We start from the raw sequence: 72089 nt of genomic DNA on the forward strand, positions 1-72089 counted from the left end.
TTAACCCACATAAAATGTAAGTTGAGCAGCCAGAAGCAAGAGAACATGGGTCTTCCTAGAGCAAAGACATAAGGCTCAGAAGGACAATGATTTGTTCTAGGAGCATCATGTGTGAGTCAGTGTTGGCCTGGGATGTGTGGATCATAAGAAAGGAGGTAGTATAGGACCAGGTGTCCATCTTGGGTCTTGTATCTGTGGGTACTCTCCAAGTCTATATGAACAGCCCAATAGATTTTATTTAACTCTTTTAAACCTTAGCTCAAATCCAAACTTGTCTCTGTGGATCATCCCATGTGCTCAGACTAAGCCTGGTGGCAGGAATAAATAGGATATTTGGTTTACATCTCATAGCATTTCAGATAAACTTCAAATTGTCTTTGTTCTCTACATCAAAAGTTGTTGAGAAATGGGAAAGAAGTGAATTGTCAAAATAGAATTAGGCTCCAGGGGTACAGGCAGTCAATTTTATTTACTCAGCAGTGTGATAGGTCTTCCTGGAGATAGCCTCTTTCAAGGTGCTGAAGGTGACATTGTTTCCCTGAGATAGGCTTCTTAAAAAATAGAGCAACAGAAATAGGATGTTAGAGAGCATTTGAAAAGCTGTGTAGACATTAGTTACTAGTTCTGTCTTTCCCAATTACTCCCTTGAGATTTAGTAACAGTGTGGACACAGCGCTGTGTCTGACACATTATCTGGATATGCTCAGCATTATTAAGTACATAAAAGTAACTTTGAAGAGGAGATTAGAAAATATGTCATCATATTGAGTAATTATCCCCTCCCAAATAGCGTCTCCTTTGCTACATGCCTAATGTCACATAAGTGAGGAATAATACAAGACTGAGCTCAGCCAGGAAGAAGGCAAATTCTGCACAGTGGGGATTGATTCTACATTCTTTGTGTGAGTTTTCATTTTTCCTATGAAAACATTGGGTTAGGATTGAAAGTTCTTTAGCAGCACGAAATTACATAAGTTTGATTTTGTGACTTATGAGTGACAGCTCTTGCTACTTTTCCTGAGTAAAATTTCTCCAAACTATTTATTGATCTCTCAATTGCTCCAAATGTCAGTTAACATTTGTAAGATATTACCATGAGAGTATAATAATACCTCTCCAGAACACTACTGCATTATGTCCACACATGGGAGTGAGAGCTGTGCAAGTTTTTAGGATAAACCATAAACTAGACATATAATAATCCCAACCCTGTAATTTCCTTCCTAATAGTCAGATGCATTCATGCATTCAATAGTTTGATGACATTTCAGACTGACAAAGACTCAAATGCTAAGTCAGACAATATTTGAAACAGATTCATATTTTCAATGCTTCTTCTCCATATGCTTGCTGCCTGGTGTTCCTATTATTTACCCAACCCTTGGGAAACATAAGCCAAAAAGAAACCCTTTTTTCTATAAGTTGTCTTGTTCATGGTATTTTATCACAGCAATAGATAAGCAATTAATATAGAAGTTGGTACCATGAAGTGGAGTATTGCTGTGAAGAACCCAAGAATGTGGATTTTTGTTTTGTTTTGTTTTCTCTGTGTGTGTATGTTTTATTTTGCTCTAAAGAAATATGGAAGACTTTTGTACTTTTGACTAGAAAAGCAACAAGCACTGTTAGCAGAGATTAAAGGGAAACATGAACAAGGGAAGACCAGCTCAAGAGGTTTAAGAGAAGAAAATATTAGCAGCTGGGCTGGAGACTATTCTTGTAGTATTTTAATAAATAGTTGCTTTCTGTCCACATCCTAAGAACTTGTCTGGGGAAAAATTTTAAAGTAATAGGCTAAATTTTCTAGTAGAGGAGATTTCAAAATACCTAAGAATGACTCTTGCATGGTTATTAGCAATCACTCTGTTGCAAATCTACAGTGAAAAGCAAAGTGGAGCAGAAATGAGTACAAAATCCCATTTTGGAGAGCAAAAGGCAACCTTAGACAGCCAAGGATTATGCTGAGATAGTTAATGTCACTAAGGAGGAGCCATTGGAATAGATGCTCTCAGGCAAAGACCAAAGGCAGCCAAGCTTCCAGCTTGTGAGGACAAAATGTCTAAGGAATCTTCTGCTCCTAGAAATGAACAACAAACAAAAACAAATGTCACTCAGGGGTCAATGGTTTATCTCAAGCTGGCAGCAGAATGTGATGGTGTCATCCACAAAGTTAGAATCATGACAGACACATGAATAAAAGGGTCATGAAACATTCCTCCACATGTATGAGAAGACACTTTTTCTTTCATCTCTAGGACCACATCTGGTTCAGACCCATATGAAACATCATGAACTGTAGTTTAGGGCAGTAGCTGGTAAAATGGCCCAGGATGGCAAGAAACCATGCAAGAAGGCTATTGTAAGAAGCCGTGAAAGTGAACCGTGAGTTGAATTGGAGACACTAAGATGCTAGAGGTTGCAGAAGCATGAGATCTGCCAAGATTTGCAAAAAGGGACCAGAACCAAACTAAGAGACAGCAGGCAGCAAAGCTGAAAGGGAGAGCCATCTAAGGCTTTTGACATCAGACATGGAGTTAGAGGATTGGGAATTTCCCTTGTTGCTTTGGTCCAGTGATTCCTCATTGTGCATCTATCCTCCCATTTGGAATGGAAATGTATATTCTGTGCCATTGTATGTTTGAAGAATGTAATTTACTTTTTCTATTTTACAAGTTAACAGATTATCTTGAGTCTCAGTAGAGACATTGTCAAGACTGTGAAAGACTTTAGAGACCGTTCAAATTTTTATTTTATTATTTCTTAATACTAAAAGAGCATTTATTGAATTATTTAAAGTTATAACCTTGTAAATCATATCCTTGAAACTGTCAAATCATAAATACCAAGAGTTTATAAGTAAGAAAAATCCCTTTGGGAATAGTGATTTCTTATCACCACTCTCCTCTTACACCCAGAGCTACTGTGTCAAGGTTTCATTAGACAGTTGAGCTATGAACCTATTCATTTCCATTTGTACAGTGATTTATACAGTTCATAATTCTTTTCTTTTATTGAAAATAGATTTTTCCCCATATAATATACCCTAATTAAGGTTCTACCTCATTCAATTCCTTCCTACCTCCCCACCCACCTAGGTCCACTCCCTTTCCATCTCTCATTAGAAAACAGATGATGATGATGATGATGATGATACATCATACAAACATAAATAGAACAAAACAAACAAAAAGAGCCCAAGAAAAGGCACAAGAAAAAGTTATATGCAGAGAACCACTCATACACTCAGGAATCCCACAAAAGCACAAAAACTGGAATCTATAACAGATAAGAGAAAGAAAAATAAATAAAATAAAAGATTAAAAAAAAAACAGACCAAACAAACAAAAGCTCTGATTTGACACTATGAGGCAAAGAACCTCCAAAGATGCCATTAAGTTTGTGTTCTGTTGATCTTCTACTGCTGGGCATGTGACCTGCCTTAAGAGTAGCATGTCCACTGAGCCTCTGCTTGGAGAAAACTAAATTTTCATTTGCAAGTGTTTATCAATTAGACATAGCTTCTAGGTAAAGGATGGGACCATGTGTCCACTTCTCCATTCAGCTCTAGGACCCCTTCTGGTTCAGACTCATGCGGGCCCTGTGCGTGCTGCCTCAGTCTCTGTGAGCTCACATGTGTGCCAGTGTGTAGATTTGGAGAACTTGTTTCCTTGGTGTCCTCTGTCCTCTCTGGCTCCTATACTCTTTGCGTCCTTAGTCCACAGCATTCCTGAGCCTTGAATGGAGGGATCTGATGAAAACATCCTGTTTAGAGATAAGAATTTCAAGTCTCATAGTGTCTGTGAGTTTCTGTGTTTGTTCTGTCTGCTGCTGGAGAAAGCTTTTCTGATGATGGCTGATCAAGATTCTGATCCCTGAGCGTACCATAATGTCATTTGGAGTGATTTTATTGTTATGTTCATTGAACAGAAGAGTAGCAGTATTTTTTTTACCAAGTAGTATTAGTTTTACCATAGAACTCTGGGCTCTCTTGTTTTAGGTTCTTTTGTGTGTGTGTGTGCATAAATGTGACTGGTTTATTAAAATACTTTTAACTATACTTCTTAAAATACAGAATATGTGACAAAATTGAAATATAGCAATTTCAATTTCAATATAGCTTTTCCACAGGACAAGATTAATTTTGTTTTTTAAAATTAATTAATAAATTTATTAGTTTATTCACCTTGTATCCCAGCTATGTCCCCCTCCATTTTCCCCTCCCAATTCTACCCTCCATCCATCTTCTTCTCCAATGCCCATACCCCAGTCTAGTTATAGGGGAGGTCCTCATCCCCTTCCCTCTGACCCTAGTCTATCAGATCTCATCAGGACTGGCGGCATTGTCTTCCTCTGTGGTCTGGTAAGGCTGTTTCTCCCAGGGGGAGGTGATCAAAGAGCCAGCTCCTGAGTTCATGTCAGAGACAGTCCCTTTTCCCCTTACTAGGACACTGAGCTGCCATTGGCTACATCTGTGCAGGAGTTCTAGGTTATCTCCATGTATTGTCCTTGTTTGGAGTATAAACATTGGATATGGGCTCCATCTTGTGAGGTGGGCCTTAAGTAAAATCAGATATTGGTTGCTTACTCCCACAAGGTTTGTAACACAAGTACTCTAGCATACTTTGTGGACAGGACACCACTGCAAATTGAAGGTTTTATACCTGGGCTTGCTGTTTATGTTTTTCCTTGGACAACATGCAGAAGACCTTTTTATAGCAAAGAGAATAACCCATGGAATAAAGGCTCTAGGTAGTTATCAGCTCAACTTCTCAATGTTCAATGAGTTGTATAGATTTTGCTTTCAGCAATCGGGCCTTGTCATCACTTTGTGGAGAGTTTGTGGAGAGCAATCTATAGTTCTGGCAGCAGCCTGAGTTGTTTAGGAGTTCCCATGGGACTCCTTTGTCCAATAAACAAATTCAGTGTAACCCAGTCCTTGTTTGGGAAGCTTCATTTGTTGACAAGAGATGTCCATTTGGGGCTCTGTCTCCCCCATTATTTGGCAGCTTCATTTGGATCCCCTTCATGCATGTATACATTTTAGGAAGCTTTATTAGATTTCTATTTCAGGGACAGACTTCAAAGACTTTTAAAGTTGGACTAAATAAGTTTTGCATTATGATATGGACACAAGACTATATGGTCAAAGAGTACAGTGTGGTGGTCTGAATGTGACATGTCCTATATTCTCAGGCATCTTAGTCCTTGTTTCCCAGCTGGTAACACTTTGGGCAGGTTTAAGAGATGTGGAAGAAGTATGTCCCTGCGGGCAGACTTTGAGGTTTCAGAAGCCCAGCACTGTTTTGGGTGTGCTATCAAGCTGGGTGCTTGCCTTGTGGTTCTTGTGGTTTCTCAGCTTCTAGTTGCCATGTCTGTTACCTGCTGCAAGCACTCTCTGAAATCCCAATAACATTCTCCTCTAGAAGATGCCTTGGTAGTGTTGATTTATCACAGCAATAAGAAAGAAACTAACCCACTTGACCTTCGTTTTTTATTGTCTTGGTTATTTGAACTGCTTTGGCATATATCTAAGTAAACTTACTGAGAAGGGCACTATGCCATACATGTCTCATTGGTGCAAAATAAGAAACATTGAAATAAATTTTAACTACAATGATTTTCTAGACAAAGCAGAGAACTTAACATTCTTAAACCACTAAGAAAGTGGGCTGGCATTGTTTAGAATAAATGAAAGTGCTGAGGTAGGCCAGTTAAAGGATTAGCACAGATGAGTTCACCAACTTTCTTTGTCATTGTTTCCTGTGGTGGTTTGAATGAAAATGGTCCCCATTGGCTCATATATTTGATCACTTAGCTCCTAGGTGGTGGAACTATTTGGGAAGGATTAGGAGGTATGCCCTTGTCGGGGGAGGTGTGTCATTAGAGGATGGACCTTGGGGTTTCAAGGCTCTAACTCTCTGGAGCTGTAGGCTACAAATTAAATGCTTTCTTTTTGTAAGTTGCCTTGATAATGGTGTTTTGTCACCACAGTTGAAAAGAAACAAAGGCAGTTTCTATTCTGAGTATGCCATATGTTAACCTTCTTCTTAAGATGGAATCACGTGACTGCAGTACTTCTAAGCGACATACCAGTAAAATCTGGCAGCACAGAAACAATAGTAACCACAACAAAAAGTTCGTTTGTTTTGTTTTTCCCCAAAACTCTCTCTTGAGATGGAAAAAAAACACACCTGAACGATCGCATCATTAGGCCATGCCATACCAGGAAACTAAGTTTAACCACCCCAATCAACAGACTGCCATGTGATGTAGGGGCAACGACACAGTGGTCAGAGAAGACACCATTATTTCCAACCATACCATCATGTGCCAGGACTACACAGAAAATGCTTAAACAAAACTAATATTTTTAGCTAAACTGAAGCTTCTTTACTTTGAAATTATTCAAAATAACAGAAAAAGCAAAGAAGAATCTTACAGTAAGTTATTTGCCAAACATGACAAAGTTGGGATCAATGTAGAAGACATCAAGAGATTAACATATGTTTTCCTAAACTGGTTCAACAGAGACAGGTTCCAGTAAACATCACTCTCCCAAAAGCCTTAGTTGAGGATTCTGTGATAAGAAAAGTAAGACATGACTGCCTAGCCACATTATTGGTGGAGCCACACGAAAATCTGGTATGTGCTCTGAAACAGCTTTGGAGCCAGACCAAGAGTATAACTTCTGAATGGAAGTTCTAAAGAATAAAATAACATACAAACCCAAGAAAAAACTTAAGGCATAACAACAACAAAATCCTCTGGAATAAGTGACAAAATTAAATCTGCCTATTGAAGAAAATCTTGGGAACAAGGGTTTCAGAAACTTACTGGCAGAGCACATCCCAGAACCAGCGAAGTCCTGGGTTTGATATTCAGCACCTGCCAAAGCAATTTCAAAACAAACAAAACACAGAGAGAAAAGCTTAACCTGGAAAAATATGGTACAAAATAATCAATACCAATAGCTATACATCAGTAAAGCTAGATATCTTCAAGAACAAACAAAGAAAAAATGAATATTACGTTCACTCACAGAAAAATTCTTAGGAAGCAAAAGCAATTGTGCTGGACTTCTGTCTCTTTATGTAAGAACTGACTCCATATCAAAGTCCCTATTCATGACTTTGGGGACTTTGAAGGAAGCAAGCTTATGTGGGTCAAATGCAAGAGCTAAGCATGGTTAAATCTGTGCCTAGAGAAGACCCAGTATCAGTCATATTAGGAAGAACAGGGGGTGACTGGGTCATTTCTATGGTTTAAAAACACCCATGCTTTGGCTGAAATGGGTTCTTATGAGCTTATATTTAGCACAAGATCAGTTTAGTTTAAGGGTCAGCTGAGCTACTGATTATAAAAGACTATCAATCTCTCTCTCCATTATCCAAGAGAAAGTAAAAGCCTATTTACTATTTGGAAATCTGGTACTCCTTTTGAACTTGAACTTTAGAAAAAAAAAAGATTAATGTGTAAAAGTTGCCAGAATGATAAACTAGGGTTTGAAGATTTTATTATGGTTTTTGTTATGCGGTAGCTATAAAAATTATTTTTAGTTCTATTAAATACAATGAATTAGGTTTAATTAGGTAATGAAAGGAATGTCCTGAGAGTGTGGCTAGCCTTCCAAAGTTCACACACAAGCTATGTGCCATAGACACATTGCATTCCTCATCCCTATAACCTGAAATATCTGCTGAGAAAGGCTGATACCATCTCAGACACCTGCTATTTTCTACTGTAAACATAAAATAGGAATTGTAGAAATCACTTGCAGTAGCAGCAGCAGCAGCAAAAATTTAGAAAGTAGATTTTTATAAGAGAGCATTTATCAAGCACAGATGTGGCTGAGAAACTACTGACAGTTTAAGTCTGCTTGGTGTTGGTGGGTCATTTTTCTTCTGGGGTGTGGCTGCTGGTAGGCTGCCCGTGTTCTGGTGGATGGCCCCACAACCGGGGGGAGGGGGAAGCTCTGATTTGACTAAGTAAGGTTTAACTAAAAAATAAGGTTATGACATCATTCTATTCTATGGAATAGAAAAGTTTCAGAAATCTCAGGGTAGAGGGAGAAGTGGTGAATATGATCAATGTACATTGTACAGATGCACAAAATTGTTAAAGCACCAAAGAAATCTAAAAATTAAAACTATGATACATAAAAAAGAGAGCATTTAAGATATTTTGAGGCTTTCCTTTTCTCAAATTTAAGGATTTCTGCATATTTACAAAATGTTTTCCTTTATTTTTTTTTGTTGTTGTTCTTTGAGAGTATCCAAGCTAATTGGTTTAGAATGAGCTTGTTTTTCCATAGATTTATATTCCCACTGATGAGTAAAACTTATGCAACAAGTTCTCCAAAACACAGCGAAGGACCCACCTGCAATGCTGTAAACCAACAGAGAATAAAGTCACTCAGCAAGACAGCACACAGAAGTTCTTTCTCCTCTCCGATCTCTGTAGGATGTATAAATGATAACTGGGGATCTCAAGGGAAAACAGTGGCTGCTTTGGATGACAATCCTTTCAGGCTTCCTTGTCTTGTATTGCCCCTTAGCTGGAACATTACATAGAAGATGCCACCTGGACAGTAACAGATCCCAAGGGTCAGCTCTATCTTTTATAGATTTTTACCTCAAGTTCTCCAAAAGTATCATGGCTACTGAAAGAAAGGTTGAGCCCTTAAGGTGATAATCTTTTCCTACATTAATTGCCCTGCCTTCTAGGGTAATTTTGCCTTGCCTTCTAGGATGTGGAAGCAACACAAGAAAGAGAAAAGTGTTAAAGCAGATTGAAAGATTAGAGGGGAATAAACATCCTGGCTGTGGAGATATTAGCCATTCAATCACCGACTAGCTGAGCCATCTTCCCAGCCCTAGAAAAGCAGCTTTTTAATGCTAGAATGTGTTCAAAGTCATTGGCCCATGCCTGACAGATGTCTGACTGTCTCTCTGTATGTCATGGCATTGTACAAAAGTACCAGTGCAGGTGTGGCCATGTTCCCATGACCCCAGAGAAAACCCTTGTTCCTCAAAGGCCCCCACTCGCTGACACCCCCACCCCACCCCTACCCCCTGCAGCAACTTCTGCGAGATCAGATCTCATTGTGGAACAATTTATAACTGGGTTATAGGCTATATTGACCCTGTCTTACCACCGAAAGTACTTTGTTTTGATTCATAACGCCAATGTTCCTTAAAAGTAGACCTCTCATACAACTTAAGGTATCTACCAAAGTCTTTCAAAGACTACTGGGACAGAGAGGCGAACATAGTTAACATCACATAGATGTAATTATCTCCATTATCCAGGTAAAACAAAAATAGTTGATCTCGTCAATTAATGTTTTAAATGGTGGTTCCCAATATCTTCCTTTTTGGAAAAAAAAATCTCTGTGGGAGGTCCCTTAGACCAGAATAAAGTCATTTGTGACATTATTATAGTTACATCAATATTACTAATCAGCTTAATAACATGAAGACAATTTTTCTTAGGGAAAACACTTTAGCATGTTTGAAACCTCCTTAATTACCCAATGGGAGACTCTTGATGTTCTGAGCAACACCCACAGACAATCCAGTTGTTTTCTCAGTGAAATTAGCACCACTTGAAGCTGTGGCTCCTTGCTTAAAATTGCTAGCTAAAAACACTCCTTTTGTTACCCACTCTCGTTTGATTTTTCCATTTTGTTAGAAGGTTTTTACAGTATAAGCAATCAGAGATCTGTTCCTGTGTTTCTTTTATTTTTATTTTGTGGTCAGCTTATATGGCTGGGTTTTGTCAGTTTCATCTGATGTGTCTTTATCTACTAGTGGTGTGTATTGTCTGTACCAAGCTATTTCCTCCTGCTGCTAGGTTCCATTTCCCTACTTGAGAAGACTGTTTCTTTGCTTTTATATGGCTCCTTTTACACAACTGCTCTCCTTTCTATATGGGGTTTTCATTTTAGTCTAGACTGTAAGACAAGGTTCACATACTTCTGACTATTTACACACAACCCTCTGTTTCTGATAACTTTGTGCTCTCCTCTTTTTTTTTTTTTTTTCAGGGAGCCAACGTAAAGCCCTGACAATTACAGCGATATAGTTTCTAGAGCAATGACCTTCAGGCTTCTGAGGTAACATGAACCTTCTATTCAATTTCATTAAAATGCCTTAACACAGTTTCTATAAGATCTTATCCAATAGCTGACCTACAGAGCTGGATGCATAATAATGCGTTGCATGTATTTGTCTATTAAAAATTTAAAAACCAGCCCTACTTATGTCCATAATTACTGCTTATTTTCTTGTTATATAAGCACCTAAGCATTATACTCATAAAATGATATAGGTAATGGGAAGGAAACTAAATATGAAGTCAGAAAGCCAGAGCCAAATTCTATCACATCATGTAGGTGACTTTTTCAGCCTTGTCCAAGTTCATGTCTTCATGTTGAAAGAGAGACTACCATAATATTAAATGGCATTATGAGAGAAGTGAATAAGCTTTGAAGGTCTTTTGTTTACAGTTATATCCAAGGGAATCTCACCCAGCATTATAAAGTCCGTTGAAACACTTTAGGAAAAGGTTTAATGTGTTTAAGAGCACTTGCACACCACCTCTTTAGCCCTGCTGGCGTTTGTAATGCTCTTTGCAGTAAGTCTTAGCGCATGTAGGAACTAGGTGCCACAACTGCCAACAACTCACGTGCGCAGCAGCCATGCAGCAGAGAGCATGTCACCGCAGTGCTTCTCTTATCCTCCACTCGTTGCGCTCTTTATTTACTCTCTGCTGAACCTTGGGTGGGTAGGGTTGATATAGGTGTTCCAGTTATGGCTGAACAATCACACTTGCCCTTTTCAGTGCTTTGAACAGCTAGGAGTCTCTGCAATGAAAAGCTTCTCTGACGAAGGTTGATAAAAGCATGGGGAAGTATCATTTTATTTCTCCTTCCAACTTTCATTCTTTACCTGCTGTTTAATTTCTAGCATCTTTTGTGGTTTTTTAAATTGTGAAGCTGCTTTTACCACTTTCAGAATGATTATTAAAAAGTGGTTAAATCACTCAAGTAAAATCCTTCTATTCCTTTTTTATATAGAAGTTTAGAAGTAAGTAGTTGGCCTGAGATGGGTATTTACTCGTTTCCATATGGCTACCTGGGAGCCCCTCACCTCAACACTGTCCTTTTTCTTAGAGTGACAGCTACTGTGCAGGTAGCAGATGGAAGTCCAAATTCCATCTAACCTTCAGGAGAAAGAAAAAGCTGAGATGAGGTTGCTAGCTTTGTTGTTGAAAGGGATGCTACCACAGAGAAGTGGGGGTCAGAACTGGTTCTGCTGGCCGTTGCTTTCTGCAATGAGGATTCCTTCTTGAAGAATGCAGGGTTTTTTTTTTAAGTGTATGCTGGGCTAACCATATGCTCACTGAATTTCTTAGTCACTCACATACATGTTTTCTCCATGAAAACTGTATGTTGAGAACAAGAGAGACAGTACAGTTTACTTCTGTATAATAATCTCCCTTTACTCTTTAAGAAAAATAAATATGGCTTTCTTCCTAGAATTACTGAGACAAAACTCAAAAATCTTTCAGAAAAATGGGTTAGGTTTAAGCTCTCTCATCACAGAGGTATTGCAATATTGTGTCAGTATACAGTACCCCAAGGTAACACCAATACATGTTTTACAAGGAAGAGAAATCACCTGACAGTAATGAAACCATGTTCTTCCAGAACAAACAGTATAAAGCCCTAGAGACAGACAGGAAGAACATGGTGCAGGACAGATTCTTTTGTATGCTCTGGGGAAGCACCGTCCAGCATGTACTGCTGGAGTTAGGAAGCCAAGGAGTCCATATGAGGGGTGTTTTTGCACCTGGACTTGGGGTTGTGCTGATGATTATAGGTGGGAAAGTCTGGGCAATAGGCTAACGCAGGACACTGTCCAGGAGTTCTGAGAGCCTGAGGCTGATGGTTAAAGATGCCAGAGGAAGGGCGAGGTGCCATGTGAAAGGGGGCTGTGGGGAGGGCACAGAAAAGTGGTAAGCAAATGCAGAGTCATGGCGAGGCTGTCGGGAAGAGAAGCCGGAGGAGAGTGGGAGAAACAGTCTGAATAGCAGGAAAGGAAAACAGCCTTGGTGGGAACATTTGGCACACTTGGAGGGATGAAACTGGAGCGAGAAGACAGTGAAGAGACTGTGCAAATCGAGGCAGGAAGTGATGAGCTGGATACCCCAACTCTAACTCTTGGATATCTAAAACCCTATTCCAGCTGCAAAAACAACCAGCATATGGACTCCTTGGCTTCCTAACTCCAATAACTCCATGCTGCATGGTGCTTCCCCAGAAGGAAGCTGGATGTTGCAGTTTGAGTGACATCATCTGCATCACTCCATGTCTTGTCCACACTATAGAAAAATCCCAGGCTGTGTCTACCAACCACCTTGTCATAGAATGCTGTATTAAAGGCATCTCCATCAACCATGGCTATTCTGAGGAACTCTAAATATCCCAGTCTTGTTCTTACCTGCAGTGAGAGAATGGATTAGAAATCAGTATTAAAAAACAAACAAACAAACAAACAAACAAACAAAAAACAACTAAGTTCTCATTGATGAGGATTTTGCATTCCCAGTAAGACTTAATACGACCCAGGTTAATGCATAGACTACCCTACTGAGGTGAAGAACAGCAGTTTATTAAAAAAAAAAGAAAAAAAAAAAACAAAAAAACAAAGGAATACATTCCAAAAAGGCATGGCTAATTGTGGTGTAGCAGAATATTCTACATGCATTCTTTGCCACTGAAATACATTTTGTAGTACACACAGCATTTTCATTATGTATTTATAATGAATCTCACATACATGCATGGTATCAGCTGCCTCTGCACACCCTCATCAACCTGTTCTATCTTCTAGCTCCACCAGCCTTATCTCATGATGCATTATGCTTCTTACTGATTCAAAAATATTCCAACCTGCTCTTTCTTCTGCCTAGGTTCTCCTCACTTTTAATCAGAGTAAAATCGACTTAAAGTTTTCTTTAAGAGTATCTTCACCTACTATTGCTTTACAAAAATTTTCAGGCTTCCTTAAATGAATACACTACACGGAGGTCTACAACACTGTATTAGCTACTGGTAGTATATATAGGACTTGGGTAAATGGTAAAGTTCAAGAAAAGAAGGTTCCTATCAATCTGGAGTTTTCAACATAAGTGTATATAGTTCAGTCAATGTTTGCTGACTCAAAAAAGGACTCTGGCAATAAGGTGTTATTTTGAACACCATTCAACGTTCAAAATCCTATGTTACAAGGCAATGACCAATGACTTGGCATTCAAAAGGAAGAACTTCTTGGTGCAATACTAACTTCTTATACACTGTACTAATTATTTTAATCCATGGCAATGCAACATTCTGAAACTCTCTTACATTCTGAGAAACTGGCACTTTTGCTGGACCTCACAGCCAATGTTGATAATACATCTTGAAGTCACTTAAGACGTGGGACTGCAAGCCTTGAATACACATATTGTGTATTCAAACTTTAAGTTGCTTTTACTAGACCAATGGAAAACTCAAACTTAATTGCCTTGGCTTCCCCATGTAATCAACTTTTACAACCTAAGATAATGCAGAGCTGTCCTCTTACGTTACACCCCTTCCATGTCCCTGACCCAGAATAATACATATGTACCATTTGTTTTTTAAAAAAATCAAATACAGAAGTTGAAAGCAACTTCCAAAAATCTACTATAAAGGTTAGAAGCAACCACTCATAGTTATTGGTTGATAAAAAAATGCTGTTTGTTAGCTGGTGAAACCAGTGACTATCCTTATAAAACTGTTAAGGATCTCAGTAAAGTATCCCATTTCTTCCCCATGTGACACTACCTATACTGTTTACACCCCTGCCAGACAGACAGACATCACTCACACTTTTAGACACACAGCTCATACAATGGACACTTATAGGGATAGGCACACTGAGAAATAGGGACAAACATTCACAAGACAGCCTTCAGGCAGGCACAGATTCAGACTGATGCAACAGACAAAGGATGGAAGATACAAGGAGCATGAAGTAGAAATTTAAATCTGGACTCATAATTGGTTTAAACCACTCCAAGGGGAAGTGCTTCAATTTCTTTCCTTAAGAGACCCCAGTGTGTTATTGGTGACTTGCACTTAATCACCAATGCATTGTAATCTATGGGTTCACTTACTATAATTAGGAGATAATATCAACTTCTATTAAAAGTAGTCATGGGACTAGGCTGATTCAAGAAAGCCCATTGTATTCATTCCTTTCATATTATGATAAAACACTCTGATAAAACAGCTCAAGGATGTGTTTATTTGGGCTTCCAGTTCCAGACAATTAGTCCACCATGATGAGGGAGGTGTTGTCAGGTGGTTGGAAAAGGAAGCTGGCTGATCACATCTCAACTCCAAACTACTTCAAGGAGGAAATAGAGCAAGGGTATCTAGCCTTAAAGCCCAACCCCAGTGACATACTCCTCCATCAATGCTGCACCTCCTACAGGTTCCATAACATCCCCAAACAGTGCAACAAACGTGAATCTATTGAGGACATTTTTCATTCAAATCATAACAATGAGCAGATGTAAATAGAGCGCTACCATTGTCAAAACTATTGTTGATTCGCTGTGTGAGACGTTATGAATAACTCCCTCACTGAGCCTCGCATCCTCGCCTGCATGCCTTCCAGGAAGGTTCTGCTCTATAGTGCACAGTACCCTCTACTATGTTCATGGCTCCATCACTGTGCCATGTAATGGAGAAAGAGTTCACCTAGGTCTTCCCTGCAGAGTCACGGGGTATGCATCACATGAATAACTTGCTAAGTCCTAAGTAAAGAAGGCTCCTCAATTTAAAGAGTAATACTAATAGTTTTAGTATTAACTACTGTTATCCAATAACTTGTATATCTTCTTGCCCTAAAATAGTCTGACATAAGGTATGCTTGTTGACTACAGGTCCTGTGTCACACAGTCCTCTCTCTGGAACCCAAGCCAGCAAAGAGTTTGACTGTTTTCCCAGATCAGTCTTCTAGCCTCAGGATGACCCAGAACTGGGAATTCAGGCTGATAACTTATTGATCACAACTAGGCACATTGTCCCATCCAACCAAAAGTGCTAAGGAAGCACCATCCTACCCCACATTCCTGGAAGGTAGGCAGTCACAAACAGTCCATGAATAGCACTTAGCACAACTTGTCTTGTTCAGTACCAACCTCTGATGTCCATGCCATCTGGCTTTAAGAACAAGGGTTGATATAATTATTCCTCAAGAATGGTAGCCTCTTTATGAAAGGGGCATGCTCAAACAAACTCAGAAACGAGAACTGGAAGGCTGATCGTTGTTTAGCGTTTGTCTGAGGTAGGTCTTAGAAAATTTCCTTTTAGAAGATTTTATGAAAACAATCTCTTTTCAGTTAACGTCTCCAATAGAATTCCCACAACACATAAAAATCATTTTCTAACCAGTTGATCCTTGCTTCTTTCAGATAGTATTTCTGTGCAACAGAAATAAGTGGGGTAGCTTCTTTTTCTGCTTTTTCAATAAGGTATACCATAAATGCCCATTCATAATGTCTCCTTCCCAGTGTATATCATAAATCATAAAATAACAGCAATGAAGTTGGCACAGAATCCAGTTAAACAGAAGAAATGAAATCTATTCTTAAAAACAATTTCTGGAGAGCCTATTAAGTATAATTCGCAATGCTTTTGTACCTTGTTTGCTAGCTGGTTGGGTTGTATTACAGAGTGGTCAACACAAAATGATGATGCTCTATTTCCACCCAAGACTAAGCACAACAAGGTGCTTGTTAGTAGTCATTGGAGAGTCATGGGCACAGTTTCTGCGAGAAGTGCAGAGTAAGTGCATGTCATTATCTCGGCCACCTCCAAGTGCTCATCTACTTCTCCCATCTGTAGTTCCTTTATGCAAACACCATCCAGTTACCTCATATACGTAAACTGCTCTGAGCAGTGCTTGGCACAGGGTGGTCACTAAGTGTTGGTTGTTATCACTACTTCATGATTTACAAGTGCTTTATACATTACATGCCCTGGAGAGATTATGAAGTATGAGTTGCCTTAGTAGTTCAACCTAGTGTGAGAAAACTTGCTAACTGGTGTGAGAAACTTTTCTTCCTGGTGTGAGAAACTTGCTACCCAAGGTATTTTTCTTATTTAGGACAAAAAGGGTAAATGACCTCACAAGTGACCAAAGTAATCAAAAACTGTACATGTATGTCCATGTAAGTGTCCCCAAACTATTGTCTGTACCAGTAAATTCCATGAACTAAATGAAAGAGAATGTGACAGTTCTCCCACAAAGCTGGACTGAGTAACAGCTGCACTGCATTACCACCACTAAGATAAATCCAACCCAGCACCTTTCAAGTATCCCAGTATATATTTTATTTCTATAAAATGAATCTGATTTGCTCTAATGATCTTTGGTTTCTCATGCATCACTCATTCCATTCACTTAAAGTATCCTCTTCATGTCCGGTTCCGTCCGCTGGTGACTGGTCAAGAGAAGCTGAATCTTTGTACCTCATAGAACTCATGTCGGAGTACTTCTCAGTCGTTGAGGCTTTCGCCCCCCAGAAGGATTTCACTGCCGCCCTGGCAGAAGAAACAAAAACAGAAAAAAGGGCCAAAATAAAAAAAAAACAGAACCCAAACTAAAGGAGGTTCATGATTACAATTCCATTGTATAGCAGTGCCTTTTATTCAACAGCTCAGTTCCACTCGGAATAGGCCACCTGCACTGTGACTGATGGAGTGTCCGATTTGTCAGGTATAACACACGTATAATCATTTTTAAGTGAATTGGGAGGTTACAATAACCAAGCTTTAAAGCAGGGAGAACTACTACAGTTAAGCATCAAAAGTATTTATATATATTTTTTAAACAACTGCCTTGTAAAATTGTAAAATGCCCATCTGAAAGCTCTCCCATGGCTGGGAATAAGTCATGATGTTGCTTTTAAAAGTATCCATTTACAAGATGGGTTAGCCTGGAAGAACTTAGTATCAAGACATAGAGGAGATACTGTGGGGCAATGGTCTGAGCTTCACTGCAAATGTGGGGGGGGGGGTGAGAAGGATGTCAATCAAAGGTGACAGTGCACACCAGCCATTCACCTACCAATTAATGATGATGAAGATCAGTACGAAGATCACAAATATGCAGATAATGACCCCTACAGTCAGCACGAATACTAAGACTGCGTCAGTGTCTGGCCTGCTCGATCTTCTCGTCTGCAATTCTGCAAGCAGAGAAACACCCAGTGAGAGCTGCTAGTAGAAACAAGTGTGGACGGCTATGTCACTGGTCCATTTCTGTAAAGGTTGTTTTTTATTCACTTCTCTGAGATAAATCAAAGCGTGAGAGCTGGCTGGGGGAGGGGTGTATTAGTTAACTGACCACTGGGAGAGCACTGTCTCAAACTTCCTACTATGGCCATGTTTCTTGGACTTCTCTCAGATTTCAGCTCGCCTATTCATTTCCCAGGTGGCTTATTTTGGTAAGCTGAAGTTTTAAATTTTGATTCAGTTTGACTTATTCAACGTTACTTTTTATGGTCATTCTAAGTCATATCCAAGAAACCTTTGCCTATTACTAAATCATGCAGATTTATCCCATTTTCTCCTTAAAGCTCAAAGACTTAAATATTATGCTTAGGATTATGATATACCTATGATTTTTTTTTAGATATAAGACTGGGGTTGACACTCATTGTTCTCCATATAATATTCACACACTACTCCTAAGTCAGACAGCAAAGAAGTCTGTCAGGGAGGCAGAGCTGGTCTGCACTGTGTGTATCTCTGGTGAAGAGACAGCTTATATCCATGATATATTTTGTGAGTGTGATAGCTTCCAATGTGTCTTTTCTTCCCCTAACTCTAAAACCACACAAAAATAATCCATACAGAAAAGGGCAATATGTCTAAATACTGGGTTATACAGGTAAGTGAAACAGGAACTAGAGGGGTCTAATTATTTGTATAAACTATGACTTTGACCATTTTTACATTTTAAGTTTAGTATGTGAGAAGTGGTCGCCTGCATAGTAATCTCCTAGATTTGTTCCTGTCCTCTTAACACTGTGGATTATCAGCCAGTTTTCTCAGTAGTAGTAGAGTATAAATGCAACTTAGTGATCTCCCTTTAAGCAGTCCTACATACAATTGCAAAGGTGCATTTATATTTATATTCCAATATCATATGATTAAAAAATAATGATTTCAGATTTTCATAAGTGTGAGATGTTTAAAACAAAGAGATAATGTTCAGAAATAGGTTCTGAATCAAATGAACTGCAAAATTCATTCGATTTTATTCACTAGGACCCAACATCTACTGAGAGAGGATGGAGAGTAAGGGAGATGAAGAGTTCACTCCTGAGAAGGGCAGTCATCTTGCAAGGACAACATGGACCACTTGTGTATCTAATTTTCTTAAGAAGGCCAAAAATCCTCTTAGATTTTTCTAATAAAAATTTTAAGTAATTAAAATGAATGAAAATGGGTTGAATTTTAATATTTAATGTGATCACTACCAAAATAAAGTAACATCAACTGGATGACTCAGCAACAGCATAAATTTGTTTCATATTCTGGATGCTGTAAATGATTTTAGAAATGCATTGTGGGGTCCAGTTGAGTCTTGTGAAGGCTCAAGGGGTGTGCATGCTACTTTCTCAGCTTCTGGTTGCCCCAGCCTGCATTTGCTTTCCTGTGGTGACCCCTAACTTTGCCTCACTCTCATTCCTCTTCTCCTTTCCTCCCTCCTCTCCTCTTAATTCTCACTCTCTTTCTTCTTTCCTTTCCCCTCTTTCCAAAGTTCTCTTTATTAGAATACCAGTAACAAGCTTATCTTAATTGGTAAAATTTTCAATGACCTCTTTTTCAAGTATGTCTACAATCTAAGTACTGAGAAGTTATGAGATCAACACATCTTTTACTGACACATAATTAAAACCCCAAAAAAATGCCTAATATATGAAAGTCAATAATTGTGAATAAAAGCACGACATAGAATGGTAATGGGAACTTCTCCTCTTCTTCTCTTCTTTTTTAAAGACACAGTTTCTATATATTGCCCTGGCTGTCCTAGAATTTACTGTGTAGACCAGGCTGGCACTGAACTCACAAAGATCTGTTTACCTGTCTCTCAAGTGCTGGGATTAAAGGTACATACCATTACATCTGGCAGAATTTTCCATTAGCTACATTTATCCTAAAAATATTTCTATTGAGATCTAAGACGGTGGTGATGAGCATACACCATATCTGAGGGGCAAAGGATCTGAAACTCCAAAATTGGTGAGTGAAGGGACTGCTGAACCCAAAACAATGATATTGAGGCTTCCAGGGAGAAAGGAGACTAACCATGAACTGAGTCCATTTAGATTCAGGTCACCCATGGACTCCTCAGTGGATTTTTCCTGGGGCTCAATCCTCAGGCACTTCCCCATATCCAACTCTCTATTCCCTCTTTGGCAGAGGCAGATTCTGCCACAGACCACAGTGCCCAGCCCCAGTGCTGGCGGCTCCTAGCAAAGAAACTCCAGCTCGGCATCTGGGATAGAGAATACTCAGGCCTCCCCCACTCCCCACCCCCTGCCACTGTCCAGGGACCAACCACCATAATCCTTCCCTGGCAGAGGAAAAGGATAGAGAGGCAGCCTACAGAGTACACCACAGAGCACAGCACCCGGGCCTCAGCACCGGTGGCTCCCAGCACAGCACACAGGGCTGGTGGACACCAAGACCCGCTGAGCTGACTGTTAGCCTACCCCCGCATCTGCCCCAGCAGGATCAAACTGGAGAGTAGAGAGCAAGGGGAACCCTGTGCTTTCCCACTGGTCATGCTACAGAGTGAGTGAGCCTTCAAGTGAGTGCTTGCAGAGCCCCAGATCCAGGGCCCCTCGTGCAAGCAACCAGACAACAGATCCCTCCCACCCATGCCCCTATTGTGGGCAACATAGAGATTATTGGGACAGCAATCCCAACACTGAAGCTCCTGCTCTGCGGGTCTACCAGCGAATTCCAGGCAAACAATTCCTGGAACCCAGACAGATCTGCATACCTGAGGCCTATAGGCCACTGAGGTAGTCATGGAATCTGTGCCTGTACACTACGCCCATTAACAGCGCCTGTGAATAGTGCCAGCATCACATTCCTCACTTAGGTACAGTTGAAACACCAACACACACTCTCAAACCAGTGAACCTCTCTCATCTACAGGAAAAACATTCCAGAAACCAGAAAAAGCCGGACCTAGTCTGAAGTACAGACTCCAGGCACAAACAGTAAAGGTTACAGATAAGCAAATGGCCAGAGGCCAGTGTAAGAACATACCCAACAAAAATCAGGACATCATGGCTTCACCAGCAAACCCAAAATCAATGGACACTTCAAATCATTGGAAACACCAGAAAATGACTTTAAAACTCTGCTTTTCCAGTTATTAGAGGCTCATAAAGAGGAAATGAACAAATCTCTCAGAGAAATAGCCACACAAATAGAGGCAAATAAAGAGGAAATGAACAAAGCTCACAAAGAAACGACCACACAAATGGGGGCAAATAAAGAGGAAATGAACAAAGTTCTCAAAGAAAAACAGGCAAATATAGACAAACAAGTAGGGGCACAATTATTGGCATACAGAGAAGAAATGAACAAAAAAATAGAAGCCAAAATTGAAATGCAGGACTCCACATTCAAACAGATGAAGAAAATGGTGCAAGACATGAAAACAGAATTAGAATGAACAAAGAATACACAAACAAATAAAACCCTGGAGCTGGAAAATTTAGAGAAAAAATCAGGAACTACCAAGGAAAGCATCACCAACAGAATACAAGAGATGGAAAAGAGAATCTCAGGTGCTGAAGGTACACTTGCAGAAACTGATACATCTCTCAAAGAAAAAATAAAATCAGAAAAGTTCCAAACACAAAACATCCAAGAAATCAAGAATACCATGAAAAGACAAAATCTAAGAATAACAGGAGTAGATGAAAAAGAAAATACCAGGCTCCAACGTCTGGAAAATATTTTCAAGAAAATCATAGAAAAAAAATTTCCCAACTTAAAGAGAGAGAGATGTCCATAAACATACAAGAGGCCTACAGAACACTAAATAGACTGGACCAGAAAAGAACTCCTCACGTCACATCATAGGCAAAATACTAAACCTACAGAACAAAGAAATATATTAAAAGCAGCAAGGGAAAAAGGCCAAGTAACATATAAAGGTAGACCTATAAGAATCATATCAGATTTCTCAACAGAAACTATGAAAGCCAGAAGGACCTGGGCAGATGTCATGCGGACTCTAAGGGACCACAGATGCTAACCCACGCTACTCTAGCCAGCAAAGCTTTCAATTAACATAGATGGAGAAATCAAAATATTCCATGACAAAAACAAATTTAAACAATATCCACACAGCAACCCAGCCCTACAGAAGATACTAGAAGGAAGATTCCAACCCAACGAAAACAACTACATCCAAGAAAACATAGGATATAGATAACTACACAACAACAACACAACAAAAAAAACAAAAGAATACTAGCAATTAAACACAGTAATACCACCAACTCATCAAAAGAAATTAACATTTGTTCATCACTAGTATCTAGCAACATCAATGGACTCTGACAAAAAGACACAGACTAACAGAATGGTTGAAGAAACAGGATCCAACATTCTGCTGCACCTAAGAAACACACCTCTGCAACAAAGATAAACACTACCTCAGAGTAAAGGGCTGGAAAAATGTTTTTCAAACAAATGGACCCATAAAACAAGCTGGGGTAGCTATCCAAATATCTAACGAAATAGACTTTCAATTAAAATTAATAAAAAAAGATGAGGAGGGGCACTACATACTCATCAAAGGAAAAATCCACCAAGAGGACATCATAATTCTGAACATATGCCCCAAATACAAGAACACTTACATTTATAAATGAAACATTATTAAAACTTAAATCACACATCGATCCCAACACCTTAATAGTGGGAGACTTCAACACCCCACTCTCACAGGGACAGATCATCTAGACAGAAGACAAATAGGGAAATAAAGGCACTTACAGATACCCTAAATCAAATGGACCTAATAGATGTCTATAGAGCTTTTCACCCAAACTCAAAAGAGTATACCTTCTTTTCAGCACCTCATGGAACTTTCTCCAAAATGGACCATATAGTTGGTCACAAAGCAAGCCTCAACAGATACAAGAAGTTTGAAATAATACCCTGGATTCTATCTGACCACCATGGACTAAAGCTGGACCTCAAAAACAATGGAACTAGCAAAAAGCCTACACACACATGGAAACTGAACAACTTGCTACTTAATGAAAGCTGGGTTAAGGAAGAAATAAAGAAAGAAATTAAAGACTTCCTAGAATTCAATGAAAATGGAAGTACAAAATACCCTAATTTATGGGACACAAGAAAAGCATTGCTCAGAGGAAAATTCACAGCACTAAGTGCCTTCAAGAAGAAAGTTGTGACATCTCATATGAGCAACTTAATGGTCCAACTGAAAGTCCTAGAAAGAAAAAAAAAAGAAGCAGATACACCCAAGAGGAGCAGTGGGCTGGAAATAATAAAACTCAGGGCTGAAATCAAACAATTAGGAATAAATAAAACTATTCAAAGAATCAATGAAACCAAGAGCTGGTTCTTTGAGAAAATCAATAAGAGAGACAAACCCTTAGCCAAACTAACTAAAAGGCAGAGAGAAACTATCCAAATCAGCAAAATAAGAAACAAAAAGGGGGACATAACAACAAACACTGAGGAAATCTAAACTATCATTACATCTTGCTACAAAGGCCACAAAAATTTAAAATGCCACACAATTTGAAAATCTGAAGGAAATAGACAATTTTCTTGATAGATTCCATCTACCTAAATTAAGTCAAGATTGGGTAGAAAGATTTAGTAGTCCTATATCTGCCAAGGAAATTGAAGTAGTAATCAAAAGTCTCCCTTCCAAAAAAGCAGCCTAGGGCCAGATGGTTTCAGCACAGAATTCTACCAAACCTTCAAAGAAGTGCTAACTCCCAATTCTTTTCAAACTATCCCACAAAATAGAAACAGAAGGAACTTTACCAAACTCAGTTTATGAAGCCACAGTCACCTGATACCTAAACCATACAAAGACCCAACAAAATGACAGAGAACTTCAGACCTATCTCTCTTATGAACATTAATGCAAAAATACTCAATAAAATACTTCCACACAGAATCTAAGAACACATAAAACATATCATCTACCATGACCAAGTAGGCTTCAGCCCAGGCATGCAAATGGTGGTTCAATATAGGGAAATCCATCAATGTGATTCACCATATAAACAAACTGAAGGAGAAAAACCACATGATCATCTCCTTAGATGCCAAAAAAGCATTTGACAAAATCCAAAACCCATTCATGTTTAAAGTCTTGGAGAAATCAGGGATACAAGGCACATACCTAAACATAGTAAAGACAATATACAACAAGCCTACAGCTAACATCAAACTCAATGGAGAGAAACTGAAATCATTCCCACTGAAATCAAGGACAAGGCAAAGCTGTCCACTCTTTCCATACCTCTTCAACATAGTACTTGAAGTTCTAGCCAGAGCAATAAGACAACTAAAGGAGATCAAGGGGATACAAATCGGAAAGGAAGAGGTCAAAGTTTCACTATTCGCAGATGATATGATAGTATATATGAGTGACTCCAAAAGCTCAGCCAGAGAACTGAACTCCTACAGCTGATAAACACCTTCAGCAAAGTGGCCGGATACAAAATTAACTCAAAAAAAAAAAAAAAAATCAGAAGCCCTCCTGTATATCCAAGACAAAAGGGCTGAGAAAAAATTTAGGGAAACACCACCTTTCACAACAGCCACTAATAACATAAAGTATCTTGGTGTGACTCTAACGAAACATGTGAAAGACCTGTTTGAAAAATATTTCAAGTCTCTGAAGAAAGAAATCAGAAGATGGAAAGACCTCCTGTGCTCATGGATCAGTAGGATTAACATAGTGAATATAAATGGCCATCCTGCCAAAACCAATCTACAAATTCAATGCACTTCCCATCAAAATACCAACACAATTCTTTACAGACCTTGAAAGAAAAATTCTCAACTTCATATGGAGAAACAAAAAACCCAGAATTTCCAAAACAATCCTGTACAACAACAGATTGTCTGGAGGTATCCCTGTCCCTGATCTAAACCTGTACTATGGAGCAATAGTAATAAAAACTGCTTTGTACTGGCATAGAAATAGAAAGGTAGATCAATGGAACTGAATAGAAGACCCAGAAATAAACCCACATACCTATGAATACTTGATTTTTTACAAAGAAGCCAAAACCATTCAATGGAAAAAAAGACAGCAGCTTCAACAAATGGTGTGGGTGCAACTGGATGTCTACATGCAGAAAAATTAAAATAAATCTTCATTTATCACCCTTCACAAAACTAAAATCCAAGTGGATCAAAGACCTCAATATAAAACCAGATATAATATAAAACTGTAAATCGGCTAGAAGAATAAGTGGGAAAGACCCCAGAATTCATTGGCACAGGAGACAACTTCCTGAACAGAACACCAACAGCACAGGCCCTAAGAGCAACAATCAATAAATGGGACCTCATGAAACTGAAAAGCTTTTGTAAAGCAAAGGACACTGTTGTCAGAACAAAATGACAACCTACAAATTGGGAAAGGATATTCACCAACCCAATATCTGACAGAGGGCTGATATCTGGAATATATAAAGAATTAAAGAAGTTAAAAGGCAATAATTCAAGCAACCCAATTAAAAAGTGGGGTATGGAGCTAAACAGAGAATTCTCTGTAAAAGAATATAGAATGGCAGAGAAAAACATAAGGGGATGTTCAGCATCCCTAGCCATCAGAGAGATGCAAATCAAAATGACCCTGAGATTTCACCTTACACCCATCAGAATGGCTAAGATCAAAAACTCAAGAGACAACGCATGCTGGAGAGGTTATGGAGAAAGGGGAACCCTCCTCCCTTGCTGCTGGGAATGCAAACTTCTACAACCACTTTGGAAATCAATCTGGTGCTTTCTCAGACAATTAGGAATAGTGATTCCTCACAATCCAGCTATAACACCCCTAGTCATATTCCAAAAGGTGCTCAAGTACACAACAAGGAAATTTCCTCAACCATGTTTCTAGCAGCTTCATCCGTAATAGCCAGAACCTGGAAACAACACAGATGTCCCTCTATGGAGGAATGGATACAGAAATTGTGATACTTTCACACAATGGAATACTACTCAACAATTAAAAACAAGGAAATCATGAAATTTGAAGGCAAATGGTGGGATCTAGAGAAGATCATCCTGAATGAGTTATCCTCAAAGCAGAAAGATACACACAGTATATACTCACTTATAAGTGGATACTAGACCTATAAGATAGGATAAACGTACTAAAATCTATACAACTAAAGAAGATAAACAAAAAAGAGGACCTGGGTAAGATGATCAATCCTCATCTAGAAAGACAAAGGGGATGGTCATTGTAAGTAGGAGAAAACAGGACAGTAGCCACCACAGAAGACACCTGAAAGACTCTACTTAGCAGTGTATCAAAGCAGATGCTGAGACTCATAACCAAACCTTGGGTAGAGTGCAGGGAATCATATGAAAGAAGAGGGAGTTAGTATGACCTGACAGGTGCTCCACAAGACCAAATATATCTGGGCACAGGGGTTTTTTCTGAGACTGTTTCTCCAACCAAGGACCATTTATGAATAAAACCTTGAACCCCTGCTCAGATGTAGCCCATGGAAGCTCAATATCCAAGTGGGTTTTCCCTAGAAACAGGATCAGGGACTGTTTCTGACATAAACTCAATGGCTGGCTCTTTGGCCTCCCACTTCTGAGGGAGGAGCAGCCTTGCTAGGCCACAGAGGAGGACACTGCAGCGAGTCTTGAAGAAACCTGATAAGCTAGATTCAGATGGAAGGGGAAGAGGACCTCCCCTTTCAGTGGATTTAGAGAGGGGCAGGGAGAAGATAAGGGAGGGTGGGTGGGATTGGGAGGGAATGAGGGAGGAGCTACAGCTGGGATATAAAGTAAATAAACTGTAACTAATATAAAAAATATAAACTTAATTTTAAAAAATATTTCTATTACATATTTGATTCATTCCAACACTGTAGGGGATGGATATTTATTACAAAAGCATGTATTTGATGTCTGAACAACCAGAAAGGTCTGTTGCATGGGTGTGCCAATTGTCATTTTCCAAGAAACTAATAGGCAGTGAAGTATTCTGAAGGGCATTTTGCTGTTTAAGTGTGCATATATAAGTGGCAGAATTATGTCACCATCCCTGGGCTGCTACAAGAGAGAAAAGTCAACATTGTCTCATTAAAGGACAAAGATTTGGAGTATTTACTCTAACTCTTAGGTTACACATTAGCAGACAAATGGCCGTTTCTACCACAACGTCCATATTAGGGGCCAGGAAGTGAGGGCTAAGTCTACAAATGATACAGATACTCATAGCATCATAGATGTGGCAAGCTGAGAATGTTTAATAAAGTTTGATGGTCCTCCAGTTGTCCAGTCTTCTTAATAGTTACTTGCTACTGAAATTATCTTTTTGATGGTGTCTTAACATAATGGTTATTACCTTTTACCTTGAAAATGTTTTGCAAGTTGCAAACTAAAAACACATCAAGAAATTTTAACTAGTTAACATTTAGTTTTAAAACCTTTCCAAAACTCTTTGCAGCTTATCTTTATTTCAATAAGGCACTTCACGGCATGGTACTCTAGATTGCAAGAAATAGCTTCAAGAAATGCACAGAATCCCTTAAAATTACCTATCACTTTTAGAAGGTTATATATAAAGACATGTCTCTGAAAATAAGAGTGCTTATTTGATGAAATGATCTTTAATGAAATGATGGTTAATTTGGTTGTCGTCTTGACCACATCTTGAACCCAAGCAGATGGGCATACCTCTGAGGAATTTTTATTGATTAGATCATATGAGGTGGAAAGACTCATCCGAAATTTATGCCACACCTTCTGGTGGCAGCTCACATAAAACAACATGGAAGAAGAAAGCTTTTGCTTTTTGCCTGGTTATCCTCACTCTTTCTGGCAAGTTCATCTATACTGCTTCTAAGGCATGTCTTTACTGATATTAGAACCTACTTCTTTGAAACTTCAATTTAGTTGGAAGACTATCTGAGGGCATTTAACCTCATGGATTGAACAACTACTGGATTCTTGGCCTTCCATAGAGAGATGGCTATTTTGGGCTATCTGAACCACAGCCTGTAAACCACTTTAATAAATTCCCCCTCTAATATTAAATTATTTTTCTCTAGAGAATTCTAACATAAGTGAGTTCTCAAAGGACCTTGTGACAAGATACTCTTACCAACAAAGATATCAAAATTAAAGATAATTAAGATCTACTAAACCAAAAGAAATAGTTACCTAAAATGAGTGAACATGGACATATATTTGATTTCACTGGAGAAACAATTTCTAATGTGTAAACTCATGTTTAAGGCTAAATCAATCACTTTAATATTGAATTATCAAAATTATAATTCAAAGGCAGGCATGATTACACATACCTTTTATACTAGCACTCAGGAAGTAAAGACAGACAGATGAGTTCAAGGCCAGCTTTGTCTATATAGTGTTTCAGGACAGCCAAGATACCTAGAGAGACCCTATCTACACACACACACACACACACACACACACACACACACAGACACTTAAAATGGATAACTTTTAAAGAGAAATACTCTGATTTAATAAGTCTTAATTATATTTTTTCTATAATAATGCATGACAATCATTTGTCTATCTTTACTTTCATAGTGGAAATAAATGTACCGATGTATTTCAAGTTGAAGGTTTTTTGTTTTTTTAAAGGTCAACTCTTTTTTGTTGTTGTTGTTGATTAAAGATTCACTTATTTATGTATATGGATGTTCCATTTGCATGTATGTCTTCACACCAGAAGAGGGCATTACATCCCATTAAAGACTGCTGCAAGCCGCCATATCACTACTAGGAATTGTACTCAGGACTTAATGGAAGAGCAGCCATTGCCTTTAACCACTGAGCCATCTCCAGCCCCAGGACCGGGTTTTAAAGAAAACAACTCTATTTGGTAATTCATGTGCCAGTCCCATAGAGATCTACTGGATCAGAAACTCTGCAGTGGGGTTGGTAGAAATCTGTGTTTTAAAAAGTCCTTCAGGTCATTTTGATGTTTCTGAAAGTAAGTTTTGAGATATAGGAAAACCATAAATGCTACTGGATACTTACCACCTGTTGTATAGACTGTGAACTTAACAGTTGCTACTAATTCATTGTTTTCCAGGGTGTCACACTCGAAAGCCATAGGATGTTGTTCTCTTTTTACTTCCAGAACTGCTGTGTCATTTGGAAGTATAACAGGTTGCTGTTAGGGAAAAAAAGTATGAATGGTCTTGACTGGTTTCACTGATTGCAAATGGAGACAGTGAAAGATAAGCAGAGCTTGCTGGATCACTGGCAAACACAATATAATGTAAGGAAGCATTCCTCTTAACCAAAGGTCCTCTGTTAGCATAGTATGTAATTATTATACTTACATGATTTAGAGGCAGATAATCTAGACTTCAAATCTCAACCTTGTTGACTATGGACAGTGCTGTCTGGTGCTAATTTTTGTCAGCTTGACACAAATTAGGGTCACTTGGCAAGTTCCTGCACTGTGTTTCCTCAGTGATGAACTGTTACTTGGAACTATAAGCTTCAGTGAGCATTTCCTCCCCAAGTTGGTTTCGATAAGTATTTTATTACAGCAACAGAAATGCAAACCAATACACTTTCTGTACCTCAATTACTTACCTGACTTACCTGTGTGACGACACATTATTTTTTAGGCTTATAGGATTGTTATATGCCTTTTAAGTGAACTTGAATACTCAGTTGATATCTTGCATTTAAACCACCTTTAATTAATGTTATAAGCCCACTTCTTGGCTTATTTATCTATTATTTATCATGACACATCTATATTAGCCAGCAAGAATCTTGATTCCAAAACAGAATACATCATAACATGTGTGAATTTAAGTTATGATTATAGATGATTTACATATGTACTTTTACGTATGTAAAATCTGGATTCCAATAATGTAATAAAGTTTCATGACTTTTAGCTCTATTTTTCAAATGGCTTTCTTAAAACATTACAACTAGGTACCACATCTTATCAGTCACTAAAAACAGCAGATTGTGCACAGCCTTTACTTACCTGGTCTGACTTTAGAATTTTCCATACATATCTGAAGCGGTTTTCAGGAGACGTATGAACACATGACAGTCTAGCCGTGTCAAGACTTTCAGAAATAGGTCTTCCCCCTGAAAAGGAAGAAAATACAAAAGAAAACCACTGGGCAGAACATTGCTTATCTGGCCATATTCTTCTTTAATCAACAATTTTAATGGCATCAGCCATCAAGAGCCAGAAGACACTATCAAGACACTGAGCATAGCAGCCACGTACCTCCACAACCATATATATGTATTCATAATGTAAGTGTTAGATTTTCTAATTTCTAATTTCTTTCTAATTTCTAATTAGAAAATCCAACTTTCTAATTTCTCCAGTTGAATAAACAGATCCGAAGTTATGATGGAATCTACTGAAGATTCCTGGGAAGATAAAAGGCCACATTAGAATCCAGGTCTCAAATCATAGCTCCCAAAGCGGTAAATAACACTATTGTAAGGCAAGTTTTGCATTGTCCCCTTTCTCGTATGCCACACTGTTGTGAAAAGCCACCCTCAGCTACAGATGTCAATTAAATGCTAAAGACACTGAAGCTTGTACTTGGGAAATTGATTTTAGGAACATCACCAAAAGAAGCAGGTGAGTAGCTACTGATGCTCTTCATTTGAATGCAGAAAATGTGGAAAGGAAAAGGCATTCAACTCAATGATGTGTTACTTTGAACCTTGGAGAAGCTGAAACGTTAGAAAAGCTGATACAAACAGCTCCAAGTTCCAAGTTTAAGGTTTAACAGTCTACAGAAGTGTTTCCAGGGCGGGCTCAAGCACAGACCCCCAAGCCCAGCAAAGCTTCAGCATATCACAGAGTCTACACTTCACTAAAATGTAAACCAAAAGCAGAGCTACTTAAAGGTCCTAGAGAAAGGGAATTGAATTTTTTATTATTTCTTTTTATCAGCTGATTGTTTCACTGTACTCAGTAGAGAGTTGAGGTTAAAGATATTTCTCCAGTATAAACCGTCCTTCAGCAAGTATGGATTAAACTCACAGCCACAATCAACAGGTCCACGGCATTCTTCCACACGAACAATACACTTGGATTCACCTCCAGGGCATCCATTGGTTAAAATAACTTCTCTGATTCCAACACCTTTAGTTAAAGAAAGACGCAAATGTTTAATAAAAACAACTACAAAGGGGCTTTCTTCCCATTTGGGACTATATTTTCTTGAGTTACATTTTGTCTTGTTTTGAGAATGTTCTCTTATTTTTAAAAATTAAATTCCTAAATTCACTATGACAACATGTAGAGCTCTTATAGACTTCCCCACTCCAGTTACTTTTAAAACAATATTAGTTCAAGAAAGTCTCATAAGATATTTAGTTGCTGTTTCCATCAGAAAAAAGATTCTATGCTCACATGCACATTTGAAAATGTTACAATATAGTTAAAACAACCTCTTTAGAAGTTTTTTAAAACTTATAGCTTATTTATTATCTAATACATGCTAATAAATATAATAAATGATAATATGAATTTTTCATTGACTAAAACATAAAAATTTTACATCTCAATATCTTTGAAGTCAGAACTTTTATAATTGTGCATGTTTTAAATTGCTACATTTTTTTTCTTTTTAGAGTACACAAAATATGTTCCCTGCAGCCAATAAAATCAAATTTGATATAATACAATGGATTACACAAATTTATTTGATCCTGGAACTTTTTAGAGGTGGGGTTGGCGCTTCTGGAAGAAATTCCAAAATCATATTTTACCATAAATCCTGCTTTTAAATGGCCATATAAAGTCTCTGTTTTAAGTACAGATGGGCCAAACTATTAACCACACCACTATTTCTAGCTAGATACTCTTTCTGAAACTGTCCCTTTTTTTTTTTTTTTTTTTTTTTTTTTTTAGCAAGAAATCAAATGCGTTTTAGCCAAGTGTCACTGGTTTCCAATCCCATTCTATGCAACTGGCTAGGCAGAGTCCACCTTCATCTTTTTGCCCATTAGATTCCCTTCTTCAGCTCTTAACAAGGTGCTAATCATAAGATCATTCCAAGGCAATGAAGAACTGAAGATAACAGGGGGCTCAGAAACTTAAAATGCAAATTCTGACCAATCTTGAGAAAGTCTGAGATCCTCCATTTTTAACAAATTCCTTGGTGATGCTTCACTTTTTGAGGGCTAAGGAAGTGGGCCCCTACAAGAACGGGAGACAGTTGAAAGATTACCAGCCTTGTTATAAAAATAACTCCACTGTAGAGAATTCTCAAATAGCAGCAGCAACAACAAAAGACTTAAATTACAACTGAGCACGGGCTGTTATTGATTCCTTTCATTTTGACTGTCACTTCAAAGCTAAAGCTAAACCTTATTTTAAGCTACATTAGAAGAAAGTGCCTGCCAGGAGCTGGGAGGAGGTGTGCTTGGAGAGCAGTAAGCTACTGATAGGGAGTTTTAGTTTGCAGTACTGAAAATGTTCCACACAATATTATGCTAACATAGTGTTAGGGCCACAGGAGTGCATACGAGAAAGCGGTTAAACGGTAAATTTTATGTTATCTGTATTTTTAGCACTCACATAAAAACCTGTCAATCTTGGTAATTCTTTTACCAAATATGTGACCTAAAAGAAGTGTGATGTAGATGCGTACAGACTGAAATCTTATCACTGTCATGTTTCCACACCAGACTCTGCCTGGGATAACGGTTTCATTTGTTAATTAGCTACTGTCTTCTCAGCATGCTGATGAGAAGTAATAGTTATAGAAGCCAAGGGACTCTCAGCATTATCGAGCCCAGCATCCTTGTGAATCCATCGGAACTTCAAACTTTGATACCTGTCCATGGTCCTAGGTTGTTGGAAACTGGGTCAGTCCAAAATCTGCTTTAACATTTAGGGTAGCTGTCTAAGAACCAGTGCTCTATAGAGCACATATAGCCTGTATTTTCATGAAGATAATCTGTTTAAATCTTCTATTCATGAAATGGACAATGTCATGTTCTTTCACCATTATTCACCGCAAAAAGCTAACACCTCTTTTCTCCAAAATATGATGTACAAATTAAAGAAATGGAATATTTGTAATAGTCTATTGCAAATAAGCCCACTTCTTGGCAAATTTGCCAAAATAGTGTGGGAATGCATCTGTTAGACGCACTGAAGAGCCATCATCTTTGAACATCTGTGAAGGAAAATTTTAGTAAGGATAAGTTGATATGCAAAAATACCCTGAATCTGAAATATACCCTTTGATGCAATCACCTAGTGTTGTGCGTAAATCATAATAATAGGTATAGAAAGCAAAGAGACATGAGGAAAGTATAAAAACACAGAAATTACCAATAATTGGCATTTTATCTCCGAAAGCATGACATGTCATTTCTTTGGCCACGCTACTTACCACATGTGACTGTGCACATTCCGAATTCTACTTCTTTGACTACTGTTCCGTTCTGAACTAAACATAAAGTTATAAAAAATTATTTCATTGTATGAAAACTTTCATAAGTGACAATCTTACTTGGGAGGTGAAAGGTACAATTAAGTGTCATATGGGCACCAGATTATTTTTTTAATGTTCTATTAAAAACAGGAAAGCAAAACTGCCAACAATACAGCTATCACCATTCTAAATCAAAAGAAACCTAAACCTTTAAGGACATTCATTAAATTAGAAATAACTTTATGTTTCCTTTTGAATCTCATATATAACACAAGACTTTTCTTTTTTACTACTTTGCACAGTGAATTAAAATCCAACGGAAAAGAAAAATAAAACATACAAAAGCCTTTGAACTTTAGGAATTATTTTTAAAACAGTCTCTATTTTCTATAAAGGAGAAGGTAATTAATAAACTGTAATACAAAACAATTTTCATCTCCAAATAAGTCTTCATACCAAGTGTACATCAAAATTACAAGTTACAAACAAATTCCATTCATTTTACAGGTTTAAATGGCAGATTTTGTTGTTTCTAATAATCTGTTCCACAATACTTTATTCAAGAGGCTAATTTATAATATATATAATTATTTAGGAAGCATAGTCATCTTGGCTCTAAATCACATTTTCTTTTTACTCTCCTTTTATGACTTGGGAGATTTGTTTTGGGAACAGGATCTTGCTACACAGCACAGATTGGCCTTGAACACAGTGATGCTCTTGTCTTGGCTTCTCTAGGAATACAGGTGTGAGCTGCCATGCCAGGACATTCCCTTTTTTCTTAATCATTCTGACATTTACTATGAGTTCCTATAGTTATTGCATGTAATCACATTTTCAGAAGCACAGATTAAGACTCAAATATCAACAGAAAACAATACACAATGGGCTGTTAAAGAAGAATGTTAAAAGGCACTGGATTTTCAGACAGCAAATCACACAGAAAGCACATTCAACTTGAAGTCCAAAACACAACTTCTGCCACTAATTAGCTGTTTGAATTTGAGTGAGGTAACTCAAATCTGCCAGGCCTAGTTAACCCCTTGTCAAAACTGCAAAGCCTATTGCACTTGATATTTGAGACTGAATGAAATTCTATAAATTGCTTAGGTCTGTGTGCCCAATTAAGACATGATAGTGAACCCAATGCAAACTCATTTTGCAGTTATTAATTTCATATTCTCATTTTCAATATTGTAAAACATTGATGCTGTGTTCTGTATTTGTAAGCATCAAATACAGTGCTGTGAATACAGAGCAGGCATTTGATTGATATATATATATAGTCAATATTGACTTTGTCAAAAGATTTGAACTATCATGATGATCAATTTAAATTGACATTCTAATAACCTGGCATGCTTGAATACTATCAGTTGGTATATTATGAAGCATAAGCTAAAAACTGGATCCTGGGCATAAAAGCCTGTGGTAAAGGAATGACTACTGGACCACTTAAAAACTATCAGTCAGTCAACTCCATTATTCACTATCTATGCTATTCTGAAGACACATCATTCCTTCTCGAGTTTCCTCAGAGCAGGAAAAGAAGGACAAGGAGATGGCACCAAACAACCTCTGAAGATTCTTCAGCTTTAGTATTTTTGATGCATTGAGTGTCCACTGGATCATTCAGTCACTGTTTAAAACTGGAAGACCACATTGGTGGCTTCAAGAAAATAATATCTATCTGGACTTCCATGTGACATCTGTCAAGGTTTCCCATTATATAACAAGATAGCCAATAAAAAAAAAATAGTCTTAATATCAGTTCCTCCAAAAGATCCACAGATGCTAATTAATTGGTTGGGGTCAATGTAAAAGGAATGGTGTGTCAAAGACCAGTGTCTTCCTCAACATTTTATTAATGACTTCGGTAACATGCAGACTGAATCTGGGGTCCTGAAAATATGTCTGGTGATGAATTTAGGTATGAAAGTGGCTGGGAGGAAGAGCAGCCAAATCTAACAAAATGAATCCTCAGATGAAACTAAAGTCCTATGGGTTGAACCTCCAAGTGTCCAAAATTACTGCGTGGCATATCCTGAGAAGAGAAAAGGTAAAAGTCAGCAATGATCTCTGCAGTGAATGCAGGAGGCAAGCATGCGGGAAGGGTTCCTGAAGGCCCTTGCCCCCAGAGCATCGCCAACAGCATGTAGGCAATCATTCCACTGCACAGTGGCTGGGAGCACACATCACCAGGTGAAACTGGACTCCTCAATCTGTTTCTTTTGGGTTGATATTTCAGAACTTTTATTCTTTCTTAGAATGAAGCACATGCTTTTAACTTCATTTTATTGAACTACTGGGTACTAACCTAAGGTCTCATGCTAGGCGGCTGTTCCACCTGGGTCAATTCCTTACCCCTACTCCTCATTTTGTTTTTGAGATAGGTTTCATTAAGTTACCCAGGCTGGCCTTGAATTCACTTTGTATGCCAAGTTGGCCTTGAATTTACAATATTCCTGTCTCAGCCTCTGGGATATAAGCCTGTGCCAACAGGCTCAACCACAGTTGTACTTTATTATAAAGTTGATTTTATAATTTACTATATATGTTCATGGGACCCTTTAATAAGCCTAAGCACATACAGATTATAGAATGTTTATGTTTTAAAGATATGTAAGGCACATAAATGAGAGATAAATTATACTCTAATTTTTCTTTTATCTTAAAACATTGTTATTCCATAATTAGTAATTATTATTCCCAACTATATTAGAAAAACTAAAATTATCAACTTGAAGACTGGTTGGAATTGTCTAGAAAGTTGAGCAATTATGAAATAAGGCAAGGCCCTGCCTGCAGTCAATGTCTCTGCCATCTCTGCAGCTCCTTTTCTCTACCTCTTTTACATTGTTTTTTAGTAGTGTGGGGCACTCTAGACACCCTCCTTTTCATCTGTTTCTGGGGAACAAGCATAAGAATTCACCAGAAACTGTTAAGGTTCAACAACTGTCAGTTTTTTGTTTTGTACCTTTTGGTCTTGCTTGATGATGGCCAGGAGGAAAAAGAACAAGTAAAACATTTCACAATTAACAAACAAATTGAACGATGAACAGGGACTCATGGCAGAATAAAAGGTAAAGCATTCTTAGTTACATAATCAAAACCTCAGTACCATATGGCATCTGGATGAATATCCTGGATTTTCTCTAACTTAACAAGTAGATGTGGAGTTTCTAAAGACAGAGAAGACACACGGTACATCTTCCAAAAGGAGGGGCTTTCTCCTGATATATTCTGTTACAAAGCTTGAACTATCGTGCTTTTCTAAAAGCACAAGGACCCATTCATTTTATATATCAGATTGACTTGAGATTTAAAAGTAGAAAAATCATGACAGTAGGTCTTTATGTGGGACCTCAAAGAAAAGAGATGATGCCAACATGAGTAAAACTCATTGTAATCTTCCAGTTGGTTACAAATCTAAAGATGTAAATGTTCTGCAAGTATGCAGCTAAAGTAGTATGCTCTTCAAAGAAGTGCCCACCTTCTGTATTTGTCAGAAGTATTGCATTTTGACAATAGTGCAAAAAGAACAATAATGATGAGCTAGGTTCTATTAGAGATCCTGGAATTGAATTTACATGATGGATGCATTCCAATTTTATGCTTAACAGTTGAGAATGTAAGTGCTTTCAAACTATTTGCCCAGTTTTGAGTGTGTATATCTTCAAACATAGGACATAAAAAAAAAATAGGTGGTTACAAGATTGAAATTTCTACTAAAGTTTCTCACCAAGTGTTTTGCTAGCCCTTACATTTGTGGACTACTTTAAGGCAACCTAAAAGGAAAAAGGAAAGAAAGGGAAAAGAAAAAAAATACATTAGCTAGTAAATGATGATGAGAAATTTTGCAGGTCCATGGGTTACAAGGATCATGCAAATTTACCAAGGTTCTGAAGTGTTCATCCATGTATCGCCTGTTTACAGTTCTGGACTCTCAGTCTCCCCAGTCAAAAGTACTTAAGCAGGACACTGTACATACAAATTCCAGAGGACTCAAAAATTCTCAGAAGTCCGCAGATGTAGAAACTGAGGCACTAAAAGAATATGTGCACTTAACTTTTGAATGTAAGTGATTACACATTCATCCCTAGGCACTTGCCTCACTATTAACTTAGCACTTTACAGCTAGAATTCTCTTTTGACCAAAACTGTTCACTCAAATAGAAGCAATGCTTAGAAGAGTCTCTTCTGTGGTCCTTTCTTCCTTACATTTCCAAAGTCTGGAGCTCTTCAAGACCTCTGTAAAGTAGGGTCCCCAATAACCTCAGACAGTCAATTTCTTTCTGACACTGACAGTCACTGTCTATGATCAGGAAATAAAAGGGTGGCAAGTATGGCACCCATGTTTCATGTACTGATTGAGAAACAAAAGTCAGCAAGACAATGTCTGCTGAGTCACTGGTGGGGGTAGAGAATCATCCTCCTTTAGAGGATGCCAACTTGCCATTGACCTACCAGTATGTGAGTTACACATGAATATTTACAACTATTTGTAAGGTTCTATTGATTGATGATCCAGGAGCTAAACACAGGCTTCATTCTGTTGTGTTAACACAGCATCATCCAACAGTGTCATTTCTTGGATCATTTTGTTTTCTACCGCCCCTGCCCTTTGAAGAACAAATACTACACTGCCTGTTGTCAGGGAGCAGAGGACTAAAACAACACTGACAGACAGACAGACACATAAACACAGACACACATACACATGGTTCCCCATAGTGAGAGGGTACTTCATTTCTTTAAAATGTGATTTCCTTCTCCAAAGTAAGACTTTAAAATATTTCTGCAGCAATTTCTATATTCGTGCTTTTGTTCCCAGAGCCTTAGACATTAGCACCTTGTTTTTAAAGGCCTTAAGATGTACAAAATGGGTAAACTCGTGTCTGATGTGTATGCCAGAAAACTCTATAGAAGGTGGCAGGGATGATTCTTCTCTGAGAAAGGGTGGGCTTCTGCCCTCTAAAGGGGCCTCCTGTGCCCAAAGGGCCACTGCCCTCACCCTCTTCCTCCGCCTCAGCCTGGTTCTCGCTCTCCCCCGGCACATCGGTGTCGTTCTCGGCCTCCTCATCGGTCTCACTATCGCTCTCGCCCTGGGGTACGCCAGGATCCTGGACCGCGGTGACGTTCGCCGCCCGCGAGGCCTGCAAGCCCACCAGGAGCAGCCAGCTGACCGCCAGCAGCCTGGCGGGGCAGCCCGCGCCCGCGGCGCTCATGCTTCTCGGCCCTATGGCTGCCCAAAGCACAGTCGCAGCCCTGGCTCTGCAGGACAGGCGCTTCGAACAGCGGCCACAAGGCGCTGCGCTGCGCTGCAGAGCTTGCTTGGCGACCATTGAGGCGTCACCGCGTGCGCGTCATCCCGTTCGAGGCCTGGCCCACAGCAGCCAGGGAACCCACGTCCTGAACCGGAACGGGGGCGGAAGGGTGGTGCAAGGGCGGGACTTCCGGTGCCCTTTCCGGCCTGCCCATACTACCTGAGCTAGCAGGGAAGGAAAGTCACCTTTGTGCTCCTTTTTGAAGCCACCTGTGCCAGATATCAGCCGCTTGGGTTGTTTTGTTAATCCACTGGCCCTCCAATGACTTTGGGTATCTTTCTTCCTTTCTTCCAAGACTTTTTTTTTTTTTAATTTCCTAAGCTTACGTGTTCAGTACTCGACTATATACACACTTCATGTGACTTGGTTTCAAAATTTCCTGTCCTTAACGTCTAATTTGGACTCATTTCAGTCTTTCTAATTATGTTGCATCGGGCTGGATGGATAGCCGCAGGTAAGAGTGACCTGCAGCAAATGCAGAGGAGCCCTTGGCTTTGGATTTTGTGAGCACTGCTCAGCCGTGCGTTTACAGTATGCAGTGTAGCATGGTCAGCTCCAGGGAAGGAAGACAGGTTAAATTGCCAACTCTTTGCCCCTTTGTATTTTCGGACACCTAATTGGGATGTGAGATTCAGCTTTCATGGAGATTTTTTAAATCCTGTTGTCTTAACGATATTAGATCTCCCCCGGTTTGGTTTGGAAAATTCATCTTCAGATGGCTTCACAAGAGGTCAGTGACCAGGCCCCGAGGAGGTTACTGTCACCAGTGCTCCACAGATCCCTGTACTGATCTAAACTCAGAGTCTTTTCTGCTGGTTCATAGTTTCATTAGGTTGAGTTAGACTAAAAGCCAAAGTTATTATTACCACTTGAATCAATAGAAGCTTTTATAGCTTATAATTTCCCACTACTCCATTTAGGATTAACGTGTACTTTTATTTCACAGGAATGAAGAGGTAAAATTGCATTCCATATATGGTGATGTTTTCTCTAGTCTTTAACTCATATTTCTTCTTTGGAAATATACATGGGGATTTTTTGAGTCAGAAAGAAACTTAGAAATCATTATATTCTGAGTCATTCATTGTTAGGCCAGGAGATTAAGAACTGGACAGATTGAATGACAAGCTCAAGCCCCCTGTACCCTCCCACACCCACTCCACCCCAAATCTGGATCTCACAAGCAGAGCTAGGAAGCGCACAGTGATTCCTGCAACTCCAAGTTAACCGTGAAGATATACTTTGTGCTGTGACTAGAAACCGAGAGTTCAATGACTGACAACGATTAGGGTTGATATATGTCTTAGGGCTCTATTGCTGTGAAGAGACACCATGACTGCAACAACTCTCATAAAGGAAAACATTTAATTGGGGCTGGCTTACAGTTCAGAGGTTTAGTCCATTATTGTCATGCCTGGAGCATGGTGGCATGGAGGCCAACTTGATGCTGTAGAGGTAGCTCTGGAGTTCTGTGTCTGGATCCCCAGGCAGCAGAAAGAGAGAGGGAGACTGGGTCTGGCTTGAGCTTCTGAAACCTCAAAGCCTAACCCAGTGACACATTTCCTCCAATAAGGCCACACTTACTCCAACAAGGCCACAGCTCTGAATAGTACCACTCCCTATGGGCCAATGGAACAATTTTTACTCAAAGCACCATAGTTTTTAAATTGGCTCCAAAATTTATTTTATCTAGTAAGTGTCAGGTAAGCTTGTTGTTGATGGGGTTTTTTTAAAAGTTACACAGTAATGCTTTGAGTGTCACTATTTAAATTCCTGTGGTGTCAGATGAGGAGTCACATGCTACCTTGTGCAATGAGGTGAGAACTGGGTTCTAGGATATTTGTAGATCCAATCTCAGCAAACTAATGGTAAGTCCATAATAGATTCTTTCAGGGACACTTGTTTGTAACAAAAGTACACATTTTCATTTGAAAATTTTAAATAAAGATTTGTAATATGGTCAGTATTAAATTTGACCATAGAAAGGTACCTCTGGGAATGTTTTACAGAAAGTAAAATAACAAAATATTCTGGCTCTTGAAAATTTTGTGGAGGTCATACTGGTGAGAAATTTTAAAGTGATCTTGAGAAATAATGACCCTTGTTTCACAGTTAAATGAAATCATCAATATTTTTCCTTTACTGATGTTGAGAAGAAAATTTTTTAAAATGCACCTTCAAATAGAACCTTAAAAAAATCTATTGTATTGTGAAAGTTAAATTGTTGAGTGTTTCACATTCAATTTCAGTACCTCTTTTCCTCAAGATACTAATCTTGTAAGGCAGAAGTTCCATACACCCTAAATTCAAGGCAATGTTAATAACCTCATAAATAAACCTTTCCAAAGGGAATCCAAATGGACCTTAAAATGAATCTGAAAGATATTAAAATTACATCCATGATAGCAACTATATTATGCTACTTAAATAACAAATTTTACTCTTGTAGAGTAAGAAGCATAATATTCTCAAGAGTAGTGAATTCACACTCATACAGGAAGCTTTCTGTCTTGTTTTGTTTACTTTCTTGAAGCAATGAGGATTGAACCAGTACTGGGAATGGAACCTATAGCCTTGGAGTTGCTAGGCAAAAACTTACCCTGTGTTAAGAGATGTATATCCTAAGTGAAGCCACAAATACATAAAAGGTAGGTCTTTAGCCAGGGAGTCCAGAAAAGGTGACTCTGCTTTGGCCTGCAAACACAAAATAGCAGTGGTTTTAATGCCATTTTCCAGTTTATAGCTCTGCTTCATCACCTAATTCACTAGGTTAACCTTCCCTTCCCTTTCCAGAGCTCTCAGAGGCAAGGATAGGAACCCCAATCTCCTTTATCTGCTTCCCCAACTCATTCTACCTGTTGTAGTTTGTTTTAATTGTCAATTTGAAAGAGCCTAGAGTTATCTGAGATAAAAGCCTGATTGAAAAATTATCTAGATTAGTCCACGAAAATATCTGTGGGGTATTGTCTTTTTCTAAGTATACCTTGCTTTTTCTTTTATTAAAATGGTTATGTTAATTATTTATAATATAATTAATTAACATATTCTGATTATAGTTTCCAATATCTCTACTCCTTCCAGTCTCTCCCTACCTCTCCTCCCATATGGGTACATCCCCTCTCTGTCTCTCATTACAAAACAAACAGGCTTTTAAAGTATAATAATAAAGTAAACTAAAATAAAAGATAAATATGCTTATTTGAATAAGAATGGAGTCCATAGACGCATATATTTGAATGCTCAATCAGCAGGGTATGGCAGTATTTGAAAGAATTAGGGGAATGTGGTCTTGTTGGAGAAAATGTGTCACTGGGGATAGACTTTCAGGTTTGTCCCCAATTAATGCTTTCTTTCATAAGAGTTGCCTTGGTCATGGTGTCTCTTTATAGCAATAGAACAATGAATAAGACAATACAACATTGACAACAACAACAACAAAAACAAACGTATCAGAATAGAACAAAACAAGAAAGTACAAGAAAAAGAGCCCAAGAAAAGGCACAAAAAACAGATACACAGAGAGCCACTCATTCGCACACTCCAGAAGCTCATGCAGACAAAAAAGTAGAAGCTGTAATATATCTGGATAGATCCTGTATGGTCAAAAAAGGGGGGGGAAAAGTAAAAATAATAGTTAAGAAAGTACAGAAAAAGAAAAAGTCCCTGGCACGATACTATAGAACAAAAAACCTCCAAGGAAGCCACAAGTTCATTTTCTGTTGGCCATTGACCACTGTACATGTGGCCTACCCTTAAGAGCACTGTGTTTTCCCAATGAGACTCCCTTGGAGGAAACTAAATGTTCATTTGCAAGTGGTTACCAATTGGAATAGTTTCTTGGTTGGAGATGGGGACTTGTGTCACATCTCCTTTCAGCTCTAGGACCGCATCTGGTACAAACCCATGCAGGCCCTGTGCATGCTGCTTCAGTCTCTGTGAGCTCACGTGTGTTTCAATTCTCTTATGTTTAGAAGACACTGTTTTCTTGGTCTCCTCCTGTCACACTCTTTCTGCCTCCTCTTCCACAGGGTTCTCTGAGGGATTTGATGGAGACATCCTGTTTAAGACTGAATGTTCCCAAGGTTTCTCACTCTCTAGATTATGTTTGGCTATGGGTCTCTGTATTCGTTCACATCTACGGCAGGAGGACAATTCTTGGATGATGGCTGAGCAAGGCTTTGATCTATAAGACAAGGCACATAGTCTCACATCAAGGCTGGATGAGGCAACCTAGGAGGAAGAAAAGTGTCCCAAAGAGAGACCAAAGAGTCAGAGACAGCCCATGCTCTACTTTTAGGATAGCACACTGTCATTAGGAGTTGTTTTATTGCTGTTCTTTTAGTTGAGCAGTCATATTTGGATTTACCCTAGGTCCTTAGGTTCTTCACCCAAGCAGTGTCAGATATGGGTTGCATCTTGTGCAGTAGGCCTTACTCTAATCAGATATTGTTTGGCTACTTCCTCAAGCTTTGAACCACCATTGCAGTAGTGTAGGACACCTGCAGGTAGGAGACCTGTCTATGTTCTATGTTCGAGGTTACTAGGGATAAGTGATCAAAGAAAGAGAACCCCTGCAGGATGAATTTAGGCTTTTCAGCAGCAGGAGCCTCAACCTCTGAAGGAGTAAACACTGGCAGCTTCCTGGAAGCTCTTTTTTTTTAATTTTTATGTTTTTACACTTTATTCACTTTGTATCCCGCCATAAGCCCCACCCTCCTCCCCTGCCAATCCCACCCTCCCTACCCCTTCTTTATGCATGCCCTTCCCCAAGTCCACTGATAGGGGAGGTCCTCCTCTCCTTCCTTCTGATCTTAGTCTATCAGATCACATCCAGAGTGGCTGCTTTGTCATCTTCTGTGGCCTGGTAAGACTGCTCCCTCCTCAGGAGGAGGTGATCAAAGAGCAGGCCTATCAGATTGTGTCGGAGGCAGTCCCTCTTCCCATTACTATGTAACCCACATAGACACTAAACTGCCATGGATTACATCTGCGCCGGGGGTTCTAGGTTATCTCCATGCCTGGTACTTGGTTGGAGTATGGGTCTCTGGGAAGACCCCTGTGTTCAAATCTTCTGGTTCTGTTGCTCTCCTTGTGGGGTTCCTGTCCTCTCCATAACCTACTATTTCCCACTTCTTATATAAGATTCCATGCACTCTGCCCAACAGTTGGCCATAACTCTCAGCGTCTGCTTTGATAGTCTGCAGGGCAGAGCCTTTCAGAGGCCCTCTGTGGCAGGTTCCTAGGTTGTTTCCTGCTTTCTTCTTCTTCTGATGTCCATCCTCTTTGCCTTTCAGGATGGGGATTGACCGTTTTAGTCAGAATCCTCTCTCTTGATTAGTTTCTTTAGATGTACAGATTTTAGGTTTATCCTATAAGTCTATGTGAGTGAGTATAGACCGTGTGTGTCTTTCTGCTGCTGGGACAGGTCACTCAGGATGATCCTTTCCAGGTCCCACCATTTACCTGCAAATTTCATGATTTCCTTATTTTTCATTGCAGAGTAATACTCCATTGTGTAGATGTACCACAGTTTCTGCATCCATTCTTCAGTTGAGGGGCACCTGGGCTGTTTCCAGCTTTTGGCTATTACAAATAAGGCTGATACAAACATGGTTGAGCAAATGTCCTTATTGTGTACTTGAGCCTTTTTTGGATATATGCCTAGAAGTGGTATGGCTGGATCTTGAGGAATCACTATTCCTAGTTGTCTGAGAAAGCGCCAGACTGATTTCCAGAGTGATTGTACAAGTTTACATTCCCACCAGAAGTGGAGGAGAGTTCCCCTTTCTCCACAACCTCTCCGACTTGTATTGTCACTTGAGTTTTTCATCTTGGCCATTCTGATGGATGTAAGGTGAAATCTCAGGGTTGTTTTGATTTGCATTTCCCTGATGGCTAATGAGGTCGAGCATTTCTTTAAGTGTTTCTCTGCCATTCGATATTCTTCTACAGAGAATTCTCTGTTTAGCTCTGTTCCCCATTTTTTAATTGGATTACTTGGTTTGCTGCTTTTCAGCTTCTTTAGTTCTTTATATATGCTGGATATTAGCCCTCTGTCAGATAAAAGGTTGGTGAAGATTCTTTCCCAATCTGTAGGCAGTCGCTTTGTTCTGATGATGGTGTCCTTTGATTTACAGAAGCTTTTCAGTTTCATGAGGTCCCATTTATTGATTGTTGATCTTAGAGCCTGTGCTATTGGTGTTCTGTTCAGGAAGTTTTCTCCTGTACCAATGAGTTCTAGGGTATTCTCCACTTTTTTTTCTAGCCGATTTAATGTCTCTGGTTTTATGTTTGAGGTCTTTGATCCACTTGGATTTCAGTTTTGTGCAGGGTGATAAGTATGGATCTATTTTCATTTTTCTACATGTAGACATCCAGTTGGACTAGCACCATTGCACCATTTGTTGAAGATGCTATCTTTTTTCCATTGTATGGTTTTGGCATCTTTGTCAAAAATCAGGTGTCCATAAGTGTGTGGGTTTATTTCTGGGTCTTCTGTTTGGTTCCATTGATCCACCAGTCTGTTTCTATGCCAGTACCATGCAGTTTTTATAACTGTTGGTCTATAGTACAGCTTGAGATCAGGGATGGAGATACCTCCAGAAGATCTTTTATTGTAGAGGATTGTTTTAGCAATTCTGGGTTTCTTGTTATCTAGAAACTCTTTTTATTGTTACATGGAAAGGCATCTTTGGTAAGTCAATGACCTCATACCAAAACTTCGTATTATCAGGTAGGGGTTATCTTCAAAGACCTATCACCTAAACAGTTCTGAACAATACCAAACTTCCTGGTTTGTCTGACCAGTCTTGGTAGTATGCAGGGGCTTTGGGAATCCTTCAAGAGAATAACCCTGTAAAATATCATATAGCAACTAATGGCAAAAGGCTTAGGTGCCAAAGCTCCAGATTCATGCCAGATATAAGAGTTCTGCTTACACTCTGCTACAGACACCATTGTAGCCTGAAGGCTTTGTAGCTAAGTTAGTGTTTATGTATCTCCTTTGGTAGTATTCAGAGTACCGTCCAGTACCAAAAACACTATTCATGAGGGGTGAAGGCTCTAGGCAGGCTCGAGTTTGACTTCTCCATGTTAAAGAATTATGTAGGTATTGTCTTCATTAATAGGGGCTTGCCATATGTTTGTGAAAAGCAACCTATATATACCCTTGGCAGTAGTCTGGGTTGTTTGAGGATTCTCATAAGACTTCTTTGGCCAACAACTAAATTGCATGTAACATATTCCTAGAAGCTTCATTTAGTGTCAAAAGATGTACAGTTGGGGCTCTGTTTCTTATTTGGCAATTTCATTTAGATTGCTTTTTTTTCCTCAAGAAATTTTTAAAAAAATTATTCTCTCATATATTACATCTTGATGACAATTTCCTCTCCCACCTCTTCTCCTATTTCTTCCCAACACCTCCACTTTCCCCCAATCCAGCTCCCTTCTCCTCACCCCATACTCCAGAAAAGAGCAGGCCTCCCAAAGACATCAAACAAATAAAGCAATAGGACAAGGCACATATTCTCATATCAAGTCTGGATGGGGCAACTTAGTAGGAAGAAAAGGGACACAAAGGAAGACAAAAGAGTCAGAGACAGCCTGTGCTCCTACTGTTAGGAATCCCACGGTAGTACCAAGCTGCAAATCAGTAACATATATGGAGGGACCTAGGTCAGACCCATACAGGCCTCCAGATCTCTGTAAGCCCACTTGAATCCCAGTCAGTTGATTTTGTGGGTTGTGTTCTTGTGGTGCCCTTAACTCCTTCTCCAATCCTTCCTTCTCATCATCCAAAAGACTTCCTGAGCTCTGCCTCATATTCGGCTGTGAGGCTCTGCATCTGATCCCATCAGTTGCTGGATGAAATCTTTCTGATCTCCCTGATGCCAGGCTCCAGTCCCAACACTTCCTGCAGGTAAGTAAAACTAGGTCAGAGGTTTTGTGGCTGGGTTGGTGTTCCAATCCCCCCACTAAGCCCTGCCTGGTTACAGAGGATAATCGGATCAGGTGTCGTGTCCCCCATTGCTAGGAGACTTCACTAGTATTACCTCATAGATTCCATGGAGTTTCCATTGTAGTAGATTTCTGCCTCACCCCCGAAATACTACTCAGCTCCATTCATCTTTCCAAGTATTCTCTCCCCCCATTTCCCTGACCTGAATTCTCCTGTTCCCTTCCCCGCCCACCCCAGTCTACCCATGAAACCTATTCTATTTCCCCTTCCCAGAGAGATCTTTGCATTCCACCTTAAGCCCTCTTTGTTATTTAGCCCCCTTGAGTCTGTGGATTGTAGCATATTAACTCGTCTTCTTATATGTACGTAATTTAGGAAACTTCTAATATATTAGGTTCCCATACTACCCCTCAGAAGGTTTCTACTGTCAGCTGTCTTTCCCTACATTCTCTCTCTCATCCCTTTCTCCCTCCCCACTTGATTCCCTGGTTCCAGCCCTTCCATAACTACCTAAGCTATTTTCCTTTTCTGTCTGTCCCCACTAGTGTCTTACTCTGTATCTAATCTCTGATTCTATGGATTGTATTTTGGTTAACATTGTCTTAAGAGCGAATATCCATGTATAAATGAATATATACTGTGTTTGTTTTTCTATGGTAGGGTTACCTCACTGAGGATGATTTTTTTTCTACTCCCATCCATTTACCTGCGAATTTTATAATTTGATTTTTAATGACTAATATTCCATTCCCAAAAATGTATATATTCTTTATCCATTCCTCTGTTAAGAAACATCTATAAGTTGTTTCCAATTTCTGGCTATTATGCATAGAGAAACAATGGAAGCAGCTGAGCAAGTGTCTGTATGGGAAGATGAAGCTTTTTGGGGTATATGCCCAAGAGTGGTATAGCTGGATCCTGAGGTAGACAGTTACCATTTTCCTGAAGAGCCTCCATACTTATTTCCATAGTGGCTGTATAAGTTTGCAGTCCCAGCAGCAATGGGTGACTGTTCTTGCTCTACTTCCTTGCCAGCATAACCTGTCATTTGTTTAAATACACTAAATGTACAGAACAAAGAAAGATATTAAAAGCTGCAAGGGAAAAAGACTAAGTTAGACATAAAGGCAATCTTATTAGAATAACCTCTGAATTCTTAATAGAGACTCTAAAAGCTTGAAAAGAACCTATGTTCCACAACCACAGATGCCAGCCCAGACTACAATTCCCAGAAAATTATTCAATCACAATAGATGGAGACATGATAAAACCAAACTTTATCAGTATCTGTCTACAGCCCTATAGAAGATGCTAAAGGAACATTTCAACATAAAGAGGTTAACTGCACCTAATAAATAAATACTTCTAGACCACCAAATCAAAAGAGGGGGAAAACTATAATAAAATAACAGGAATCAATAAACACCACTCATTGATAACACTCAACATCATCAATGATCTCAATTCGTCAATAAAAAGACACAGACTAACAGAATAGATGAGAAAACAGAATCCATCCATTCTTCTGCTGCATCCAAAAAACGCACCTCAGGAGATAAGGATGGAAAAAATACAGTCGTCTTAATATCTGACAAAATACATTTCAAACCAAATTAATCAGAAAAGGTAGGGATTGTCTTATTGGTTGATGTGTGAAGGTCCAGCTGAGTGTGGATGAGGTCATTCCTGGAAAGATGCCCTGGGCTGTGTAAGATTAGCTAAGCAGCAGCCTGTCAGCAAGGTAACAAGCAGCATTTCTGTATGTTTTCTGCTTTAAGCTCCTGTTGTTCTTGCCCCGATTTCCCTCAGTGATTAAACTATGACCTGTAAGTATAAGCCAGATAGAACCTTTCCTTCTTTAAGCTGCTTTTCATCCAAGTATTTTATCACAGCAGCAGAAAGGAAAAATCAGAACACTACTCATCTGTCTTTGCTTTATCATCTATCCTGAGCTGGCCTTGCTTGAATTTTCTTGACATGCAGAAGAATGTCAAGAAAGGCGGAAAATTGTTCTGTTATCTTGTGGCACTTCATCTACACTCAGTGACTCCATGCTCTGAAAAGGAATAAAATTTGAATTTCAGTGCTATAAACACAAGATAACAAAGGCATAAGTCAAAAATTGCCATAAGATATAAAAAGAAATGGATAAGGAAGAAATTACAAATGAAAAAGTAACACAATATAAAGACTGGATGCCAAAGCTGGACAGAGAAGAGGGAATAAAGGGATCAGAGAACTCATGAACTATTTTGGTTAAGCAGGATAAGTTAGAAATGGCACCAGAAGTAGGAGAGCCTGTTGGCACAAGCCTGTAATCTTGGGTTCTTGAGAGGCTAAAGCAGGTAAATCACAGTTTCAAAGCTTTCCTAGGTTCCAAAGCAAGTCCAAGGGCAGCTTGGGTAACTTAGCATGGCTCTGTCCCTAAGTATAAAGACTAGGGGTATATCATTTTGATAGAGCACTTGTATAGCAGCTGTGATGTTCTGTGTTCAACCCCCAGCACTGAAAAAAACTTACGAGGAAATATGCAGTAAGCGGTTTGTGATGACAGAACTGTTAGAACATGGGCCTTCTAGGCCAAATCCCAGAGCCCATCAGGCCTTGTCTCCCTGCAGCAGTCCCTGGGACACAGGGTTAAGGGTTACTCTGCCTGGTTCCTCCATGCTCCCTGTCACATATCCTATGTCAAACTGAATCAATACCCTTGAAATGTTATAAAAATCTGATCTTTTCTTTGTTTGAGTTATTGGTCTGGAGGTTCCTCAGGGAGGTGATCTAAAGCTTTCTCTCTGAGTAGGTGCCTCTGTCCTCTACCATCTCTCTCATGATTCCTCTTTACTTTCTCCTCTTTTCCCTCTTCTCTCTCCTTCCCACGTCCCCTTTCTCTCTGTTCTTTCCTCCCTTTCCCTTTTCTCTCTCTATTTCATTGGTCACCATAAACGTTGTGTGCCCTAGTTTCTGTTGATTGCTGCACACTGGATAGTTTTCTGCAGGAACTATAAAAAATCCCCTGGAGTTCTTGAACACAGCAGTCACCATAGAGCCTCTTAACCTGCCATGTGTTCAGTAGCTCTCCTGCTCCAGGACATAGACCTTCCTCTATAAAGATCTTCTGAAGGTAATAGAATTTGCAAAGTTTTAAGTGACAAGTAGTGCACAAAAGATGTTCTTTCTATTTCAATGAGAAGCATCAAAGGGGCCATTGAGAAATTAAATGTCTCTGACATAAACTCAGTGGCCAGCTGTTTGATCACCTCCCCCTGGAGGGTGCAGCTTTGCCAGGCCACAGACAGTCTTGATGAGACCTGATAAGCCAGGGTCAGATAGGAGAGGAGGACCTCCCCTATCAGGGGACTAGGGAAAGGGCATAGGGGTTATGAAAGAGGATGGGTGAGACTGGGAACAGACGAGGGCTGCAGCAGGGATACAAAGTGAATAAATTGTAATAAATAAGTATGTAAACTAAGAAAATATAAGTAAAAAAATTAAATATTATTCTAGAGAAATCTGGCCATCTTTTGTGACAGAAGTATGAAATTACAAACAGTTTTGATAGAATGCATATAGTACTCTCGAATTCTCCTTTTTTTTTTTTTTGAATTCTCCTCTTTACAGGGCTGTGGAAGCTACATTTTCTAAGACTGAATAAAGTGGCTGCCCTGCGGTTATTCGGTCTCACTCAGTAACATATGCTAGAACTAACACAGAGTTACATAACTGATGCAGATACTGAGTTTTCCTTCAGGTTTTAGGATTCTGACTTTCAGTTCTTTCCCGCTGAGTCCACAGTAAAATCGGGTGCTCTTGTTTGCCCTGGTTGCTGAGGAACGAAGACTCCCCAAAGCTCAGTGTCCGCTGTGCTCTGCTCTCATTCACCACCAAACTCAACATAGGTGTTTTCCTGCTTTTACCCACCCCACGGTACATGTGCCCCTGACTTCACTTTTCTAAACATGTATTCTCCAGTGAAAGCCTAAATTGTCTTAATTTCTGAACTCAAAAGTTCCCTCGAGGTCTGCATTTTCTTTGTAGAGTCCCTTCTCATTGGCTTCCCTGACACCACCACAGCACAACCCTCCTGTGGCTCCAGGGTACACATTAACAATACACAACGCACAGTATAGAAAAATCTACTATCTTTTGATATGTGTAGAGCCATGTATATATAAGAGCTATTAAACTTTTCCCACATGCACGTAGGTAGAGAAATGGCATAGAACTAGATATCTGTAGACAGGCTAATGAATAGAATAGATGTTTTTGAAGAAGAGTCCTTCAGAAACAAATATGAGTAGAAATTCATGAAATTTACAGTGAAAATACTCTGGTACTATGAAATACAATTAAAATTTTTGTCTCTAAATTATATTTTAAAAAACTATCACTACTGAGATATAATGTCTCTAAATTTTAAAAAACTATCAGTATTGAGATATAATGTCCTAAATTGAACTGAAGTATATACCTTGAACAAATTTTACATTTGTGTGCACAGCTGTGCAAGCACTACCAGTTGTCACTGTAGAAAGCATATTGCTGCCCCAGAAACGCCCTGTGTTCCTTTTCTTCCCATGCCCTGGGCAGCCATTGATTTGTAATAATGAGCAAATTATTTTTTGTATTGTTTCAGATGCAGTTGTATTCAGTGTATTATTTTGAGGTTAATTTATGTTATTTTTGTGTGTAATAGTTTATTCTTTTATCCTGGATATTATTCCATTGAATGAATAATAATACAAAGCATTGTTCCTTTCAGTGTTAGTGGGTGTTGTTGAGATAATTCCAATTTTCTGTTAGAAACAAAGTTCTTATGGACATTTCTGCACAGGTTTTTGTATTGGGTATATGCTCTGGCAAATATTTGCGTATAAAATGTTTGAATTATATAGTAGATCTATATACCTTATATGCTGGCTAGTTTTATGCCAATTTGACACAAGCTAGAGTCACTGCAAAAAGCCTCAACTGAGAAAATGCCTCCATACGATCAAAAAAATATATATATCAAAAAGCCTGTAGGGCATTTTTCTCAATTAGTGATTGATGTGGGAGGGCCCAGCCCATTATCAGTGAGGCCACCTGGGCTGGTGGTCCTGAGTTCTATAACAAAGTAGGCTGAGGCGGAGCAAATCAGTAAATAGCATCCCACAAGGGCTCTCCAGTTTCCTGCCCAGCCTAAGTTCCTGCCCTGACTTCCTTCAATGATAAACAGTGATACAGAAGCATAACTAAATAAACCCAGTCCTCTCCAACTTGCTTCTAGTCCTAGTTGTTTCCTCACAGTAATAGTTACCCTCTCTAAGATACCTTATTTACAATTCCATGCTTTGAAATCTCTTCCATCAGTCTATGACAACTCTAACCCCTCTCATATACAATTTTAAGCACAAGACTCATTCATGGAACGTCTCCAGCAGAGCTGCAATTTAGATTCTGACATCTGGCATCTTTTCAAGCGAGCTTTCTAGCCATTTGCGTATTCATGGGAAATATCCTCTCAAGTCTTCTGTCCTTTTTCTGAGCAGAGGTGTTGCATTGTAGATGTATTATGGGCACCCCACAGTTAGATGGTTTCTGCGTTTTGACCAGTTGTCAAATGTAATGGTTGCAATCTGCTTCACAAAGAAGCTTCTTTGATGAGGGGTGCGAACGGCACTTGTCTGTGGACATACGGATATGTGTGTTGAGAATGATGCTGTGGTTTAGGAAATTAGAAGGCAGTTGGAAATTAGATTGCTTTAGGAAAGTATCAGTTATAGGTTCTCTAGGGTCCATAACCTTACTAGGCAAGGGTTTGCAGTACCAGGAGTGGATTCCCTCCTATTGGAAAGGCCTTAAGTATCATTAGATGGCTGTTGATTACCCCAAGAAATAAGTGTCACTATTGTACCCTTGGGGATACTTCGCTGTGTTGGCCATTTTTGTGATTCATAGGCTTTACTGCTGGTAGTATTGTTAATTGCTTTTCTCCCTTGACAGCTTATATTGTATTTTCAGATACTATAAAAGCTAGTCCCCAGAAAGGAGGCTTCCAGGTAGTGTCCAGTTAGATTCTTCTAAACCTTACGTCTGAAGTGGATGGTGCATTCAGCAATGGGATCTCACCTTTAAGTTCTGGAAGGAACCCAAGGACAACAGTGATAGTCTGTATCGATCTGGGAGATGCTTACACTCCCCTGACCAAAAACTTGAAGTGAGGTTTTCCATGTTTTATATGAGATTTCTGTTAGATAGTCCATGGCTCTTAAGAAAGCATTATCACCCCAAGTGGCATCATTTCATATAAATAGTTTATATATGTATATTCCCTTTTATATATTATATATGTACTTCTAAATAAATATAATATTTCCCTGTGGTTCCTGTTCATTTTTCCTAGCTTGCTGAGTGTTTACAATCCTTGTCTAATATTACATAGAAATGTGAGGGCGAGTTTCTTCATCTTTGCACTGTTCTGAGAGAAAGTGTTCATTCCTTAGCTATTAGTCTAGTAACTTCATGTATTTAATAGTTATCTCTTATTAGTTTGAGGAAGTTCTATCACTAGAATTGGGGAAATAACTTTTAAGTTGGGTGTAGGTTTTTGTCAGTTGCTTTTTTCTGTGTCAACAGAAGTTTTTGCTTTAATTTGGCACTGTGAAAAATTATATTGATTTTCTGATTCTAACCCAGTCTTGATCCTTGGATAAAAACTATTTTGTCATGATGTAGTATTCTATTATATATTGCTGAATTTAATTGGGTATTTTCTTTATTGCTTTATATGTATTCAGGAAGAATAGTGGGATGTCTTTATTTGGTTTACTATTCCTAAGATAATGATCTGAGAATTATGTTAGAAGATGTGCTTGGGATTTTTTTTTCTTTTTCTTTTTCTTTTTTCCTGGATGTCCAAGTATTTTAACTATAATATAAATAAATATAAATAATTTCCTTTTTTTATCTGGGTACCTTGAATTTATTATTTCAGTGTTCATTTCTAAGTATTTTCTAAATATTAATTACAATTTATTTACTTTGTGTCCCAGCTGTAGCCCTTCCCTTATTCCCTCCCAAACCCCCCTTCCTCCCTCATCTCCTCCTTGCCTCTCTCTAAATCCACCTATAGGGGAGGTCCTCCTTCCCTTCCATCTGACCCTAGCTTATCAGGTCTCACCAGGGCTGGGTGCAATGTCCTCTTCTGTGGCCTAGCTAGGCTGCTCCTCCCACGGGAGGCTGGGGAGGTCAAAGAGTTAGAATAGAGTTCATGCTAGAGACAGTTCCTGTTCCCCTTACTAGGGAAGCCACTTGGCTACTGAGCTGCCATGGGCTATATCGGAGCAGAGGTTCTAGGTTATATCCATGCATGGTCCCTGGTTGGAGAATCAGTCTCAAACAAGCCCCTGTGCCCAGATATATTTGGTCCTTGTGGAGCTCCTATTCTCGCCAGGTCTTACTAACTCTCTCTTTTTTCATATGAGTCCCTGCACTCTGCCCAAAGTTTGGTTATGAGTCTCAGCATCTGCTTTTATTTTTTAATTTTTTTATTAATTACACTTTCTTCATTTTGTATCCCCCCATAAGCCCCTCCCTCCTCCCCTCCCAATCCCACCCTCCCTCCCCTTTCTGCATGCATGCCACTCCCCAATTCCACTGATAGGGGAGGTTCTCCTCTCCTTTCTGAACTTAGTCCATCAGTTCACATCAAAAGTGGCTGCATTGTCCTCTACTGTGGCCTGGTAAGGCTGCTCCCCCCCCCCCAGGGGGAGGTGGTCAAAGAGCAGGCCAATCAGAATATGTCAGAGGCAGTCCCTCTTCCCATTACTATGAAACCCACTTGGACACTGAACTGCCATGGGCTACATCTGTGCAGGGGTTCTAGGTTATTTCCTTGAATAGTCTTTGGTTGGTATATGAGTCTCTGGGAAGTTCCCTGTGTTCAAATTTTCTTGTTCTGTTGCTCTCCTTGTGGAGACCCTGTCCTCTCCAGCTCTTACTATTTCCCACTTCTTTTTTTTTTTTTCAAGTTTCAGAGATTTATTCATCAGTGTAATTACTCCAAAAAATCAACATGATTTCATGCATTAAGAGGAGAGTATTTCCTGGTTAAGTGGAAAATTGCGCGGATGGCTTCAGGAAAACCTTCATTGTAAGCAGCTTTATGATGAACTTCACAGTTTAGAAGTCGGGGCCTTCTTTCTTCAGTTTGCTGTAGTCAACATTCACTGAATAGAACTTGTATTGATCATTGGGACCCAGTTTGTTCCAAGGCTCTGGGTTATTCTTCCTGTCCCAGCAGACATCTGGATTGAACATTGCTAAGCGCAACACATACAGTGCTGCTCCAGTGCCTCCTGCTCCAATAATACGAAGAGAGGGATCAAGCTGGGATGCTTCCTGGCTTGCCCGATAATCTGGCGGAGCATGTCTGCGGCAGAGGCCTACTTCCACAGCGACAGGAGAACAGGAGCAGGACACACGCTGACCCGCTTCTGCAACCCGGCTGAGCCTATTTCCCACTTCTTACATAAAATTCCATTCACTCTGCCCAACAGTTGCCCATCAGGCTCAGCATCTGCTTTGATAGTCTGCAAGGCAGAGGCTTTCAGAGGCCCTCTGTGGCAGGTTCCTAGTTTGTTTCCAGTTTTCTTCTTCTGGCTTTCAGAAGCCCTCTGTGGAAGGTTCCTAGGTTGTTTCCTGTTTTCTTCTTCTTCTGATGTCCATCCTCTTTGCCTTTCCGGATGGGGATTGACCGTTTTAGTTAGGGTCCTCTCTCTTGCTTAGTTTCTTTAGATGCACAGATTTTAGTGGGTTTGTCCTATGTTGTATGTCTATATGAGTGAGTATATACCATGTGTGTCTTTTTGCTTCTGGGACAACTCACTCAGGATGATCCTTTCCAGGCCCCACCATTTACCTGCAAATTTCATGATTTCCTTATTTTTCATTGCTGAGTAATATTCCATTGTATAGATGTACCACAATTTCTGCATCCATTCTTCAGTTGAGGGGCACCTGGGTTGTTTCCAGCTTCTGGCTATTACAAATAAAGCTGCTACAAACATGGTTGAGCAAATGTCCCTTTTGTGAACTTGAGCCTCTTTTGGATATATGCCTAGAAGTGGTATGGCTGGATCTTGGGGAAGCTCTATTCCTACTTGTCTGAGAAAGCGCCAGATTGATTTCCAGAGTGGTTGTACAAGTTTACATTCCCACCAGCAGTGGAGAAGGGTTCCCCTTTCTCCACAACCTCTCCAGCATGTGTTGTCACTTGAGTTTTTGATCTTGGGCATTCTCATGGGTGTAAGGTGAAATCTCAGGGTTGTTTTGATTTGCATTTCCCTAATGGCTAATGAGGTTGAGCATTTCTTTAAGTGTTTCTCGGCCATTCGATATTCCTCTACAGAAAATTCTCTGTTTAGCTCTGTTCCCCATTTTTTAATTGGATTACTTGGTTTGCTGCTTTTCAGCTTCTTTAGTTCTTTATATATACTGGATATGAGTCCTCTGTCAGATAAAAGGTTGGTGAAGATTCTTTCCCAATCTGTAGGCAGTCGCTTTGTTTTGATGATGGTGTCCTTTGCTTTGCAGAAGCTTTTCAGTTTCATGAGGTCCCATTTATTGATTGTTGATCTTAGAGCCTGTGCTATTGGTGTTCTGTTCAGGAAGTTTTCTCCTGTACCAATGAGTTCTAGGGTATTCCCCACTTTTTTTCTAGCCAATTTAATGTGTCTGGTTTTAGGTTGAGGTCTTTGATCCACTTGGACTTCAGTTTTGTGCAGGGTGATAAGTATGGATCTATTTTCATTTTTCTACATGTAGACATCCAGTTGGACCAGCACCATTTGTTGAAGATGCTATCTTTTTTTCATTGTATGGTTTTGGTGTCTTTGTCAAAGATCAGGTATCCATAAGTGTGTGGGTTTATTTCTGGGTCCTCTGTTCGGTTCCATTGATCCACTATTCTGTTTCTATGCCAGTACCATGCAGTTTTTAAAACTGTTGCTCTATAGTACAACTTAAGATCAGGGATGGAGATACCTCCAGAAGATCTTTTATTGTAGAGGATTGTTTTAGCAATTCTGGGTTTCTTGTTATTCCATATGAAGTTAAGAATTTTTCTTTCCATGTCTGTAAAGAATTGTGTTGGTAATTTGATGGGCATTGCATTGAATCTGTAGATTGCTTTTGGTAAGATGGCCATTTTTACTATGTTAATCCTGCCAAGCCATGTGCATGGGAGATCTTTCCATCTTCTGATATCTTCTTCTAATTCTTTCTTCAGAGACTTGAAATTTTTTTCATACAAGTCTTTGACTTCCTTGGTTAGGGTTACTCCGAGGTACCTTATGTCATTTGTGGCGATTGTGAAGGGTGTTGTTTCACTAATTTCTTTCTCAGCCCTTTTGTCTTTTGTATACAGGAGGGCTACTGATTTTTTTGAGTTAATTTTGTATCCGGCCACTTTGCTGAAGGTGTTTATCAGCTGTAGGAGTTCCCTGGTAGAGTTTTTGGGGTCACTCACGTATACTATCATATCATCTGCAAATAGTGATAATTTGACTTCTTCCTTTCCAATTTGTATCCCCTTGATCTCCTTCAACTGTCTTATTGCTCTAGCAAGGACTTCCAGCACTATGTTGAAGAGATATGGAGAGAGTGGGCAGCCTTGTCTTGTCCCTGATTTCAGTGGGATTGCTTTAAGTTTCTCTCAGTTCAGTTTGATGTTGGCTATAGGCTTGCTCTATATCGCCTTTATTATGTTTAGATATGTGCCTTGTATCCCTGATCTCTCCAATACTTTAAACATGAATGGATGTTGCATTTTGTCAAATGCTTTTTCAGCATCTAGGGAGATTATCATGTGTTTTTTTTCTTTCAGTTTGTTAATATGGTGGATCACATTGATGGATTTCCGTATATTGAACCACCCCCGCATACCTGGGATGAAGCCTACTTGGTCCTGGTGGATGATATCTTTGATGTGTCCTTGGATTCGGTTTGCGAGTATTTTGTTGAGTATTTTTGCATCAGTGTTCATAAGGGAGATTGGCCTGAAGTTCTCTTTCTTTGTTGAGTCTTTGTGAGGTTTAGGTACCAAGGTGACTGTGGCTTCATAGAATGAGTTTGGTAATGTTCCTTCTGTTTCTATTTTGTGGAATAGTTTGAAGAGAATTGGTGTTAGCTCTTCTTTGAAGGTCTGGTAGAATTCTGCGCTGAAGCCATCTGGTCCTGAGCTCTTTTTGGTTGGGAAACTTTTGATGACCACTTCTATTTCTTTGGGGGATATAGGACTATTTAATTGATTTACCTGGTCCTGATTCAGCTTTGGTAAGTCAAATTGATCAAGAAAATTGTCCATTTCGTTTAGATTTTCAAATTTTGTGGCATATAGATTTTTGAAGTAAGTCCTAATGATTGTTTGGATTTCCTCAGTGTCTGTAGTTATGTCCCCCTTTTCATTTCTGATTTTGTTGATTTGGGTGGTATCTCTCTGCCTTTTAGTTAGCTCGGCTAAGGGTTTGTCTATCTTGTTGATTTTCTCAAAGAACCAGCTCTTGGTTTCATTGATTCTTTGAATTGTTTTATTTGTTTCTAATTAATTGATTTCAGCCCTGAGTTTGATTATTTCCAGCCATCTACTCCTTTTTGGTGTGTCTGCTTCTTCTTTTTCTAGGGTTTTTAAGTGAGCCATTAAGTTATTTCAATGTGCTGTCTCGAATTTCTTCTTGAAGGCACTTACTGCTATGAACTTTCCTCTTAGCACTGCTTTCATTGTGTCCCACAAGTTTGGGTATGTTGTGTCTTCATTTTCATTGAGTTCTAGGAAGATTTTAATTTCTTTCTTTATTTAATCAAACCACTAAATATGCAGAATAAAAAAGTGTATTGAATGTAGAAAAAATATATATTTTATTTTGTTGTTATTGTTGTCTGTGTGTAAGTTTATGAGTCTTCCACCCCATTGATTCTTACCTCCTCTTCTTTAGAGTTTCCTGAGCCCTGAGAGGAGGAATTTAATGGAGCCATGCCAGTTAGGATTGACTGGTTAAGGTCTCTCACTCTCTGGACACCGAGGAAGCAAGGTCTTTGAGACACAACAGAACTGACGCATATAAGACCTCACAGAGACTGTGGAAACAGCATGAACAGGGCCTAGCAAAGGAAAAATTTGTTTCTCCAGTGGAATCTCACTGTGAACACACACCACACTTAAGGGCAGACCCCCATGCCCAACAGTAGAAGGCCAACACAAACAAACTCAGTGAAATTTCTTTTCTTTTTGTCTCATAATGTTTGTTTAATGAATTTTTTAATCCTACATGCATTTTTCTTATATATTATATTTATGTTTGCAATATTGTTGTTATGGGATTTCTTTGTGTGTGTTTGTTTTGGTGTGTATATATTTCTTGTATTTTTTTCTTCACCTCTTTGTTTTTTCTGTTCATTTTTTTGTTTTGTCCTTTTTGTTTTTTATTGTTGTTATTTTTTAATCATTATTATATATGCCTGTTTGTTTTTAATGAGAGAAATCAAGAGAGTGTGAGATTTATTTTTTAATCATTATTATATATGCCTGTTTGTTTTTAATGAGAGAAATCAAGAGAGTGTGAGAATTTGGGTGTATGCAGAGATGAAAGGGGCTGGGAAGGATTGGAAGAGAAGAAACTACAATAAGAATATTTGCTCAACCATGTTTGTAGCAGCCTTATTTGTAATAGCCAGAAGCTGGAAACAGCCCAGATGTCCCTCGGTGGAGGAATGGATGCACAAATTGTGGTATGTCTACACAATGGAATATTACTCAGCAATAAAAAAACAAGGAAATCATGAAATTTGCAGGTAAATAGTGGGATCTGGAAAAGATCATCCTGAGTGAGCTATCCAAGCAGCAGAGGGATGCACACGGTATATACTCACTCATATAGACATATAATATAGGATAAACCTACTAAAATCTGTACACCTAAAGAAACTAATCAAGACGGAGGACTCTTGCTAAGATGCCCAAAGAGGCTGGACATCAGAAGAAGGAGAAAAGAGGGAACAAGTCAGGAGCCTGACACAGAGGACCTCTGGAAAGCTCTGCCCTGCAGACTATCAATGTAGGTACTGAGACTTATGGGCAACCTTTGGGCAGAGTGCAGGGAATCTTATGAAAGAAGTGGGAAACAGTAAGATCTGGAGAGGACAGGAACTCCACAAGGAGAGCAACAGAACCAAAAATTCTGAGCACAGGGGTCTTTCCTGAGACTGATAGTCCAACCAAGGACTATGCATGGAGATAACCTAAGACCCCTGCACAGATGTAGCCCATGTCAGTTCAGTATCCAATTGGGTTCCATTGTGATAGGAACAGGGACTGTCTCTGACATGAACTGATTGGCCTGCTCTTTAATTACTTTCCCCTGAGGGGGAAGCAGCATTACCAGGCCACAGAAGAGGACAAGGCAGTCACTCCTGATGAGACCTAATTGACTAGGATCAGAAGGAAGGAAAAGAAGTCCTCCCCTATCAGTGGACTTGGGGAGAGGCATGCATGCAGAGGGTGGACGAAGGAAGGGATTGGGACGGGAGGAGGAAGGGAACCAAGCAGGGGGATACAAAGTGAGTAAAATGTAATTAATAAAGAAAAATAAAATAAACAAAATAAATACATAAAAAGAAAAAAAATGAATATGGTGTGTGAAAGATATCTGATTTCAATAAAAATGAAAAGTATAGGCCAGCCTAGCCTACAAAGCAAGTCCAGGACATGGGATACACAAAGAAACACTGTTTAAAACAAACAAAAAAAAGTAGAAAAAGAGACTCACTAAGGAAAACCCATCATAATAAGAACAGATTGTTTTTGGTTGTGTGTGTGTGTGTGTGTGTGTGTGTGTGTGTATTTGTATATGTAAAGAGGACTAGGAATAATTTATTTCAAGTTTTGGGAAGGCAACAATTGCCAACCTTGACTATTGTACCCAACAAAACTCTCTGTCAGAATTGGAGGAAAAGCAAAGCTAGCTCTACCAAATATACTTGAAGGAATTCTTCAAACTAAAGAGGAAAGAGGAAGATAAATACACTTATGAGGCTAGTGAATAAATTCTACTAGAATAATAGTAAAACTAAAGAAAACAGTAAAACACCAAACTACAAAATCATCGAAATGACAAGAATTAGTGCACATCTTTCAATAATAACACTGAATAATTAATAGTCTCAATTCCCCAGTTAAAAGATATAGTATTTTTACCTAGAATATAAAAGTAACTAAAATATTGAACAAGGAAATAAATAGCTCAATAAAAATGGGCTATGGACCCAAACAGAAAGTTCTCAAAATAATAAATGCAAATAGCTAATAAATATTTTAAGTAGTCTATATCCTTAGCCATCAATGAAAGTCAAATTAAAACTACTTTAAAGTCTATTTCATACAGTCAGAATGGTTATTACTAAGAAAACAAAACCAGCAAAGACTTGTATGTGGGAGAGTAAACATTTATTTTTTTATTAGCAAGAATATAAACTAGTGTTATCAGCATGGAAATCAATGTGGATGTTTCTTAAAAAGCTAAACATAGAATTATTTTATGACCTGACTGTACTATTCCTACTCATACCCAAAGGCCTCTGTGTCTGTCCATATGTTCATTGCAGATATGTTTACAATACCTAGAAAATAAAAATCATTCCAGATGTTTATCAACAAATGAATGGATAATGAAAGTTTAATATACATAAACAATGAAATTTTATTCACCTATAAAGATGAAATTATAAAGTTTGCACAAAAATTGACAGAACTGCAAAGTGTAAGAAAGGCCCAGAAAACTGTTCAGTTTCTAGTGTGGTATTTTTGCTTCTATACTTTTAATTTTTATTTATTTATTATTGGTGTGTGTTTATGTGCACGTGTGTGTGCATGTGTGTGTGTGTGTGTGTATATGGTTGTGTTTGAGGGCATCTATGTGCCACAGCATGAATATAGAAGTCAGAGGACAGCTTTGGAGAGTAGGTTCTCTCCCTTCAAGTATGAGTGAAGATCAAGCTAAGGTCATCAGGCTCAACGTGCAGGCACTTTTATCCCCTGAGCCATCTTGCCAGCCCCTAGCTTCTAATTTTATATATGTATATTTATGTGGAAATGAATACAGAGGTCAGGAAACTGGAAGGGGTCTCGTGGGAAGTGAAAAGGAAGCTTTAAGGGAGAGAGTGAAAGCAAACCACCTGAGATACAAAAGTCAAAGGGGGAATACTGAGTGTAAGAAAGTAAACGCAATAAAGGGGAAAAAGATGAGAAGAGGAGGGGTGGAAGGCAGTTATCAATATGCATATCAGAAAATGCCATAAGCACATGTTTTGAAAACTAATTAATATATATATATATCAATTTAACTTAGTTTTTTTTACTAGTACTCAAAACAATACATATTAGTGGGTGATAAGTCATATTTCACTATATACACTTCATAGTGTTTGAACCGAGTTAAATATACTTATGTGCTAAAATATTTATTGTTTTTAAATATTAAAAATCTTTGACATTCAGCTCTGGTACTAGTTGATGAGCTGGGGTAGATGGGAAGGGGGGCTTCCCTTTGCTGAGGAAGAGGGGTAGGGTAGGAGGGAGAGGGAGGGAGGGTGAAACTAGGAAATGAGGAGGGATGTGGCTAAGGCCAGGATGTAAAATGAATTAATTAAAAAATTATTTCTTCCAGCATTTTGACCTATACAGAATTATGATGCACTCTTGCTTCTGCTCTCACTCCCATCCTGGGAATTGAACTCAGGGTCTTGGATTTGCTAGGCAAATACTCTAAGAGAGCACATCTCAGCCTTGTGATATACTTTTATCTGAGGTCATCCTAGTGTGCACTATACCTTCTTGCTTTAATTGTAACTTGGAAACTGTTGGTCCTCTCTGTTCCATCTCTCTCTCCTTACTCATAATTTTTATTTTAAAACATTGAAGGATTCTAGGTTATCTAGAACCTATGCAAAGATGTAGCCCATGGCTGCTCAGCATCCAAGTGGGCTCCCTAGTAAGGGGAACAGGGACTGTCTCTGACATCAACTTAGTGGCAGGCTCTTTGACCACCACCACCCCCGCTGAGGGGGGAGCTACCTTACCAGGCCACAGAGGAAGACAGTGAAGCCAATCCTGATGAGACCTGATAGGTTAGGGTTAGATGGAAGGGAGGAGACCTCCCCTATCATTGGACTTGGAGAGGGGTATGGGAGGAGATGAGGGAGGGAGGGTGGGATTGGGATAGAGTGAGGGGGCATTACAGCTGGGATACAAAGTGAATAAACTGTAATTAATATAAAAAATTAAAATTTAATTAAAAATTTATAAAAAGAAATTAAAAAATAAGTCAATTATAAAAGAACATTGAAGGAAAGAAACTGAAGAAAAACAGTATAGACTTAAGGAACGATCACATGGAGGAATAATATATACAAATTCCCTCTTAGGTGATCATACATCACAATATTTCCTACATCTGCTGCCCAATTATGGTTTTGGCTATAGAGAAACTGCTTGGAAGCACTACTTTTTTGTGTTGATAATTTTGTACATGTATAGAACGTGTCATGATCATTTTCACCCTTTACATATTGAGCCCATTTTCTTCCCAGCTTGTCTCCCATTTTTATGTCTTAAAAACATTCCTAACCTAGAACCCCTGCTCAGACATAGCCCATGGCAGGTCAGTGTACAAATGGGCTTCCCTAGTAAGGGGAACAGGAACTGTCTTTGACATGAACTCAGTGGCTGGCTCTTTGACCCCACCCCCGAGGGAGGAGCAGCCTTGCTAGGCGACAGAGGAAGACAATGTAGCCAGTCCTGATGAGACCTGATAAACTAGGGTCAGATGGAAGGGGAGGAGGACCTCCCCTATCAGTGGACTTAGAGAGGTTCAGGGAGGAGATGAGGGAGAGTGGGTGAGGATTGGGAAGGAATGAAGGAGGGGGCTACAGCTGGGATACAAAGTGAATAAATTGTAATTAATATAAAAATAATAAAAAGTATTTTGGGGTAAAAAAAATCACTGAATTTAATTAGAGTTGTTCTTTGAGAATGGGTAAGGGACTACTTACCAAGACAACCATTAATTACCAATAGCTTCTCACAGAATGTTGGGACCCCTCATTAGTCCCTTTCTTATCCATGATGAAATGCTTGTAAGTCCAGTTTTGTGCAGATCATCCACCGTTAACTATAGCCACAGTCACTATGAGCTCATGGGTCCAATGGCCATGCCACGTCCAGCTGAGAGAATCCTTTTCTTACAGTCTTGTTGTTCCTTCTTACACAGTGCTCCCCAGGGCCACGGGTGGGGTGATGTACATATCCCACATAGAACCGGGCACTCTGCTGTCTACTTATTTTCAACACATTGGCCAGTCCTGCGTTTCTGTGTAAACCAATACCTACTACCAAAAAAGGGAGCTTGTCTGAACAAGGTGTAGAGAAGCACTTGGTCTGAGTATAAACATGACTATTTAGAAGGAAACTTGACTACATGTCCCTTTAACAAAGCTTCAGCAGTAGGCCCTCCCAGCGTCAGCCATGGGCTCATTAGCCCCCAGATAGCCATGACACTGTTGTACTAGTGAGCATACCCTGAAGATCACTACTGTAGTGTGCAAGGTCCACAGCTGAGCAAGACTGTTACTGACCCCACCCTACAACGCACCTTTTAGCATGACAAACAAACACAAGGTACCAGCTTATCTGGCTTCATTTTTGTGTTATTCATCCAACATTTGTGATCTCAGCAATAGGGTCTTACCAGCCAGTTATAGTGGGCAACAAGGAGAAATGACAGTAGCTTATAATAGTGTAAGCATCTTGAGCCTTTGGGGCAACAACTCTTAGGAAGAAATCACACATATGTATCTTTCTTGATTCTGCTTCCACTAGAAAATGCCAACTAAAACAAATAGCATCAAGAAAAATCAAATGCTATCAAAGATGTAAAAAAAGGGAGCCCTTACTCATTGGTTGGAGTGTTAACTGATACAGAGATCAATATGGAGTTTGATATGTATATATCAGAATTTAATAAATTTGCTTAAAATAGTAACAACAGACTCACATGTGAGAGCTGAGAACCCAGTCCTTGACACTGAATGCCCTTGCCTTTTACTATAGGCTGATAACTGATGGTTACCAATCTACAAAGTGGGGCTCCTCAGAAGTCTCAATTTGATACTGGAGCCCCAAAGGTTCCTGGAGAACTATTGGTCTCTAGTCTGTGATGGAAACAGCAGCAATAGTGCAAATCAACGCATCAGAAACAGGGAAGGCTAAGAAAGCAAAGGGTGAGATGATCTTCCTTTTACCACATCCTTTTCATCTACCAGAGAGTACTATTCCCAATTGGATGGGCCTTCCCATGTCAATCAAGGCAATCAAGACAGGCGAGGTTTCCTACTCAGGTATATAATTTGTGTCAAGTTGATATCAAAATCAATCATAATGCTAATTATTTGTAGGATAAAATCTCAAAGTAGTTTTAGTTTGCATTTCCCCAATGGCTAAAGATGCTCAACACTTTTTTTGCCTCTTTGAAACAGGGTTTCTCTATGTAGCCCTGGACAACCTGTTACTGTGTATCTTAGTCACTGTTCTATTGCTGTGAGGAGTCAGAGTGACAAATCAATGCATCGCTTACTAAAACAAAACAAAACAAACAACCCCCCCCAAAAAAACCCATTTCATTTGATTGGGGGTGTGTTTGCTGTTTCAGAGTTTTAATCCATTATCATCATGGCAGGGAGCCTGGCAACGTATAGGCATCACTGGGACAGTAGCTGAGGGCTACATCCTGATGCGTAGGCAGAGAGGCAGTGCCTAGACCTGGAAGGGGCTTTTGAAACCTCAAAGCCCACCCCCAGTGACACACTTCCTCCAACAAGGCCCCATCTCTTAATCCTTCTAATCCTTTCAAAGTTCCAGTCCCTGGTGACTAGATAAAGAAATAAATGAGCCTGTTGGGTCATTCTAATTCAACCCACCACACTGTATAAACTAAACTGACGTTGGACTCACAGATATCTGCAGCCTCTAGCTACTAGGGGCTGGGATTAAAGGTGTGTGCCACTGAGACAGATGATGTTGAAAACTTTCAGAAATATTATATGTATTTTTTTCTGCTTGTTTCCTTAATTTTTTTTTCTTGAGTTCTTTGTGTATTCTAATCCTCTAAGGTATAGCGGACAAAATTTTTCTCTCATTTTGTCGGCTTATATCTGGATCCTACATTCAGTTCCATTGGTCTACACAGTAACAATGACAATACTGTGTGACAGTACCGTCTGTTATCCTTAGAGTTCTGTAGTACAAATTGAAGTCAGGTATTGTCACACCTCTAACAGTTCTTTTCACTCAGAAATGCTTCGGCCATGGTGTCTCTTGTACTTTTATGTAAATTTCAATACTGTTTTTCTGGTTCTGTGAAGAATAGCACTGGGAGTTTTGATTGAGAGTGCATTGAATGTGTAGATAGCTTTTGATAGGTTGTCCATTTTCACAATATTAATTTATTCCATTCCATGAGCATGGGCTATCTTTCCATCTTTAACTGTTTTTCTTGAATTCATTTTTCAGGTTTTTAAAGTTTTCATTCTCCATGTCATTCATCTTCTTGGAGGTTTACTCCAGATTTTGTGGATGGGACTGTTTCCGTTTTGTTTTTGTTGTTGTTGTCGTTGTTTTTAGTATGTTTACCATTGACATTTAGGAAGCCTGATGATTTTGTTTTAATTTTGTATCATGCTACTTTGCTCAAAGTGTTTATCAGCTTCAGGAGTTTTCTGGTGAAGTCTTTAGGTAATATGCATAAAATCATATTATCTGCAAGTGAAAATACAGTGAGTTCTTTTCCTATTTGCTTCTTTTGTCTTATTGATATAGCTAAGACTTCATCATACTACTTTTCTTATTGTAGTAAACTACACTGACAGAGGGAGAAAAGGGTTAATTTGGTTCACAGTTTCCAAGGTAGTTTGCTAACAGACTACCTTAACAGGAATTTAAGGCAACTGGACACATTGCAGCTATGGTGAGGAAACAGAGGGAGATGAATATAAATATTGGTGCTTATTTAGCTTTCTCCTGTCCAGGAACCAACCCCAAGAAATGGTGCTACACGTGTTCATATGGAATCTTTCCAACTCAATGAACCTAATCAATATGATCCTCACAGGCAGGGCCAAAGACTAACTAATCAAGATAATCTGTCACAGGTACACAAACATGTTTCCTTGGTGAATCTAGATCTTGTCAAATTGATAATATTTATCAATTTAACAGATTTATCAACTTAACAGATTTCAAGCATTATATTGCTTAGAAATGAAGAGTGCGAACATTCTTTTGTCACTGACTTCAGTGGGAATTCTTTAAGTTTTTCTCCTTTTAGTATAATGTTGGCTACAGGTTTGTCACACATAGCCTTTGTGGTGTTCAACCTCCTAATCTGTCCAGGGCTTTTATAAGGAAGGGCTGTTTTGTCAAGGCCTGTCCTGCATCTCTTATATTATGCAATTTCTGTCCTTGAGTCCACTTATGAAGTTAATTACATTATTTATTTGTAAGTTTGATCCATCCCTGCTTGAAGCCAAATGGATAAAAATGAGTGACCATTTCTAATATATTCTTGATTTTGCTTTGCAAGTATTTTACTGAGAAATTTGGGAATTATGTTCAATGGGGATATTAGTCTATAATTTTGTTCTTTTGTTTTTCTCTATCAGGTTTTCTATGAGTGTAATGCTGCTTCAGAAGATTAGCTGGGAAATATTCCTTCCTCTTCTGCTTTATGGAATATTTTGAGAAGCATTGGTTTTAATTCTTTAAAAATCTGGCAGAATTCTGCACTGAATCCATCTGGACCTGAGAATTTTAGTCAGGAGATTTAAAAAAAAATTAGTGTATTAATGTCTTTGCTTGGTATGCACACACACATATTTCATCTTCATTTAAATTTAGTAGTTCATATCATCTAGATATTCATCCATTCCTTTTTATAATTTGGTGGAATATACACTTCTAAAATATGTTCTTATGATTTTTCTGGATTTCATTTTCTATCTGTCATAATGTCATTTTTTTGGTCTCTAATCGTGACTCCTCTAAAGAGGAGTCATGTCATCTCCTTTTTTTTTAGTTGCTTTTTTTTTTAAATAGAACCAAGTCTTCATTTTTTTAACATGGTTGTTTATTTGTTTTGAGACACTGTCTCGTGTATACTAGGAAGGCCTCAAACTCTCTTTGAGGATAATCATGTGTTTCTTTTTGTTTTATATTATTATTTGGGTGTGTGTGTGTGAATCATGTGGAGTTCAGAGGATAACTTTTGGGACTCAGTTCTCTCCTTACAACATGGCCTTCGGAGATCTAACTCAGATTGTCATCAGTCGTATGCTGTAAATATTTTTACCCACTGAGCCATCTAGCCATCCTGATCTTGAGCTTCTTATCCTCATGCGTGCATCTCCTGAGTGCTGACATTACAGGGGTAATCCACCCAGCACACTTAGCACATCCAAATTATTTGGTACTGGGGATTAACCCCAGGGCTTTGTGTGTGCTAATTAAGTACTCTACCAGCAGATGAACATTCCCAGAATCCCTTTGATTGTTTGTTTCTATGTTATTGATTTCTGTCCAGATCTTAATTATTTCTACCTGTTGACTACTATGGGTTTGGTTTGTTCCTGTTTTTCTAGCACATTAAGTTACATCATGAAGTTCTTTATTTAAGATCTCTCAGATTTTGTAATAAGGTACTTATAGCTATAAAAGCTTCTCTTAGGGCTGCCTTCATTGTATCCCATAGGTTTTCTATGATGCAATTTTATTTTCATTCAGTGTTAAGAACTTCATCATTCCATTCTTTACGCCATCAATAACCCATTCATCATTCAGTGGTGTGCTATTTGTTTCCTATGAATCTGTGTGTTTTCTGTAGTTTTTCTTATTGTTGGTTTCTGGCTTTATTCTATTGCAGTCAGATTAACTACAAAAAGTTTCTTTTTAATTTTTCTATATCAATTGATATTTGATTTGATATATTATTTATTTTAGAATAAATTTTACATACTCAGAACAATGTGTATTCTGTGGTGTTTATATGTATAAAGTTCTTGAGATATCTGTTAGGACAGTTTGATCTATGAGTTCATTTAACTCCGGTGTTTCCCTGTTTATTTTTTGCCTGGTGACCTGTCTATCGGTGAGAGTGGGACACTGCTGTCATCTACTGTTACTGTGTTAGGATATGTTATAATACTAGTTGATATATTATTTTATATCTAGTTGTATCTGTGTTTATAGCATATGTGCTTAGAATTGTAATGTCCACTTGATGGTTTAGCTGTTTCTTCAGTCATTATGACTCAGTTTATCTCTTCTGACTATTTTTGATTTAAAATGTATTTTGCCATTTATTAGAATGTTTATGCATGAATGTTTACTAGTTCAATATGCTTGGAAAGCTTTTGCCTATTCTTTTACCATAAGATAGTGTCTATCACAATAGTACCAAAATATCTTGGTATAGGGTCTTTTCTGAGACTGATACTCCAACCAAAGACTATTCATGGAGAGAACCTAGAACCCCTGCTCAGATGTAGCCCATGGCTCAGTATCCAAATGAGTAATGGGAACAGGGGCTGTCTCTGACATGAACTCAGTGGTTGGCTTTTTGACCACCTCCCCCTGAGGGGGAAGCAGCCTTGCCAGGCCACAGGAGAGGACATTGCAGCCAGTCCTGATGAAGCCTGATAAGTTAGGGTCAGATGAAGGGGGGGAATCCCCCCTATCAGTGGACTTGGAGAGAGGCGTGGGAGGAGATGAGGGAGAGAGGATGGGATTGGGAGGAAATGAGGGAAGGGACTACAGCTGGGATACAAAGTGAATAAACTGTAATTAATATAAAAAAAAACTGGAACACAAGCAAGGGGTACCTCTGCTAGCTGCTGTCTGCCGCTCTGTCCTCCTGGAAACCAAGAATTAGACTAGAAGCTAAGTGTGGATATGGTAGTGGTGGTGACTGGGGTTGGGGGGGCACGCTGTTAGTTAAGGTCCAGAGCAATAAAGCTTCAACCTAGAAAAAAAAATAGTGTCTGTCTTTAAGGGTAAAATATGTTTCTTGAAAAAGAAGAGTTTCTGATTTTTTTTCTTCTAGTGTGCATATTTGGCAAGTTGGTATTTAGTTTTATTATTAAAATATGTATTAACTTCTGTTATTTTATTGATTTTGTAGTGTTAGTTATTTAATAGTCTTATTTTGCATAGAAACTCTTCTGGACTCCTTCTTTCCCTCCTCAGCTTCTAGGACAGGCTTACTCTTCTCTTCACTGCACAGTACTTCCTTCTAATATTCTCTATAGAGTTTGCTTGGTTGTCGTGGAATCTTTTTTTTTTCAATGCAGTTTATTCAGGAACATTGAACAATCCTCGGACCCCGGGGAAAGCCAGCCCACAGCTGAATCTTTTAGCTTGCTTTTTTCCTCGTGATAATGGAAAGTTTTTATTTTTATATCTGTTATGACAGATAGTTGTGCTTGGTGTAGTAATTGTGTGTGTTGGCAGCTGTGGTCTTTTAGAACCTAAAATGTGTTTTCCATGCCAGAAGGCTTCTCGAGTTTTTACTGAAATTTTGACCATTACTGTAATGGGCTTGCATCTATAGTTGAGTCATTCCCTTTCTATTGCAGCTGTCAATGGCTTCTCTTCATTCTGTATTTAGTGTTTTGACTATAATATGATATGTGGAGTTTTCTAGTCATGTTTATTTGATGTTCTGTCTATTTGATTTTCTCTTGTGCCTGGATGGACAGCTCTTTCCATATATTTGGGGAAATTTCTTCTTTGACTTTGCTGATATTTTCTCTGTCTTTGATGTGAAATTCTTCTCCTTCTATGTTCAAAATTTTTAGATTTGGATTTTTATGTCATTTCAAAAGTCTGTTATGTTCTATTCATAGGTTTTTTTAATGATGACTTAATGATGCAATTCTTCTGTCTTGTCTTCAATCCCTGATATTCGGCCTATTATTGACACTTTCCCCTGAGCTTTTTATTTGACTTCTTAATTTTTTTTTTATTTCCACAATCTTTTAAGTTTAGTTTTTCTTCAATATTTATACCTCTTCATTGAATTCTACTTTCCCATCTGGATTAATACTTCCTTATTTCATTTAACTATTTGTTTATGCTCTCTTGGAATTCATTTGGATGATTATTTATATGCCTTTGAATTTATTCATGAGCTTATTTTTGCCCTCTGATTCACTTGAATAATTCTTTTGAATTCTTTGCCTAATTTTATCTAAGTTGCCCTCTCTAGAGGTTGTCTTAGTCAAGGTTTCTATTGCTGTGATAAAATGCCATAACCAAAAGCAAATTGGAGGAAAAAAGGATTTATTTCATCTTGTGTCTCTTGGGTCACACTACATCACTGAGAGAAGTTAGGGAGGTAACCTAAGGAAGAAGCCTGGAAGCAGAAACTGAAGCAGAGGTCATGGATGAATCCTTGCCCTCCAAGGCTTGCTCAGGGCTGGACCCTCTTACACCATCAGCCAACAAAATGCTCAGCCACAGGCCTGTATGGTGGGGGCATGTTCTCAGCGGAGGTTCCCTCTTCTAAAAGGATTCAACTTTGTGATAATTTGATATAAAACTATCCAGCACAATTGGCCCCTTCCAATTTGGCGCACAGTATTCAACTATAACCATTCCTTTCTCATTTTTACCCAAGATGGTGTGTTAATATTAATATCACAATATAAAAAATTTTAAAAGTCCCACAATCTTTACAAATTTAAACATAGGTTTAGTGATTATAAAATATCCATGGTTACTTTCAAACTCCAAAGTCTCTATGAAACATTGAACCTAACACAAATGTGGGTTCTTGTAAAATGAAAAATACATTTAAAAACTCTTATTACAAGGAGGAAGAACTAGGGTGCAGAAACAATCAGATCAACGCACAACCAAAGGCCAGCGCAGTGTGAAGCTCCAGGTCAGGCTTCTTGGAATCATTACAATTCGCTAGGCTCTTCCAAAGGGCTTCACCAGCTGTTCATTGCAAATTCAGCTTGTCCCTAGCCTAAGGCTGGCCCCACGCCACAGCTGCTGCTGCCTTTAGCAATCCCACCATGCTACTGATACCTCAAAGATGCTTTGGTCTCCACTGCTACTTGGCTGCATTTCACCTTCCTGAGATTTTTTTTTTTTCAGGGACTCTAACATTGCCACTTAATACTAATCCTCAGTCTATCTCCATGACCGCTTCAATCCTGAGGTTTCCACAGCTGCCCCAGATTCTCTCCATGGACCCTGTGAAGCCAGTTCTGTCCAGAAGACTCTTACCTCACCACATCCAACCACATGTGATGCAGCCTCAGCTGCCTTTGTATGATAGCTTGTTTCTGTGTCCCAGAGACTTTGATTGTCTCGGCAAAGCGAATGTTTCACTTCCTCAGATTTTTAATCCAAAATATCACATGTATGGCCCTGATAAAGCCTTTAATTTTCTCTAAAACCTCATAATTCGGGCTTCTGCACTGATCTCTGCATTAGTTTCTAAGACCTCACTGAACACCCGTCTGAGCTCTGAGTATTCTATATTTTTTCAGCCCAAAGTTCCATAGTCCTTTTGCAATCCTTCCCAAAACACGTGGCCAAGTCTATCATAGCAGTACCCCATGATTCTGGTTCCGATTTCTGTTAGTTGGGGCTTTTATTGTTGGGATGAAATACCATGACCACAAGCAACCTGAAGAGGAAAGCGTTTGTTTTGCTTATACTTTCATATTTCATTCCACCTTTGAAGGAAGTCAGAGCAAGAACTCAAGAAGGGTGAGAACCATGATGCAGGAATGATGTTGAGGTCTTGGTGATACTTACTGACTTGCTCCCCGAGGCGGGCCCAGCCTCCTTTTTCATACAACCCAGGATCCCTACTCAGAGGTATTACCACCCATAATGGGCTAGGCCTACT

General features: G+C 39.0%; 1 protein-coding gene and 1 pseudogene across 1 annotated transcript; both read right to left on the minus strand.

Moving 5' to 3' along the window:
• Positions 1 to 16452: 16452 nt before the first annotated feature.
• Positions 16453 to 38129, minus strand: Spaca1 (sperm acrosome associated 1). The gene is made up of 7 exons (XM_021628854.2): positions 37811 to 38129; positions 32761 to 32817; positions 30396 to 30497; positions 29370 to 29476; positions 28394 to 28529; positions 17169 to 17289; positions 16453 to 16642 (listed from the first exon to the last, which is right to left on the minus strand). Exons 1-7 carry the CDS (start codon positions 38028 to 38030, stop codon positions 16486 to 16488), a joined length of 900 nt encoding a protein of 299 aa, XP_021484529.1. The 5' UTR covers positions 38031 to 38129; the 3' UTR covers positions 16453 to 16485.
• A 15946-nt stretch (positions 38130 to 54075) lies between these two features.
• LOC132649567 (cytochrome c oxidase subunit NDUFA4-like) lies at positions 54076 to 54562 on the minus strand (annotated as a pseudogene).
• Between the last annotated feature and the right edge of the window lie 17527 nt (positions 54563 to 72089).

Source organism: Meriones unguiculatus, chromosome 20 (assembly GCF_030254825.1).
Source record: "Meriones unguiculatus strain TT.TT164.6M chromosome 20, Bangor_MerUng_6.1, whole genome shotgun sequence".
Lineage (NCBI taxonomy): Eukaryota > Metazoa > Chordata > Mammalia > Rodentia > Muridae > Meriones > Meriones unguiculatus.

Bases quoted from the DNA above. Each gene is read 5' to 3' on its own strand.
- Spaca1 (XM_021628854.2), bottom strand. From the start codon at position 38,030: ATGAGCGCCGCGGGCGCGGGCTGCCCCGCCAGGCTGCTGGCGGTCAGC. The intron at 32,818-37,810 runs GCAGTGGCCCTT...CTTTATGTTTAG, and splicing joins GGCGGAGGAAGAGGGTGAGG to TTCAGAACGGAACAGTAGTC. The intron at 16,643-17,168 runs GTAGGTGAATGG...TTCTTCTGCCAG, and splicing joins ATCTTCATCATCATTAATTG to GGCGGCAGTGAAATCCTTCT.